Genomic DNA, 68,683 nt, shown 5'->3' with positions numbered 1-68,683 from the left:
TTTCCTTCGTATTAAATGTTCTATCATGTACGTAACTTGTGATAAAGACGATTATACAGTTTGCATTCTAATCTATCAACAATATTGTTTTGCTATAATATCTCACTGCAACAAGTAAGGAACAACAAACTATACCGGACACAAGTTTTGGATATACGTCACTGGACTGAAGGGGATTCTTCTTGTTTTTTTACAGGAACATAAACCCTAACCGAAACGTTTAGCAGATAAGTTTACATTCTTTTAACGAAGCAGATAATACACAATGGTTTAAAGTTTTGCTAGTTGTATCAGTAATTCCAACGGCTAACGGACGATGGCTCCGAACAGTAAAGTCACTTTACAGTTTACCTTTCGGAGGTTCATCTGGCCACCCACTCCTCCTCCTTCACGTGGTGGCCGTCTTGCATCGTTGCAAATCTGCAAATTGTCCCGCATTTCAACGTGTGTGTGTTTAGAGTTGCTTCTTATGTACAAATGGTCAGCAATCTATGGTTGGTGGCAGGTGTAAGTCGTCTTACTACCCATCGATCTATATCTCGATACGCGCGTCTCGTTCGATTACTATCGTGCCTCATATTATCCTATACAGCATTAGGTGTGCGTCTGTGTTTTGTTTTCACTCAGCAAAGAGAGCTTAGAGAGTATTTCCTAGTAAGTAGCGATCACTAAGACACTGTCTTACCAAGTATACATTCGTCCTATCCTAATGGGGAAATCTATCAGCGTTTACGGTCTGCCTGCGGAGAGCAGATAACACTTACAAGTCTAGAGCAGGTCTTGGAAGGGCAGATAGGTGTAACCGGCAAAATGAAAACTTATAGCCCACACGTTGGAATAAAAGGGGTTGAGCAGGGGAAATAGGAATGTGATTAACTATTCTCACACAAAGTATATATCGAACCGTGGGGCATAGAATCGCGCACGTACTCAAACCTCTTCACCTTCGTCCGAGTGCGTCAAGCGAACCTGTGCCGGTTCGATTGTTACTCCATTGACAGCCAACTGCTGATCACGCCAAGGAGTGGTTAGAATTTTCATACGCTAAAAGAAAACCAAAAGCTCAAGATGTAGCTCAATTTCAGCATCGTTGGGTTAAGATACGCACCTGTCGGAAGCTTCCCGGTGTAACAATAAGCTTGTAGCTTGCCATCAACGGTATCATGATCATTGACGATCCCGCTATACACCATCCGAGCACGTTTGCCCATGACGGATACACGTAATCCTCGTAGCTGAGTGGTTCGTGTCCGATCAATCCGTAGATGATGATAAACAGCAGAAACAGCGGTGCCACAAACTTCCAGCAAACGCGCCAGTAGATACCGGGTGCGAAACCAATCATGTCCTTGATGTCGTTACAGAATCGCTCCGTCCCTAAAACGTATAAAATTTGTTCATAAAAGCTCTGTAGATTTATCTCGCCCAATTGAACCGTACCATATATCCAGGACACAGCAATTGCTTCGAAAAACACCGCGATCAGTATGGAATATCCAGCCGCATAACGATCGAGCAGCTGGAAGAAGTAGAATCCACCCTGCGTACAACTCGCCAAACCAACGACAAAGTACAGCGAGAATAGAATCGCCACAAAAATCTCCCGATTGCGTCCAATCTTGGGAAACTCGTCGCTCAGCGCCGTGATGATCGCTTCCGATCCACCGAACTAAAAGATCGCAAAGAAACGCATGCTCAAGCAAGAGGTCTCTGAATTTACTTACCAGCAACACTTACCGAACTATCAAGTCCGAGCGTTAGCAGCATCATGAAGAAAATTAGCGCCCAAAAGATACTTCCCGGCATGGTGGCGATCGCGGCCGGATACACAACAAACACCAATCCCGGGCCCTCGGTGGCCACATCCTTGATGCTTTGTCCACTGGCATGTGCCATGTATCCAAGCACGGAGAAAATGACAAATCCCGCCACAAAGCTGGTAGCCGAGTTGATCAAGCTGGTCAATAGAGCGTCCCTAGAATTGGAAGGAACATTTTTGTGTCACTTAATTGCCCTCAGTAAACGATTGGATCAACTCACTTGTATACATTGTTGTGGTATTTGTTGTAGGAAGCGTAAGCAAGCAATACTCCAAAACCCGGTCCCAAGGAGAAAAACACCTGCGTAGCGGCGTCCACCCAAACCTCCGCATTGTAGATGACGTCAAAGTTGGGCCTCAGATAGTACAGAATACCTTCAGCCGATCCAGGAAGTGTGATGCCACGGACGAGTAGAATCAAGAGTACGGCGTACGGGAAAAGAGCCGTAAACCAAACCACCTTCCCGGAGGTACTGATGCCCTTCCACAGTGAGAAGTAGCAGATGAGATAGACGGCAAGCAGACAGAGCGCCATATCCCACTTGATCGCACCGAGATCGTGTATTCCTTCGCTCTTGTCCAGCTCCAAGATGTAGCGGCTGTGGTGGAGTTGTGAGTGGAAGAGGACAAATGAATATTCATCGACATTTTGCCGCCAATTTTTAATACTTACTTGAAGTACTCCGACGCAGCCGATGCAAACTTTGTATCGTTGATGGTGCTAGTAACGACCGTGGCCGATACATTCGACGCCAAAACTCCGGTTCGGTTTACCGCCTGCACGGAACTATTCCCCGTAAACCCGAACGGTTTACATTCGGCCGTGTTCCAAGTGTTGGAACAATGTGTCCACGGGAGGCTATCGGTGAAGGAGGCGAAGAAAAATCGCAACGACCACGCAATGATGACGTTGTAGTAGAAATCGACGTAGAACGCAATCAGTACGACCGCGTAACCGATGCCCTTGAACAGTGGCACCAGCCGACCCCAGCAGGTGATGGCACCCTTCCGGTTGAACTGACCGAGCGCCAGCTCCATGTAGAACAGTGGAATGCCACCGACCAGTAGCATTATGCCGTACGGTACCAGGAACGCACCTGAAGAAAGTGTGTGAAGCAAGTGCAATAATAAAATGAAGCTGCTTCAACAATGAATCCCCAACGGGATTGGTCGAGATTGTTTCGCATAGTTCGGCGTCGTGGGAACTCCCATTACAGTCACCCCGCGGAAGAGCTTCCCAAGAGGAAAGTGATGCTATGACGATGGCCATAATAGCATTATTATTTCCTTTTCCCTTTTTTTATTGACTTAATCCGGTGAAGGATTCGTCTATCCCACTTGCTACTAGTATCTACTATCATTCTGCTCTAGCCGTGCGATGGCACCAGGAACCATATTGCCCCAACACCGAGCGGACACGAAGAAAGCGAAACGAAGTCGGGAGTTAATAACAGGGACTTAATGTCATCCAGCATCCCAACCCACCCATTTTCCACGCAGGCATCAACATGAAAGGCGGACCATCTTACGGACGTGTTCTTGATGGCAACGGCAACGGAATGGGTGGATAATTTATAAAGGGATGAAGGCCGTTGAAAATGCCGTAACCTAGGCTAACCTACGCCACAACTGAGACGTTGAAGATTATTGTCCCTCGTTGGCGTCTCTCCCTTTTTTTTTATTGGAGGCTCGCTCTGTGCCGAGCGACACTAAAGCGTCTTTTGGAGTAGTTTGCTATTGTGGCGGGCAACCTGGACAGTCGAGTTCCGTGTCCTTCATCTAACGAATGGAGCTGGATTATAAGCGATACTTTACGTTTGATGTTAAAAAGAAAACTTGGGACGATGTATCATGATTTCTTGGCGTAGAATTTTCACACCAGCTTCTAGTAATGTTTAAATGTTTAGCTTTGTTGAACATAACTTTATCGTAATTTGTGAAAGGTTCACAGATCGCGCACCTATCGCGCTTATCGGTGACTTCACCGCGGTCCATCTGCTTCTATTGGAGCGCCATAAAGATAATCCATTGACCATTGACTGATCTATAAAGCATGTTCCCGCCCCATTACGGTCATATAAATCCATCTTTACCATGAATGATCTGATACTGCAAACGATGGCCACCCTCGGCGCAGCGTGACATCGTTGTCGGTTGTTTGTCCCTATCTTTATGACCGATGGGCAAAATTTAGGTTTTGTGATTTTGTTTCTCTGTTTCTTTTTTGTGTCGACACTTCATTTATGTCATCTCCAGTTTTGTGGTTAGCACATCTTATGTAATGGTCAGTTCCGAAAACGGGAACTGATACTAGTTGCTAACGCTTTTTTCGCGGCGCTTTCGACATGCGGCGGTGGCGGTGCATTGTGCACTCTGGTAGGGCTTGCAAGTGGCAACTGCACTAGCACTGGTGAATTCTCAAGGTCGATCGGAACTCGTTGTTTGCGGCATCCCCATATCCTGCGATATCTGATGGTTATTCTGGGAAAGGTGGTCAAATTACATCCGCGATACGCGTTTGGGAACGATAAGCCATCGTCGAGGGGTTGGGGCACCCGATTATCTGGTCAGTATTTAAGCGATGCCCATTAAGGATGACACTTCAGTAATCGCTAGTGCTCTGAAGGCTAGCGATTTTCCGAAACACGCAAACCCAAAACAGAATGAGTGCTAAAGGTAGGTCGTTGCTGCCGGATCAGTTGCTGCGAGCAGGTTGCGTGCAAGTTAAATTAATGAAACCTTTCCGTTCGCAGTTCTGTGGATTATAGCTGTGCTCGTGCTGGTCACCGTATCGGTGGCCAACGGGCAACAGGGACGCTGTGCGGAAGTGGAAGATTTCGGCTATATCCGCAACCAATTCTACTGCTACCGCTTCTACCAGTGTATCGATGGTAATCCCTACCCGCTGCGCTGTCCCGACGATCAGTGGTTCGATGAGGAGCGTCAGGTGTGTGATGATCCGGCCAATGTAACCTGCGAGCTGGATGATCGTCCACCGACCGTTACGCCAACGCCTGGTATTTGCAATGGTGTGGCAGACAATCAGTTTGTCCTGCATCCATTGTTCTGTAACGAGTACTACCTATGCGTTGGTGAGATTGGCTTCCCGATCATGTGCCCGGTTGGGCTGTGGTTCGATCAGACGCGTCAAATCTGTGGCGATCCGGCTGACATCAGCTGCCCGCATGGACGTCCGGGAGCGGCCCGTTGCCGTGATGAGCCAGAATTTGCGCTGGTGCGTAGCGAGTATGCCTGCTACCGGTACTATCAGTGCGTAAATGGATTCCCGTACCCGATGACTTGTCCCGATGGGCTGTGGTTCGATCCCGAGCGTGACATCTGTGACGAGCCGGATAACATTGAGTGTGAGCTGAGACCGGGTACACCAGCTCCTCCAACGCCAGGCATTTGCAACGAAGCACCGAACAATGTTCTGCGACCGAATCCTACTGCTTGCAACAAGTACTACGTGTGTGTCGGTGAGATCGGTTGGTCCAAGTTCTGCCCACTGAACATGTGGTTCGATGAGGCGCGACAGACATGCACGACGCCTGGGTTTACAAACTGCACACTGGGACCGGATCTACCGGCACCGCGCCCGGACAATCCTTGTGACGATCTCCCCAACCTTTCGTTTATCCCGGATGATTTCTTCTGCTATCAGTACTACCAGTGCCGTAATGGATATCCGTTCCCACTCATCTGTCAGGCTGACCAGTGGTTTGATGTGGAGCTGCAGCGATGTGCCGATTATCGTACGGTACAGTGTCAGGTTGAAGATGGCCCTCCACCGACCATTAGGCCGACACCCGGCATCTGTAATGATGTGATCGGTGAGCGATTGGTGTTGCATCCACGCTTCTGCAACCAGTACTACGTGTGCTCGGAACAGGTCGGTATCCCGGTGATTTGTCCCACCGGACTATGGTTCGACGAGGATGCACAGGCCTGCCGCTCGCCACTACTCGTCGACTGTCCGCATGGGGCAACTCCACCGCCTGAGGATCCGTACATGCTTTGTAACGGTGTGGAGGGCTATGGATTGGTGCGTCATCCGAACTACTGCTACCGTTACTACCAGTGCATCGATGGAACGCCATATCCAATGATCTGCGAAGGTGATTTGATCTTTGACCGCGAGCGTCAGGTTTGTGACGAGCAGCAGAACGTTCAGTGTGAAGTTACACCACCGCCGGTAGTGAAGCCTCCGCCCACTGCTGGCATCTGTAACGATGCGCCGAATGGTCGGTTGGAGGGCAATCCTCTGTACTGCAACCAGTACTACATCTGCATCAACGAGATCGGGTGGCGCTTGGTGTGTCCTCCAGGGCTATGGTTCGATGTTGAACGTCAAACCTGCTCGGAAGCGGGCACGATCGAGTGCGGACTGGCACCGGAACGTCCTCCCACCACACCGAACCCTTACGCACCCTGCATTGGCATCCCGAACAATGCGTACGTTCGGGACGAGGCCTTCTGCTATCGGTACTTCAAGTGCGTCAATGGATCACCCTTCCCGATGATCTGCCCCGGTGAACAGTGGTTCGACGATCGCCGTCAGCAGTGTCGTCCGCAGGAGGAGGTTGAGTGCATCATTACGGAACCACCGCCACGTCCACCACCAACACCCGGCATCTGTAATGGAGTATCCAACTCGATCCAAGTGCCGAATCCGTTCAGCTGTAACCAGTTCTACATCTGTGTCGATCAGATCGGTTTCCCACAGGTTTGCCCACCGGCTATGTGGTTCGATGAAGATCGGCAGACGTGTCTGCCTGTTGCCGAAGCAACGTGTGATCTAGGACCGCCGACCACCACTACGATTGCACCCCATCCGTGGGGACAGTGTGACGTTGTGCCCAACTTTAGCTTCGTCCGCAACGAGTACTACTGCTACCGCTACTTCCAGTGTATTGAAGGACGGCCTTACCCGTTGATCTGTCCGGGAGAGCAGTGGTTCAACGAGGAAGAGCAGCGCTGCGACGATCAGGAGAATGTCCGGTGTATCGTAAACCCGTCACCACCGTTGGTACCAGCCACGCCCGGCATCTGTAACGATGTGCCGAACGGTGAGATGGTGCTTAACCCACGTGCCTGCAACCAGTACTACATCTGCGTGGACCAGATCGGTTATCCGTTGCTCTGTCCGCAAGGACTTTGGTTCGATGCACAGCACCAGCGTTGTGCACCGGCTACGCAGGTTTACTGTCCATTGGTTCCCGTCGTAACCACACCGGATCCGTTCGAGCTGTGTGATGGCGTACCCGAGGGAGGATTGCTACGCAACGAGTTCTACTGCTACCGTTACTTCGAGTGTAAGAACTCGATCCCGTATCCGATGATCTGTCGTGCTGGGCTGTGGTTCGATCAGGAACGCCAGATTTGCGACTCACCCAGCAATGTGCCGTGCTTCTTGCGCCCGGGACAGCCGGGCCCACCTGTGGCCACCCCTGACATCTGCAAAGATGTAGCAAATGGACGCTTTGCACGCAACTGGAACTTCTGCAACCAATACTACCTGTGCGTGGACGAGATCGGCTACTCGCAGATCTGTCCCGATGGCCTATGGTACGATGATGATCGTCAGATTTGTGATCTACCCGAGAACGTCCAGTGTCCACTTTCACCGACCACGGTCGCTCCCACCCCTTGGGATCGTTGCGTAGGCGTGGAAGATCTATCCTTCGTGCCGGACGATGACTTCTGCTATCGCTACTATCAGTGCGTCAACGGTATTCCGTACCCGATGATCTGTCCCAACGATCAGTGGTTCGACTACCGACGACAGCTGTGCGATTTTACGCAGAACGTCCAGTGTGAAGTGCACGATGTACTGCCGCCTCCACTGCCAACCGACGGCATCTGTACTGGACTGTCCAACTCGATCCAGGTGCTCCATCCGGTGTTCTGCAACCGGTTCTACATTTGCGTCGATCAGGTTGGATTCCCGCAGATTTGTCCGGCTGGCCTGTGGTTCGATGAGTCCCGCCAGACGTGTGCCAGTCCGACCGAAGTGGACTGTCCGAACGGGCTCACCACCACACCATCACCGATCGAAGGCATCTGTGTGGATGTTCCAGCTGGTACGTACGTGCCGAACCCATTGGACTGTAGCCGCTACTACGTATGCGTTAACATGTATCCGTACTCACTGGAGTGTCCCGGCGGAAACTGGTTCGATCGCAATCTGTTGCGTTGTGTTCCGATCGCTGAGGCGGAATGTGCCGACACGGTTACGACCGTACCGACCCCGGGCGTATGTACCGACCAGGAGGATGGAGTGCGAGTACCCAGCCCGAACAGCTGTTCGCTCTTCTACATCTGTCTGAATGAGATCGGTTCACCATCGTTCTGTCCACCGGGACTGTGGTTCAACGAGGAGCTTCAAGATTGTGACGATCCGGAGAATGTAGACTGCACGCTGGAACCATCGACTACTCCAGCACCGACCGGAGGTGTTTGTGACGGTCAACCGGACGGTCGCTACATGGCCAGCCCTTACTCGTGCACGCAGTTCTACGTGTGTGTGAACCAAATCGGATATCTTTCCGTCTGTCAGCCGGATTTGTGGTTCAGTCAGGCCGCCCAGACGTGTGTGGATCCTTCCGAGTCGGAGTGTACCTTACCTCAAGTGTGATTGGAATGTTGGGTCATTTGGATTATGCCATGTTTATGTTACCGTACAATCGAAGCGATCAATAAATTTAACCACTGCTAGAGGATCGAAGTACCTTAGCAACGAAATAAGGCTCGCTTTGATGTTTTTCTTTCGGGGCGTGTAATGCGTATTGCATAAGCAAAGGCGTTTATGAACGATGGAATATTCTGATCACGTGTTATTGTAATTGAAATTGTTCATAAAACAATCTTAATCGTGACTTTTTCCCCTGTTAGGTTGGTGATTAATAATGCGGCCAGCTTATAATTGTCTATTGGCAATCCCCTGAAGCTAAGCTCTTTAAAGAAAGTCGACAAAAACGCTCGACTTTTAATGTTAAATACTATCGATGAAACACTTTCCACTCCATTAGCCCGGTAGCGATGCGATGCGACTAGCTTCTAAATGCTTTTTTCTCCATCGTTGCGTACACAGCGAGTGTTCTACGCAAAAATCAAACAGGGTGGAAGAATTATTTGTAAGCGCTTCACATCCCGACGCCGGCATTGTGTGTCCGATCGACCTACAGTGCGCTTCGTTTCAGATCCATTTCCTATCGCACGACACAGCCGTCAAGCAGAGTGTGAAAAACACGAAATCATAATTCCAACGGGCAAAGTAGAAAAATGAAAAATATCCAACCACTCACACACCTAAACACTGTTCTCCAGAAGTCTACATCTTCCTTTAGTGTGTTTAAAAAAAAAGAAAAAGGCAACCTGTTGAAGGATGAAAATGGCAAACGCTTCAAAAAAAAAAGTGAAAAACGCAACAAGGCGTTGTGTGTAAGAAACGCGAGAGGAAATGGGAAATAGGGTCATTTTCTTTTGTTCCTACCACGCTTCACAGCAACGCTCAAGAATCGCACTCAGCCTCAATGTGTTTCGATGTTTTCGTACCGAACCGATAAAAGGAGCGTGCAAAAGATAAGAAAGCACACTGACATATTTTACAGTAAAATCGGTGTTGGAGGATTTTTTAGCTTTCCTTTATCGTCTCACGTTGTCTCCCCCGTCCTCCCCCAGCATAAGCATCAAGGCATGCAACAAGTTGTCGAAAGATCCCAACGGAAAGAGATGGAACTGAACGGCCACGAAAGGATACGACTCGTTGAAAGCTGTAATAATTCATCACATTCCAACAGTGCCAACAGTGCCAACGGTCGAAACGTAATCTTCGTACTCAATCGTGTGGCTCTTCTATCGCTCATCATCAACAATTGGAGCCATTCCGTAATCCTCCTTGTCGGGGCGGGATGTCGTTCAAGGCTACTACAGAAGCGAACCCTCAAGACGACCCGTTCTCAGCCGAACCGTTTTCCCCTTGTCGTTGTACGGATGCACGGTTGAGTGACTACGGTTGAATAAAGACATCAACGCCATTAGCGTGAAACTTTGGTTCCTGGCCACTTCCTGACCTGTGCCTCATGACGTACCATTTGCCCGCTGGCCCGGTTCAAAGGCAGCCCGGTTAGAGAAAAGTCGGAAAAGTGGGAGCTTCCGTTCCGTGTCTCTACCAGCGTGTGAGTGAGATCGAGCGAAAGAACTAAAGAAAGGAGGCTCGTCCACACGGTACGAATAAGCATGGCTATTCGTGAGCTAGTACCCGGAGTTCTTACCAGCACTGTGACTACTTGCCAAGCCTCCGGAAAGGAAAAGAAAACGTACCAAACTACCAGGGCCAGGCTTCAGTTCCAACTGTCATCAGTGGCAGGCTTCCGGCTTGATCCAAGGAGTAGGTGAGTTGGAAGATTAGAATTGTGGCGTAAATCTACGCTGTCACATACATTCTCACCACTTCCTGTTTCGCCACGCCACGCGTTTGTGTGCAAACGACTGTTGTATATCCTTGCGGCTAAGAACTAAGAAGGTGTGTACGGGAACAACTATAACCATCGACCTGCGATTGTAAGATGGCCATTTGACACGGCTCAGTTACGCGGGCTGAGTCATTTTTTTGGGTTCTCTGGTGCCCGAAAGTGCGTTCGCTTGTTTGTCACGTTGATATGAACCGTGGGCCAATCCGTTCGTTATGATTTATGTGCTTCAATCGGTGGTTTGTCTCATTCCCTTTTTGCTTGCAGAAGGGAAGCAACATCTTGGACGACGGAGTAAAGCTAACCAGAGTCTGATGCTGTTTGTGTTCTTGTGTGTGAGTCAAGCGTGGATTTTGGGCGGTTATTGTTGATGCGCCAGGAACAGGTTTGGCAGCATACAGTGGAATTTATTCTAATCGTGGCCATTGGAGGGAATTGGTTGGAATTGAACGAAACAGTAAACTAAAGATGGTTGTTGGGAGATACCTTATAACATAAGAATTCCATGAGACCAAAAAAAGAATGAAAAAGCTAGCGGATTTCTGTAGATTTTGATTATGAACGGCTTATACTTGTTGAGCCGTTTCATAGAGCTAAGAGCTTCTTTACTTTACAACGTTTTTAAGCCACCCTAGCAGGTCGTATACCTGACAGAATTGTGAGATTCTTATTTAATGCTACAATTTAATCTTTGCTGAGTCGTCTGAACGGATGGCTGTCTGAATTTATTACTTAGTTTGGAAGCCAAAATGTAAACGAAAATGATGTACCAAGCGTGCTTTTAAGATGCTCAGTTTAAGCGATTATGGATGGCTTCAACTAAACATTTCAGTAAAAAATCTTGTCCAGCAGACGGACATTTGGGCCCAAAGTATAGAACGTAGAAGCTATCAGTGGATCGGGTCTTTCTCATCAAATTTTTCTACGTATCTATCGGATCAGATCATCAACTTCCAGATGAGAGTTCCAGATCAACTGTATCAGATAAGAGAAAATCCAGTTATCCTCTTTTGGAGCGGGCCGTACAAATGGCAGGACTAAGGCTCAAATCCCATCCCGTAGTGAGGAAATACTATTTAACTACGTCATATAAATGAGTGTCGTAGGTCAATAATAGAAGGCCCTCAAGATCTAGCAAAGATCGTTTAGCCAAGAAGAAGAAAAAGCTACTTTATTTAAGTCGTTATTACTCCTTTTTATTTCACAAAACAAGCTTGTAATAAATGATTTTCTTTTCAAATTTTTAATTATTTTTTTTAAACAAAATTAGTCCCATTTATCTGCTCCGTTAACAGTTACCACTGCACAACAACCAACCTAAAACAGAAGAGCGTTATGTGTTGCAATATCAATTTTCTTCCCCGTATCGTAACCAAATTAGATTTCACCGTCGGTAATTAGCTATTAAACGCCGACGATATAACAATTTCTCCAATCGCTTCCGTCCTACTGTTCCCGCCGAACAATACCCATCTGCATAGGGTCGCGCCATTCCCGAAGCTACCGTCACTTCCATTACTTACCACCACCGTTCTTGTAGCAAAGGTACGGGAAACGCCACACATTGGCCAGATCGACAGCGAACCCGATGACCGACAGCAGGAAGTCGACCTTCCCGCTCCACGTTTCCCGCTGCTCGCCATCGTCCGGTTCACCGCCGGCCCCATTTCGTGGTAACAGTCCCGGCCGGCCCTTTGCCTTGATCTGGCCGATGGTGGTCATCGCCAGGGCGGTTCCGTCACTGTCACCACCGACCCCGTTTTCCGCTCCACCGTTCAGCTCCTTCAGCGCGTCCCCGTCGATGGAATCTGTCGATGGAAGACAAGTGAACCGAGAAGGTGGACAGAAAGTTAAAGAGACTGTGCAAAATTATTCTAACTCAATTTACTGCGAAACGGTGCCCGGTTTTTACGATGGGGAATGTATCGATTTGCGTTAAGGAAGCTGTCCAAAAAGCTCCACCGCACGCTGTTTGGTATTTATTTCACTCTGACCTACTCACTCGCTCACGTCGTAACGCCGTTGGACGTTTCGATGACATGTCGGACGGTACTTGAGCGATCCGGGTGGCACATATACCTCCCCCGTCTAGTCCGCCCCACATCAAGAGAGTATTCAAAATTTGAAGGGCCTGCTAATAATAGACCAACTGGACCATAGCATCAGGTCCGGTCCGAGTCTGGTCAGAGATTGGAGCTGAGTGTGTCACCGGGTGTCCACCGGGCGACCAAACAGTCCTCCAAAATTGACAAAGTGTTTGTTAATGTTTTTGATGTTTTATCCTACTTTGGGGCGGGCGTCGATGACGCTTCTAGACTCCGAAACATTCAGACCAACATCCAGAGCACACACCGGGGCATGTCATCATCGAATCCTTCACAGGCCAGCTTCTCGTCCCTCACAGGACCTCCTGGAAAATGACTCCGAGACATTAAAGAACCACTTTCCAACTCATCCCGAGCGAAGCATCTTTCTATCGGTCGAATGCGTCCGACAAAGCTTGCATGGGGTGCCGGTGTAAAGGGCGTGAGCGAGAGAAATTGATTTTTGCCACCCCTTGACGCCGATTTCCACCGAGGACACACATACACCATGGGTATGGAGGATAGGCAAATTTGATTTGTTATGACGTATCGCATCGTACCGATAGCCCATCTCACTTCATTACACGACACATCACAAGAAGCGGGAGTCGGAACCTGGGGGAACAAAGAAAGAACAAGAAGCAACAACAAAAAAAAAGGGCGACAAAACTGAATTGGCAGTCCCGAATGTAAATGTCACTTTACTCGAGCCAGAGAGGCCAAAAATAAAGAAGTCAACCACATCAACCACCATGGAGGAGGATGTTATAATACACTTGTGCTTGTTGCGAAGAATGGAAATGTTCACCAGTCGATACCACCCACCCGTGGGTGGGCGTGGGGTGGAAAATGTTAAGTACTCCTAATTCGATTTCATCCCCCTCTAACCAGCAACCTTCCCCGCGTCCCGAACCATCGGTTTGTTCCTACTGCTTCTTCTGATTGTTTCGTGGTGCGTCTTTCTCTCAAATCTATTTACCAATCAGCTTTGGTTTGAAGCAGTCCCAGCAGGTTTCCATGAAAGTGTGCGCCAAGGATGCAAGAACACACAAAGATAGTCAATCTTCTCTGCTTAGAAATTGAAGAAGTTGAGACTTTGAAGGAAAAGTGTTTGAAGAGCGCCAAGGTGCTGTAGATACTTTTCATTTCCGGGTTTTCTTCCCCCCCATTTTCTTTGGTCGGAGGCAGGGATGAAAGAATTCGGTCGAGATGGAAGCGACTAACCGCACTAGATAACGTTGTCCTGGGGTTTTTTTTTCTCTATTTGTATAATCGCCTGGGAAAAGACCCAATTCGGATCAAGCCTATCTTTAGGCCACGTTGTTAAGGAGTGCACAGTATGGTGCTTTGGGGAGTGCAGCGATTATTATCTTACTTCCTAAACGATTAGCAAACCGTGTTCTCTATTAGAATACAAAAAGCGTGATTGATTGATCAGCGCCTTTTCAAGACACAGAAAACCTACAAGCTAAAACCCACTAGTTCCATGTACAATTGAATAAATTTTATTTCAAATCTCCTCAGCTTAGTTGCTATGGAACAAGGGTGGGACAAGGTGAATTCTAGAACTAGTACAACGTACGTTACACAAGTGACTATGTAATCGTGTGGTTAAAAGTGTGCGATTCTAAGCCAAAACCGCAAACGGCTTACATCGAAGGTTAAATAATGTCGTAGAATGTGTTAGATCTATTATAAAACCTCTACCCTACAATAGTTACCTTTTTTCTGCTTTTTGCGACCCATTTTTCGCTGCTGTACCAACAGTAGTTTCTATCACTAATTCACGGTTTTAAAGGAAAACGCTTCACTTTACATCGACCTATAAATAATTTCACTGTTTCATTCTGCTTATCACACAATAAGAGCACACAACTGCTACTTAAAAAGCGATAAAACAAACAAATTAATAGGTATATGGTTCTTCTAAGAGCGTCTTAAATAAGTGGTTCTTCCCCCCCAGTCTTGCTCGATGACAAGCGTCTCTTGAACGCCGTCATCATCTTGAACGGAAATTCAATTAAAATCTCAAGAATAAAAACATTAACAAGCACACACACTCGCTGTCTTGAAACGAGAGCCTTCGAGGGGAAGCTATAGGTATGGGCACCAACTAATCAACACACTTCATTTGCGACGGTTTATTTAACGACGATACAGTGGCCGGTGGCAAGACTGCCACCACCAACACTGCCAGTTGTTAGGCAGAAAGCTGTCTAACAACTGCCCCTGACCCATCGGCAACCGGGCTGTCTAGGCCTGTCTCAGACCTCCACTGGACATTTGCGAGATAAATAATTAGACTTGATCATTTTGAGGGTTTTTTTTCTTGCATGGTAGATCGTGGATAATCTCGAGCACTGGATGGCTTTTACTAGTTTAAGAATGTCCCAGATTTTGCTAGAGTTCATGTAGTGTGCATGCCATGTGGCCACGAGGAGAAAAGCTTGCAACATATTTGGCCAATTAGTACTACAACGGTTGATTGAAGCTGACACTTTAATTGCATGTCTGCACGAAATTCCTGACTCCTGACAATGTACAATTTTTGTGATGCAAATTAAATTCCAAGCTTAATATAATTATTTGAATTAAAAATACTTTTCTTACAAAAAAAAAACGGCCTTTATTGCCCTCCAAGGATTTAATTTTTTCAATCACTGCCGTTCTTTCATTCATTGCCGATCGTTGCTTTGGTGATTCGATCGTCGTCAGCTACGTACGGCCACCTCCATTAACCTTCAAACCATTCGCACATGTGCAGCCAGGTAGAACACATAATTTGTGCACGATCCGGTACGATTCTCGCCGGATAGAAATCAACCGCTTGGCATCCAAAGTTCCGACGGGTTTCCTTTGACTGGCTGCCCACTTTCATTATTGCCATTTCCGGTTGGCCTCGAATGATGCACTATTGTATTGTTTTTTGCACGTTTGAAAGGCAGTAGTGACAGTTAGTTCCCCCTGTGACGATCGACACCTTTCTAACTCCAACACCACCGAAACGAATCTAGGCGCGATGAAAAATGATCTTCAATCACAACGTTAACCTTCGCCTTCGCCTGACTTACGGTGGATGAGTCAATCGAAATCTAAATGCAAATCTCACAAGCGTTGAAAGTGAAAACCTGTTTCGTGGTCCAAAGGCTAGTCAATAAGATTTCGACTGGCTCGACACTGCTTGTAGCCCTCGGAAGTCTCCTACGCACGCCTTCTACACAGATTCACAAATTCTAGGAGAGCCTGTTTTCGGTGGCTGCGCCTTTACCAATGTAACATTCCAACCAACCAGAACCAGATCGGACGTAAGAACGGCGCACAGGTCAAGCCGGTTTTCTGCGCTGCGTTCGACGTTATGTACAGCTGATCTTTCGGGGTTTATGTTTGTCTGTCTTTCGGGGGGTTTTCTCTTCTCTTTGGGGGCCTTATAAGCCTTACCCGCTGGAAGGCTGTTTGTGTAAATTCCAGAGCTAGCACTACAATCTTCTTCGTAAAATAAAACCGATTGTGCACTGCCAATGTCCTTCAAATGTTCTAAAGGGCGGCAAATATGACGTGTGGAGGTGTGTCGAAAGTAAATAAGTACCATGAGTTGTGTGAAATTCGACAGGTAGTTGAGAGTGGGGTATCGTCATCGGGCCTGCCTCAATTCTTTCATAAGTTATTTTGAGTTTAATTCGTGTATTAATTAAACATTTTCTTATCACTTTGCATTCGCGACACACACGTAGCAAACATGCACGTGGAACACGTATTTAAATTTCCAGCTGCATTTCTTCTAACGCTGCTCCACGCGTAGTAAATATCTCGTTTGCTTTAAATGGATGCAACATGATTTAACGATTTAATTTTATTGCTCCATTGCGCTTCAAGCGCCACTGATTTGGAATAGTTTATGATGGATAAGTTGTAAAAGCAGTTGAACAGTTGAACGGCACGATTTCACGCATTCACATCACACAAACTAGGGTCAATCAGTACGATTGTGGTGCAGTGTGAGGCATCTTTATATTATATCACGCTTTTAACACACTTAACTAATCACTGGTAACTAAACGGACCGTTAATTTCAAATGATGTCACCACAAAATTGAGAAACGTTTAGGAACCTTCTTTCAAGCGGGTTGGGGCGCCTAAATTCGAACGATGTACCGCGTTAAACCCCCGGATCCGAACCGTTCCGGTCTAAGCGAGCAGTTGCGTGCGACTGGCAACAGGCAGAACGAAACTCACACGAGCTGGCCGTTGGTTCCGTTTTCTCCTACTCTAAATCGATGCTTCGTGTAATGACGATTGCGGTGAGATGAAGGAATCGTGGCTAAGCTTCAGTGAGTCCACGAGTGAGTTAAAGTGCAGCGGGGGTTTTTTTGAGGCTCTTTTTATAACAAAAACAATTTCTTTGTGGTATAAATTGATACATAAGCAAAGGCTCCATTGCTTATAAGTAAATTGTCTTGAGAGCAGTTCCATCATCTTCGCATCACGATAAATGGTGGATTTGTTTCTTGCTCAATCGAAAATCATTAGCATGGAAGCGTGACCGCTTCAGAAAAGCCATCTTGCAATGACAGCTGTACATAGTTCCGTTTTTTTTTTGTTTTTCTTTCAGTGAATTCCTCATAATGTTCCTAAGGATGTGTCCTACGGGAATAGAAGACTTATACTATAAAGCAAGCAAATAATTCCTAGCTTCTAATCGGATCATAATGGACCCGACGGGTGGGCACGTGGTGACAAAGCTGTGGGTCTGCTACACGTGGACCAGTTTAACCACAGAATCCTTTTATACATTAAAAGCTGGCAAAATTTACATCTTAAAACACACCTCCATAAGGAGTAATGTAGTTAAAAAAAATAATAACCACAGAAAGTTTCTCCCTTACAGTGAAATGAAGCTTTTAAAGGTGCCAAAAAAGGTGTTAAAAATTACTACAAGAATTTGTTGCTTTAAGGTACTGAAGAAGAAGTTATGCTAAAATGCTATCAAATTTCTAACACCCGTCAATAAATGGCCAACTTATCAATCCGTCCCAAAAAAAAACCACAAGCTGATTGAATTTTCTAAATTTGTTTCACCACAGAAAAGCGAATATTTTTCCGGTCTTTCCTCACTCGAGCTCAATCAGTTCAACACTACTGAAGCAGTCCTGCTCTCTGCTGCCCTGCCGGTGTGCCAACGAGCCACGCCAATTCGTTTCCCAGCGTCGCTAGATTAGCAACGAAAACAATCATAACCACAGATTTATAGCTCATTTCCTTCTTGCTACTGCCAGAACTTTGGTATCCCTTTTCCGGGACGTTGGTTGCATTCCTGTCTCGATATTGCTCTACGACCTCTAACCCTCCCTTGGCTTCTGCTTTACTCTACCCTCCCTTTTTCGGTGAGTTCCTGATGCTGGCAGAAATCATCAAAAACCGCATCATATTGCCCTGCTTGTTAAAGCTGCTGGGCGAGAGAATGGTTTTATTTACTGCTCGACCCAAATCCGTCGACTCCGATTTCGATAATCGGCTGCAAACTGATTCGGTGCTTGTGGTTTTGAACCAGTCCGGAGGATTAGTGCATCGCAGCTTGCAACAGGTACACACAATGCAGTGGGCAGCGGAAATTAGTTGAAGAGTTTTGGTGGGCTGGCAGGTAATTGAAATATTTCCCGCTATTAGTGCAAAACAACAAGTGCCGAAGGGTCGAGAGTTGAAATCGCGTAACGTAACGAACCGTGCGCTAAACCACTTAGAACCAGAACTTTGTCCGAGCCAGTTTGTAAGGAGTACTAGAAGCATGCTGTACCGTTGATCTGTATCAGCGCCCTCTTGTGGGTAATTGTTTAGTGTTTCCAACGTGATGGATAGGGGTGTACAGCTACCATACTAACCTGACGACTTGTCCGTGCCCTTCACTGGCGTTTCCAGCAGTCTCAGCTTCTCCCGTGGATCATCTAGCTCGAACATCCAGCTTGCTTACCGCACTGGCGCACCGTCACTCGAACAGAACTCGAAACACTGAACACCACACCAAACTCTAGTTCCTCGCTTCTAAAGCTAACCTGTGGCAGAGGAACAACAAACCAGATGCTTGGCCCAACCTAACTTCCGATCCTTCCGATCGGGATGCTTCACCAGCGAAGTGAGAACGTCTAGATCACAACTGCCATTACCAGTCCTTTTCCCAACACGCACCAAATCCACTCAAATCATCCACTACCACATGGGTAACGTGCTGCCATTTTGCCGTTGGACATGCTGATGCGTTTTCACACGTGTCCTTTATGCAGCCCGGAGGTAATTGGTTTGTACTGTAACGCTTTTCCTTTAGTTTTAGTTTCACAACCACTGGCCAGTACTTTTCTTGGTACGGCTTTCAAAAAATGCTCTCAAAAGAAAGCAAGCAAACGGTCCAACAACACCAAGTCCTTTTGGCTTCCGGGTTGCTCCGACCTGCTTGCCACACCGGGACGAAACAACTAGCGACACGCTGGCTGGACGACTTGCCCTTTTATAGCGGTCTACTGGCTCCTGACGAAGAACCGACGATGGCGGCGCGAGACCCGATCCTGCGCTACAGAATCGCGGGAAAAAAACAGCTACGATTGCGTCGCGTCTTTGTTGTGTGTGTTTCTGGGAGTGTATAGTGGGAGTTATCAGATTTTCTTTCTATGTGTACTTCTTGTTCTTATTTTTTTAGTTAAACAAACTTTTTTACGTGATATCGAGTTGTTTCTCTTAAAAAACATATTTTTCTTATCGTGTTGAAATGTGATTCATCCTTTTTCCGCTCTAATAAGTCGCAGTCTGATGTAATAGTGGTAGAAACTTCAAGCTTTTTACACGAGCGAACCGGTATCAAATCCCAACTGCATCGTAACCTTGTACACAGGACTGACCATGCTGTTGAGTGTAAATTAGAACAGGTAATACATAAATAACATGCCAAGCCCTTGTAAGGGTTTATAGTATAAGAAAATAAGAAGAAAAATATAAGTAAATTTAAAAGAATTTTTTGCTTTTGTTAACACTTTAGGAAACGAACCCTGCATTAACGGATTTATTTTGCTGACAATGAGCAGGGCGGGCACAGTGGGCGCTTGATAACCTACAAAACATCCCTCCTTAGAGTGTATTATTCTATCGAAACAATCCTTTTCTATGCCCCGAGAAGCCTAATAATACTATACAATGCAATGAAACCATTGCATTCGATTCAATTTTATTAGTTTTTCAAATAAAATCCATCTTTTTCCTACCAGAGGTGTCAAACGACTGTCATTCCCAGGCAAATTGTCAAAAAGCTTTCACTAGAACACCGCCTCATCGCGGCCCCAGCGCATTTGTTGATGTTTTGACAACTGTGTTCGGAAGCGAGAAGGGTGTCTGTCTGTGTTTTTGTGTGTTGTGTGCGTTTTTTTCCTTCTCGGACCTGCAGCAGCTGCAAAATTGCCACATTAGCAAAACAATTCGGTGTGAAAACTTTCGCCCAAACGTCTCGCTTTGTTCCTAGCCACTGGCCAGCACTGTGATCCGCGCCCGATGCACCACACCGAGGTAAATCTAAGAATGTAAATATTTACAACCCCGGGGGTTACCGAAGGCTTTCAAGGGAGAAGGTCGCGCGTAGGAAAAAACACAAGCATTCGGGGTTGTTGGAGGGGAGGAGGGAGGAGACCCGCTAAACCCCTTCCTCCCTTCGGACGGATGTTGTTGTGCCCGTTTTGGGGGGATAGTGCGAAGACTAGCGGACGACTCAAGACTGATGGTGCTGTACGGTACAATCCGGTTTCTGCAGCCAGCGTGTGATGATATCACCGATCCGCGTGAAGAAGACGACGCACGGTGCTCTGAAAAGTGGAGCTTGTGAAGTTTGCGACCTACTAAAAGCTATCAAAACACACCCCAATTCCCAAACCGGAGAACCATTCTACCACCGGTTGCACTGTTGCGGGCTCAATTTCGAAGTTCAATCAGTGATCAATCTTATCTAAAAGTTTGCAAAAAACTTTTTCCTCCCCCCTGTTGCTGTTGGATCGGTTGCTTTCTATTGTCTCAGCGCGATCGGGTGCGACAAACCAATACTACCAAGTTTGTGAACACTGAGCGTCAGACAAACGCGTTCCCGCAAATGTGTAAAGTCCACGTAAGTGTTTACATTCGCCCCGTACAGTAATCACAGGTGTTTTTTTGTGGGAAGGAAAAACGAAGGCTTCAAGGTAGCATTTTTCCACCACAGAAGAGTGTGTCGTTCTTGCAATCTTGTCTGGCTGCGTGTTACAGAATTGTCCGAAGTAATCGAAGTTTATGCAGCGAGAAACAAGTTCGTGTGGATTAAAGTTACGTTTTCTATCTTCCACTGTTTCGTTTTAGGGTCATTAGAAGGGAAAAACGTTACTGTTTCCAGTTCTACTAAATCTCCAGTGATACAGAAAGATACATTCCTCGTTCGATCGAAGCTTTATGTGTTGCTAGTAACTTCGCAATTGTTTTGTAAAAGCTACAACATACTCGTTCGGCGATAAAAATGGCAGACGAATTCGATGCGTGCGAATGCTTCTGGAGTCATGAAATCGCTATGAGGCGGTTGTTGTCACTGGTAAGTACTCTGTGCGCCCACAAGTCCAGATAAGCAGCGGTCGTAATGTGTTTTGTTCTGTCGTTTTAGCTGCGCCAGGGACAGTCCTACTGCAATGATAACGAATGTACCGACCGTAAGTATATCCCCACAATGTTAGACGTGTAAGGAATTTCTTTGTGCATGAATCAAATGTCGTTTTCATTTTAATTAAAGAAAGATAAATAGTTATCTTTCTCCATAAGCCCATCCACCGTAAACAAAGTCTTTAACTAAAAGAAACTATTTTCTGTTTAAAATTTTTCAAAACAAACAAAACCACGGTACAAAAACCCAGTTCCCAGTCTTCCGAGCGCAACCGGTGGCACAAACTTTTTCCTAATCATCATGGCCCTGATTTTTATGGCCGTCATGTACGTGATGAGGCCAGCGTCGATGCGGCGAACGAACGACCTCAACAAGTCCCTACCGCCACCATCGAACGATGTAAGTTGCATCTTTTATTTTACTGCGCCACTGCGATTTTCCTCACTCATATCCACCCATTGTCCCAGGGTCCGAATAATGACGGTGCACCACCGTCCATATCCTGAAAGATGAACCCCTTTTAGCTGCCAACGTGAAAAGCACAACCAGACCCGGACCTGTAACGCCGCTACAAGCCCCCGCGTGTGGTCGTAGTCCCGCACTGCATTTTCCTTCCCCATTTTCTAGACAATTATCCGCATGATATAGTACCAGCGACTGGCGCGACGGGTTGACAAAGGGTTCGATTCCTCTTTGGCCCATAGCACACACACACTTCTTCCAACAGCAGCAGCAGCACCGTCGTACACCTAATATATAGTTCAAATTTGCAATATTTTGTTTATTAGCGTTTTACGCATTCCCAAAGCTATTTTCCTACTTTATCTTACAATCTACCAATCTCTCCGGAGTGCGTATCCAAGAGGCGCATACGGGGGGCGTACATTGTGATTATTTTATTTACCAAGAGCTCCTATCTCTATTCCGGCATCAGTGGTTATTGTGCATGCAAATGTTTGTTTTCGTTTCTTTAATTGTCCTTTTTTGTTTGATTTTGTTTAATCCTTGTTTACACTGCAATAAAACGAATGTACAATTCACGCAACGCTCTTTTGCAACATCGGTGCGCCGACAGCAGGGAAAGAAGCTATGGGAGCCTGTATGTTTCTAAGGCATCCACTAGCGTGACGAGTGAATATATTGAATGGTTTAGAAATTCTGATTGTATGTACACAATTTCTCTAACTAAGTAGTACAATTGAGCCAACAGCTTTTGTTTCCCTTTTCAAAATTAAATCGTACATACTCGTACTCAAGATAATTATTGTCGTGCAATTGGTACAAACAAAAAAGACAGGAAAGAGAGACTAGCTGACCGGTTCCCCAGCCGTGTACAGCCTGGCCTAGGGATGAATGTTCTGTCTCATAGTGGGAAATAAAATTCAAAATCTATAACTCGTACTGTAAAGACGGATGCTGGATGCGTCGGTTCATCCGAAATTCAACTCTTCTCCATTTTTACCTTGTGACTGCTGTCCGTAAAGATCTGCCAGTTGTATCTGTAAATTTCGTTGCCTCGTTCATTCCCGATCATTCACGATCTACCACGTGTAGATAGTTGCCGACAAATGATAAGAATTAGGACCTTCTCGAATTTCCCTTCGTTCTTTGACATGGTCCCATTTCTCGGATAATGGACTTTGGGTCACATAACCTTAGCGGTGGAGTTCTGTGATAATTCTTCCCCCAGTGCTAATACAAAGTCACGCTAGCTTGCTTCAGCTGATATGTATTTAGTATTGGTAAGAGCTGATTCAAAGTGTCTGATGTAACTATTTCTTGGAGCTGGTGATATTATCCCTTGATTATCTGGAAAGACATAATGTTTGGGGCACATAAAGATTCGAACGTATGACTATTTCCAGGATTAATAATCGGATCAACTATTTCTAGTTAAAAAAAAAACAACAGATGAGCGCTTCAATGCAATAAACCATCATACATATATTGGCATCAACGTAGAACCGGAACCTACCAGAAGCTTCCGGCTGTCTGACGCTGCACACCTTCCATCAATTAACAATCATAACATAATTCGTTGATTTCATTACAAAGCTGAGCCTTTAAGCTCGCAAGAGCATTTAAAAGACGATAGACGCCTCAGTTCGGTAACGATTGCTACGTAGTGGAAATAATTTACACAATATTAAAATGGGGTTTCTGCACCACACGCATTCGCACACAAATGTCCTAGACTTCCTGAGTTAGTTAAAACCGTTGGCCGGAAATGTTGTATGGAGATCTTCGGAAAGTGCGCGCTTACTTTCTTCTGATCGAACCACACATAATGACTATCCGTGGCCTGTAACTCTACCCTCTACTCTATAAGAACATTTTGCTAATGAGGCGATGCTTGTACCTGATTCTAAAATACGAAGACAATAGTACCGATAGAGAGGGCGACTGCTACCGTGTTGATCCTTAAGCCTACTTGAATGAGTTTTGACAATGTTTCGTATTCCGTGCCATTATCTTGAGTTCGGTGTTGTATGAATCGGGTATGTTCTACTACTCTCCACTGCCGTGCAACAGCGTTCAGAGACATCAACTACTTAAAACACCCTAGAATAATCTGACTCCAACTCTTCTCTAAGCATGACTCGGAATTGGCTGTTGGAAGTGATGGTTATTGTGGCGATTCGAGTTCGCATGCGATTGACGATTATCATTGTGGTTCTTCAGAGACTGTTGATTCTGTCCACCGTTCTGTTGGTTCTGGTTCTGGTTTTGTCCATTTCCTCCGCGACGACGACGCGAATTACGCTGATAGAAACGCTTTCCGGGCGATCCTCCTCCGTTGCGCATATTCGACTCAGGCGAGGTTGGACCGTTGTAGAACTGCTGCTGTTGCTGGTTCTGATGGTGGTTTTGCTGCTTGTTCATCATATTGTTTCCGTTGTGGTTATTGTTAAAGTTCTTCTGGTTGTTTTGGTAGCCGTGGAAGGGCTTTCGGTTTTCCTTTGCCATCTGAGAGTTTCCATTCTGTTGCTGAGGAACGTTGCTATTCTTGTTCGAAAAGAAGGGTTGTCCTAGAAGAGAAAGAATAGGAGTCGAGCATTAAAATAAAACAATTCCTCCATTCGCAAAACACATCATACCTCGGGAAGGACGACGCTTCATGCGCTTCACAATCGGCTTAAATGCTTGCTTGTCCGGATCGTAGTGGCAGTCAAGCAGTTCGACCAGCTCGGTGCGTTCCTCTTCCTTCAACTCTGCGATCTCGTTGATGATGGCTTCCATTCCTTCGCGTTTCTTTTCTTGCCAGAGCTGACGCAAAGATTCGTAATTGTGGCCAGATTCAGCCAGTACTCGTCTGTACGTAACAGCCTTAACCCTGGAAAAAACGAACATTTCTATCGAAGATCATCTCCAAGAAAAAGGACAACATCCTTCCACTTACCTATGGTAGATTGTCGTCTTAAAATAGAGCAAAAATACCGGTCTCAATGAATTCTGACGCACCAGAATCTTCTCCTGCTCGTCAAGCTCGGATATCTCATTGGAAATAGGCGAGGCATATTCACAAAGCACTGTGCACATCTTTTCACGATCCTCTTCGGTTAAAGGACGAGAAGCAGAGCTGTTCGAAGTACCCGCTGCAGCTCCTTCTTTTTTCTCATTCTCTTTTTGGGCAGTTTCCTCTTCTACCGTCTGTCCAGCGTTTTCAGTTGTCTGATCACCTTCTACCTTCACGGCATCATCAGCGGTGGAGGAAGAGCTGGCGACTTCTTCAGAATTGGCCGAAACATTTGGTTCTGTTTCGGTTGGTGATGAAGCAGACGCAGTATCCTTCGGTTCAGCTATGAAAAGAAAATTTATAGTTCGCATTAGTACCAAGGCAACCATCTTTTCTCTTGCTTACAAAATGGTGTCTACGCCATCTTACTCACCAGTTGCTAAGCATCTAGAAATTTCAAACGCCATCCTCGCACGGTACGCCGCGTTTCCTTCAAATCCTTCCCGAGAACCTTCTTTTTCATCCAAAACTATCATTGCCAGCTGACGTATGGTCAAATACTTGATAGTTTTAGTACACTTCTCTTCGGCCAATTTGAACCCATTCACAAACGACTTGACCGTCTCAGCAAAGCGATCCAACAACTTGTACTTTTTCAACGCTTCGATCACCATATACGGTACGAATTTTCGTTGTTCGTGATACACAAGTACGATGCCCTCGGATCCTTCATCTTCACGACGACGTTCCTCAAGCCAATCGAGGAATTCATTCAGTGCTGCAATTTCCATCTTGGTCTTCATGACACGGTACGTCTGCATGCTCTTCAGCATGCGGAAAAATCCCACCGTGATCACTCGAACCTGATGGCGCTGACGGGCAGCCGGGTTCAGATTCATCAGTGGCATTATGTACTGCGCATACTGTTTGTCCGGGGTGAAGGCCGAGATCTGTACGATCTCATCGATAAGTCTACGACCCGTCGTATCTATATCGATACCAATCAAGGTGTACTTGCCATGTGGTAACGGATTTGTATTAATCGATACGTCGGTTTTGTCGAATTTCGAGGACAACACACCGGCTGGCGTGTCGCACTCATCGAAACTACTATCGTCATAGTGCTGCTCCTCGTCAACACCAACCTTCGATTCTTCTACACCAGCCACCATTTTGTACAACCTGTTCAGTGTATGAAATTAAAACATGCGGTTTAATATTTGCACTACACACGGCGAAAAACTGTTTAGCGTTCTTACCTTTGGATAAAAAGCACTTAAAATCACTGGATAAAAAATCACTCTTGGGTGATGAAACTCTCGAAAAAACACGTGGTATGAAATGATTTGGTTTTCCAGGTTATTTGAACAGCAGCTTCCAGAGCGCTTTCCTATGAGGTGTTTGTTCTTCGGGTGTTCTAATAAAAGTGATGCTGCCCGTTAAAGATCAAGCTCATCCTTTGTAGGAATTGCGTTCGATAAGTATTGCTAGATTAGAAACCCCGTGACCCAGAAGGAGACGGCTATAATATCGCTTTCATGTTTTCATCGCTTACTTCTTAGTATCCTGGTTGTTTAGGATGCTATAAAATGTTTTAGTGGAATATACTATAAATATACTTCTCCATTCCTTTACTTGAATGTAGGAGGAAACGGGGTAGAAAAAGAAAAAGCAAGAAACAGAGAGAGAGAGAGCGAGAGAGAGAGAGAGAGAGAGAGAGAGAGAGAGAGAGAGAGAGAGAGAGAGAGAGAGAGGAGGGGGGAGAGAGCGAGAGAGAGAGGAGGGAGAGAGAGCGAGAGAGAGAGAGAGAGAGAGAGAGAGAGAGAGAGAATAACATGGAATCACTAATTTCGGTAAAAAATAATTGCCAGAATTTCTTCAGAAATCAGTGGGATTTATACATGTTTACTGAAAAAAAGTATTTACCCTTATAATAAATACATATTTAAAATTTCAACTATGTGGAATGAAGATGTTAACCATTTAAGGATACATCAGATCAGATCATCAGATAAGAAAAAAAAAATATGGTGAAAATTCTTTCTTAAACCAGTTTATTTATTCGACTTCCAAGAAGAATTATAAAACTGAGTCATCAAAACATTTTTTTTCCTTTTTCTGAAAATGATATAAAAATAGGAACGAAAAAGGTAATTGATATGCAATAAAACATCTTATATATTGGTATCAACGTAGAACCGTAACCTACCAGAAGCTCCGGTTGTCTGACGCTGCACACCTTCCATCAATTAACAATCATAACATAATTCGTTGATTTCATTACAAAGCTGAGCCTTTAAGCTCGCAAGAGCATTTAAAAGACGATAGACGCCTCAGTTCGGTAACGATTGCTACGTAGTGGAAATAATTTACACAATATTAAAATGGGGTTTCTGCACCACACGCATTCGCACACAAATGTCCTAGACTTCCTGAGTTAGTTAAAACCGTTGGCCGGAAATGTTGTATGGAGATCTTCGGAAAGTGCGCGCTTACTTTCTTCTGATCGAACCACACATAATGACTATCCGTGGCCTGTAACTCTACCCTCTACTCTATAAGAACATTTTGCTAATGAGGCGATGCTTGTACCTGATTCTAAAATACGAAGACAATAGTACCGATAGAGAGGGCGACTGCTACCGTGTTGATCCTTAAGCCTACTTGAATGAGTTTTGACAATGTTTCGTATTCCGTGCCATTATCTTGAGTTCGGTGTTGTATGAATCGGGTATGTTCTACTACTCTCCACTGCCGTGCAACAGCGTTCAGAGACATCAACTACTTAAAACACCCTAGAATAATCTGACTCCAACTCTTCTCTAAGCATGACTCGGAATTGGCTGTTGGAAGTGATGGTTATTGTGGCGATTCGAGTTCGCATGCGATTGACGATTATCATTGTGGTTCTTCAGAGACTGTTGATTCTGTCCACCGTTCTGTTGGTTCTGGTTCTGGTTTTGTCCATTTCCTCCGCGACGACGACGCGAATTACGCTGATAGAAACGCTTTCCGGGCGATCCTCCTCCGTTGCGCATATTCGACTCAGGCGAGGTTGGACCGTTGTAGAACTGCTGCTGTTGCTGGTTCTGATGGTGGTTTTGCTGCTTGTTCATCATATTGTTTCCGTTGTGGTTATTGTTAAAGTTCTTCTGGTTGTTTTGGTAGCCGTGGAAGGGCTTTCGGTTTTCCTTTGCCATCTGAGAGTTTCCATTCTGTTGCTGAGGAACGTTGCTATTCTTGTTCGAAAAGAAGGGTTGTCCTAGAAGAGAAAGAATAGGAGTCGAGCATTAAAATAAAACAATTCCTCCATTCGCAAAACACATCATACCTCGGGAAGGACGACGCTTCATGCGCTTCACAATCGGCTTAAATGCTTGCTTGTCCGGATCGTAGTGGCAGTCAAGCAGTTCGACCAGCTCGGTGCGTTCCTCTTCCTTCAACTCTGTGATCTCGTTGATGATGGCTTCCATTCCTTCGCGTTTCTTTTCTTGCCAGAGCTGACGCAAAGATTCGTAATTGTGGCCAGATTCAGCCAGTACTCGTCTGTACGTAACAGCCTTAACCCTGGAAAAAACGAACATTTCTATCGAAGATCATCTCCAAGAAAAAGGACAACATCCTTCCACTTACCTATGGTAGATTGTCGTCTTAAAATAGAGCAAAAATACCGGTCTCAATGAATTCTGACGCACCAGAATCTTCTCCTGCTCGTCAAGCTCGGATATCTCATTTGAAATAGGCGAGGCATATTCACAAAGCACTGTGCACATCTTTTCACGATCCTCTTCGGTTAAAGGACGAGAAGCAGAGCTGTTCGAAGTAGCCGCTGCAGCTCCTTCTTTTTTCTCATTCTCTTTTTGGGCAGTTTCCTCTTCTACCGTCTGTCCAGCGTTTTCAGTTGTCTGATCACCTTCTACCTTCACGGCATCATCAGCGGTGGAGGAAGAGCTGGCGACTTCTTCAGAATTGGCCGAAACATTTGGTTCTGTTTCGGTTGGTGATGAAGCAGACGCAGTATCCTTCGGTTCAGCTATGAAAAGAAAATTTATAGTTCGCATTAGTACCAAGGCAACCATCTTTTCTCTTGCTTACAAAATGGTGTCTACGCCATCTTACTCACCAGTTGCTAAGCATCTAGAAATTTCAAACGCCATCCTCGCACGGTACGCCGCGTTTCCTTCAAAACCATCCCGAGGGTGTTCTTTATCGTCCAAAACTATCATTGCAAGCTGGCGTATGGTCAAATACTTGATAGTTTTAGTACACTTCTCTTCAGCCAGTTTGAACCCATTTACAAACGACTTGACCGTCTCAGCAAAGCGATCCAACAACTTGTACTTTTTCAACGCTTCGATCACCATATACGGTACGAATTTTCGTTGTTCGTGATACACAAGTACGATGCCCTCGGATCCTTCATCTTCACGACGACGTTCCTCAAGCCAATCGAGGAATTCATTCAGTGCTGCAATTTCCATCTTGGTCTTCATGACACGGTACGTCTGCATGCTTTTCAGCATGCGGAAAAATCCCACCGTGATCACTCGAACCTGATGGCGCTGACGGGCAGCCGGGTTCAGATTCATCAGCGGCATTATGTACTGCGCATACTGTTTGTCCGGGGTGAAGGCCGAGATCTGTACGATCTCATCGATAAGTCTACGACCCGTCGTATCTATATCGATACCAATCAAGGTGTACTTGCCATGCGGCAATGGATTTGTATTAATCGATACGTCGGTTTTGTCGAATTTCGAGGACAACACACCGGCTGGCGTGTCGCACTCGTCAGAGCTGCTATCGTCATAGTGCTGCTCCTCCTCAACACCAACCTTCGATTCGTCCAAACCTACCACCATTTTGTAGTCGCTGCACGAACAAAATCACGATGAAATTAAGATTTTTATCACGGTTCGAAAGCAAATTACTAAATGGACAGCTTAACCTTTTTTCTTACCTCGTATGTATGAAACTGAACTAAAGAGAACTACGGTAAAACTCGAAAAATCGAATCAGGGCGAAGAACACGTGGTTTTCTAGGTTGCTTTTCTAGCAAGATCCTTGAATAAAAGGACTTCCAGAGCACTCTCACAAAAAGATGTTTCACCTTCGAATGTTCACACGAAAATGGTCTAATAAGATTGAAACAGAAAGCATTCAACCCACAAAAAAGTAGCCTACTGCGTCACTAATACAGCTATGATATGGGTATATGGAATCAGCGTAGGGATCCGTCCGAAAGGATAAGATCAGTGAGTACTACATAAAATCATAGCATCCATAGACAAGGATGGCTATACCCATTTGTACATGTGTGTACCAATGTCCTTCTGCATCCCATCCTAGAGCAACCAAACGCACACACCTTTGAAGATCGCAGGTCGATGACATTGTGTCAGGGGCTTAAAAGTAACACCTTCGTCGTGATATATCACAGAAATATACTAACGTTACTACATTTTACCTGTAGTTTACAAGTTCTGCTCTGCAAAATTACATAAGAAACTATTTATTTTACCAACAAACCTTTCACTGCTCACTGCCGCAAGTCCCCGATGGACCGATCCAACTATGACCCGGAATTAACACGATTCAGTGCACCTCCCAAATTTCAGTCTTTCATTCTTCCTCTTTGATGCAGTTTTCGACCAACTGTTTAAGGTTGGGATTCTCCATCGCTGCTGCTATTCTTTCCTTATCGTTGATCTGTTTGTTAACTGCAAATATCGGTGTCGAGTTGCGTACGTGCAGAGAGGTAGGAAAGATTAGACAACATATCATTTTCCGTTCTACATGACTCGATCTTTCGCCAATTGCACTTACTTTCGTCTTCCGTCGTGTGAGCCCCCTTTTTTATGTATATATCCAGCTTCAAACTATGATTGATATTTCGTTCAATTTTCATCCTTATGCACAGCCCTATCAGTGTAGCTAGCGAACAGTGAGGTACCGTTGGATTGAATTCGACCCGTACAACACCTACGTTGCCAGGTGTCGTCTCGTTCACGAATATGCCATCCTCGTACACTACTCCCAAATCCTCCAGCGTGTTGGGCTTTTCGGGATCGCGAATTGTGCGCAGAAAGTCGTATATAGTTTCTCTTAAATCGTTCGCATTTCGGTAACCCAGTTCTTGCAGTGTTGGTGCAGGAAGTTCTGCTGCGTTTGAGCGAACATGCGAGCTGGTTGCTTTCGACGGTAACACGGTGGTTAGATCTTCGGAAGTTTTCTTACGGAAAAAGGAAAGCATTGTGCGTACAGCAGAGTGGAAAATAAAGTATCACAACTAAAATAACACACTGGAATAACTTTGCATCACGATTTTGAAACGCAGAACCGAACGATGTGTGGGATGATTTGCTTTGTTTACATGCGACTAGGGAAATGTCAACACTTGTGGGCCTGTACAGACTGCTGCTCTTCGGTTTTGCGTTCTTGCTATAAAATAGAGTATGATGGAAGCCGTACAAATATTGGTTATTTCTATCAATGTGAAGCTCGATATTATGAAGTTTATTTTATACAGTTTATCCTCTCCACTCAATCGAACAAAAATAATTTTAATGCAACTGAAAACAGCGTACTTGAATTTGCATCGCTCGCAATCACACTGTTAGTTCAGCGGCTGTCAAAAACGTCATCCCTTCTCTCTTCTTGTTCTTTCTACCCATTTTCATTAATTTTCGTTCGTGGTCCGGTACGACGGTGTTCAAGCAACCCGCTAGTAACGAGTTTCCTAGCAAGTAGCAGCGAGTCGAGAGCATCCGTAGCCCCAAACTCTTGTGGTGCGTACCTATAACTTACGGTGTCCAACAACAACGCGCCGCCACCTTTTTCCGAACGCATCATCGTACCGTCCTAGCAGCAGCAACTTTTCTTTTCTCCCCTCCCCTCCCTCGGTCACACACGCACAGACCGTATATCGAGAAGAATCTATAGATATCCACAGAATCAATAGGCCTGTTGTGCGCTGTGCTGTGTGCTCTGGCGTTGTGTTGTTGCACCCTTTTTCGGCATCCCAGTTGTACTATCGGAAAGATACCCTACTATCCGTAACAATCGAGCTAGCGTACAAGTTCGAACGTGCATTTGTGAGTGTTCGTATGTGTGTCCGGCTGCGACCTTCCCGTGGTGTTTATACAACTATTTCAGGGATTCCAATTTTTTCCTGGGTCGCGTCTCTTAACGCCCACTGTCTCCGGAATCCTTTTTTTTTGTGTGCCCCCTTAGCAACCATCGAGTGTTCCTAAACGAGCAACAGTCTCAGAAATTAGTGTGTGCGATTCTGTTGTGGTTGATGTGTGTGACTGTGTGTCCTTGGATAGCATAAAATATTTCTTTTTATATATTTATCATACAAAACGTGGTGTACCGACCGATCCGCGGTCTTGTCATCTTGGGTGCTGTTTTATCTTTCCAAAAATTCCAATTCCGCAGGTGGCGGTAGTAGTAGTAGTAGTGGTGATGGTGATGGTTTTGTTGTGTCACCAGTGTGTGCTTATGATTCTTTCTCTTCCCTAGCGGTACACACGATTTCAGTGAAAGTGCACGGCGCTGCGAACGAGTTTGTCAATCGTTGAATAATACAAAAAGTGCATCTCACGTGGAAGTAAAAAAAAGAAAGCATTGCAGAATCCTATCGAGTGCGTGAAGTTGAAGAAAAGCGAGAAGAAAAGGGCGAGTGAATAGCGATAGCGCCCTTCAGCGTACGACAGTGTGATAAAGAAAGAAAAAGGCATCCACCCCCCCTCCACCCGGGAACCGGACGACCAAAATCCCCAACTCTCCTTCTCATCACTGCCCAGGAAAAATCGCATCAAAATGGTAGTCAAAGTGTATATCAGTGGAATGTCCGGCAACAAAGAGGTAAGCTTTTGTATATGCGGTTGGGAAGGGGTGGATGGGAAAGAGAAGATTCTATTTGGCCATGGCCATGAACGGGGAAATACACCCGCCTGCATGCCGGGGAGGACCTGCCCGGCATGTTTAGGTTTTATATGTTTCACAAGCGTGTATGGGTTTGCATGTGTATGGGTTTTGCGCTTTGAATGGTGGCGTTGTGCGTGTGTTTCTAGCGACGAGAGTTGTAACAGTTATAAATAATCGCGTTTTAAAAGAAGCCGTGTGTGTGTATTGAAATGATCGAGAAAGGTGGGGTGGGGTTTTTAGTCGAAAAAGCGAGCGAAATATCCCGCATGCCGCGAACAGCGCGAAAGAGATGGAAGCGAGCTCTGTGGGGCGCAAGTTGATTAACTTCCGTTTGTTTGTTGCTCCGTGTGCGATTAGAAACCGACCAACCATGCCCAACCAACCCTACATGGTCAGAAGAAGCGGTACTTGAAACCTGTCTCGCTTACCAACCCCACATTCTATATTCGCCTTCTCGGGCTTTACCGGGCGAGAAAAAGAGTCCCATGATGTCTAGTAATTCCAGCGGCACAATCTAGTAGCATGGAATGTTCCTAGGGTGCAAATCGTCGCCTACTTTTCATAACGATGTTCTATCCACGCCGTGTAATAACGTTAGGAAGATTCTTCAAATATGCTCCAAAAATGGACTTAACTAGAAGCGACCGTGTCCCCGTACTACACAAAATGCTGGAGCATGATGATGATGATGTCATGCTTCGGTACATCACATCGTCGTCGCCCCGGGCGCTTGTCATCGATGGTGCGAGTCGTTGTGTGTCATGCGTTTTGAAACACATTTCCCACAGTTCACAGCGCGCGTAACGGGTGAGGAAATGCTTGTCCCAACTGATGTCCGAGTGGCATCTATTAGAGTGGGACTTAAGCATATGATTCATGGTGCAGTTGGAACAGTAGAACTGCGCTACGATGCGGCGTTGCGCTTTGAGAATGCTTCATCGCGATAAGTCCGCCGTTTCCAGCCATGGCGACACTCAGTGATTCATTTAAATTGAACTCCACGGACACACCCCACACATGCGATTCCAGTAAAACGAATCGGAAGGTCACAAATGAACCCTCCCGATATATCTTTGTTGTCTGCGATTGAAGTGCCTTATCAGGGAATTGGACATTCCTGTAAATTACTCCCTCTAATTAACAAGCTTAAGCTCAACAAAGACTCCATGCAGTAGAGTAGCTTTTAAATGAATTATATTTGGTTTTATTTATTTCTATTACTAGAATGAGCAATGCTACTCTTTCATTACTTTGTAATATTGTATTTGCGAGTCATTTCCTTCCTGTGTTTATTTGAAAAGATCTACCATCCTCGGCTCTTATAGCTCCATAGAACAGAAATGTTTATTTATAATTGGAGTATTGATATGTTGTCTAGAAGTATTTTATATTGCAAAGGAAAATAAAGTATGTTTTCTCAAAGTGTACAAAATTTGTTCATCCATTTGTCTAATGTTACTTTCAAGATGATCTTCTCTTTGGCATTTGCCAAACGGCGAGAGAGAGTCCATCCTCCTTGTCTTAACTCTGGAGAACACAGAACTGAAGGAGGGGAACGGAGCATGGATAGTTTCAATATCCGGTTCTTTTACTGTATGTAAGATCGACAATGTGTCCACTATGCTACCGGACTGACTCGATTATGGCGTGCCTAGTCACCGTTATGCTATTAAAACACGAGCTCCAAAAGAATAAAATAATGTAAGCAGCATTTGCTTCTGCTAAAATCGGACTTCTTCCACGCTAAAGACATACACACGATGACGCATATTTTAAAAATTAAGTTCAACTAACCGATTAAACCCGATTGTGTGCCGGCGGCGGGTGCGCGGCACCGTACGCTTGCTGCAGTGAGTTATGTGTGCCAAGCGCTGCTCCTCGCTTCGTTTGGCACAAAATAATAATTGGCAAAAATGAGATTTCCCGGTTCCCGGTCTGCAGACACCAAATGTGCGCTGCATTCTGTCGTACCGAACGATAGCAAAGCGGGTGAACGAACGATCCAGCAGCAAGTAAACCTCGCGTAGAATGCCACATCGGCTATATGGACCGTGATAGTTAAAGGTTTTGCTCATGTTCGTTGCTGTTTGTTGGGTGAATTTTAATGGCCGATCGGGTTTGCGTGTTAATCCAACCCGTAAAGTCTGCACGGGTGCAGATGGAGGCGTTCGAATTGGATACTCCATGGAATGGGGGGAATTTTAAGATAGGGCCGGAAGCCAGTGTAGTAAGAAAGAATGTGTAAGAAGCTGATAGAGTAATAACGAAATTCATTTATGCTCTCCCACCATTGCGCTTTGCTGTGGTGCTCTGGGGTTTGTGGTTTTCTATTCCAATATTTAAGTCATTCTGGAGCCATTTCCCGAATCATTTCCCGTGCCCAACGATGCACGAGCATAGATGACAGCTCACCACACAATAATGTAGCGCTTTATGTCCATCTCCTCCTACAAACGGCGGCCTCCATAATGCATCTAATTAGGGTGCAATAAAGTGCAGCAGGAGAGTGCGTCACCCGCCCGGTATCGGATTGTGTGCCGTCATTCAACCCCCACCCTAAACGGTCACCTCTTCCGGCAGCGGGTTTTGGTTTTGGTAGACTGATTCTGGGCATTTCGAGGGAACGCGAGAGCGAAGGGCTTATCATTATTCAAGCGGAATAGCATGGGAAGCATGAAGATAGTGCCACATAGCTGTAACAATCAGGAAAAAAGGGGACCAGAACGTGATGATCATGATCGCCTCTTGCCAGCCACCAGTCAAGCGCGTTTCGGCTCACTAAGCGCAATCGACGAACGATGTGTGCAATGAATGGTTTCGTGTGGTATAGTGCTGTTGGAGGCCTTCTTTAGAACGGCGTATCTTCGGAAGAGTAGTTATATATGTTTAAAAATGTTCAAATAAAGTGTCATTCATTAAGAATTCGCTCACTCGTCACAGGCTGTAAAACGAGAAATGTTTTACGTAGAAATATAATTTCTACATCAAACGAAGGGGTTTTTATTGTTCTCTTATCACAAAATTCAAGAAAACTATATTTGTTATTGTACGGATGAATTTAAGCCACTTTCTTTTGATACCACTCATAAGCTGCCGCACTCAACTGGTTTATCCACTTTAGAAGCTGTTTTTTCCAATAATATGCGTGTTGGGCAGTTGGGCAAATCGGGCCAGAGCTTGATTGGGCCTTTATGAGCTTTGCTCAAAAGCAAAACAAACTTTTCCATTCACTGATCTTCCTAATCTGTCGTGTTCATAGATTGCACACAGCTGCAGATAGCTTGCAACACCATGAGTTTGCGGGCAAATTTGTCAGCAAAAACAAAATTATATTTATTGGGAGCATCGCCCCGTTTCGTCATCCATAAGAACGCAACCTGCGCGTTCCTCGTTAGAACCTGATCATACAATTTTTAGAGCACGAGGTTTGACGATGTAATTATGCTTCAGAGTTCTGTTTGGTTGCTTTCAGGCGCGAAAAGAGCGGTAGTCTGCCCTCAATCCGATACTTCTGCCGGTTATACTTATGCTGTACCGGGAGTTTTGTTTGCAATATTCGAAAGTCCAACGTTAGCCTGTAACGCTCTCAACATCTTCCAGCTCAACTGACAACTTTGTTTAACCATTCTAGCCACGCTTTAAAGTTTCCGAAACCGTTTCAAAACATATTCAAAAGTAGAAGACGCATTTTAAAGAAATTTTCTAAGTGGATGTGCACAATTAATTGTCTACGTTGCAGCTCCATCGTTAAGAAGAACTGAAACAAGCACGATCATGCCAAACCCACTTCATAAGAGGGAAGAGTGCTCTAATAGCTACTCAATAGATAGAGTGACCAAATTCTAAATGAACTGAATCTAGAGATTCTAAACTGTCGAAAATGCTTCAAACAGAATTCCTTTTCCATTCAAATTTCTTTATCTGGATGTCTTCTCGATCACATTACAAAATCGCTCGCTGTCGCTTCTGCAATGCGCCATCGCAGTCCCAGTGATGATTCATTCGCTCTTACCTTCAACTGTAAGATATTTATTGTTTTAAGATCGTTGCAACATGTGCCATCAAAAAGGCACAAAAGTAAAGCAAATAATGCACACAAACCGTAAAAGAAACCCTCTGCGATGCACAGATGGATAAATACGTGTGTTTGAAGCGAACATGTTGCAACCATTCCAAGACTCAAGCGAGACTCCATCGTGAGCACATATTTTGCTTCATGGTTTTTATAGGTTTTTTTTTTGCAGGTTTTTATATTTATTTGTGCAGAACTATGGCCCGCTGATGTTGCTTTTGCCTGCTCGTTTGTACAGTTTAAAATTGAACTCTTTTTGCCTAACATTTCATAATTTAACATTAATTGTCGTTTGAAACACCATCATCCCATAAGTAGCACAAAGCTGGACAAAATCATTGTCACTTTGTACGCCCCAAAATAGTAACGCATCTGACCCAACAGAAGGGATGGTACGATGGCGAAGTTACCGGCCAAGAGCGGCTTCCAAATAAAGAATCAGTCAAGGCCATCCCTCCCCACATCCTCAACAACAACGGGATTGATCGTTCAAGGAGAACGCCTTTGTGCATCCGTTCAACCTTTCGATTGGACCGTGCCATCGCTTTTTCTATGTTGCGATCGATGGAACGCTGCGATGTTGGTTTTTGGGCTTGGCATTGCGGCGAGGATCACTGCTATATTTGGCCAAATGACTATGCTGTATGGGTTGATGCTGCTGAGAGTCGAGATCGACTTCCACTCGGGTTTTAGCTAAGGACAGACACATACTACGCACACGTTGCTGACACGGCATCAGTGTTGCATATCTCACATGCTTTGCAAACCAAATCGTTCGGTAAACATTGTAATACATTGTTGCCGGCAGACGAGATGCATTTGGCTGCTTCGTGGCTGCCGACGTTGACGATCGTTTGATGTGTACGCAGCCTGTGTTACGATGAATGAGGATAAGAGATGAGGGATGTACAAAAATTGAAAGTAATCAATTGGATGTTGCTATTTAAGATTCATTTTACGTTATTCGAGCTATAACATTATTTTTAGTCTGTTATGCAAAAAGAGAGATTCCATTTCCTGTACGGAAGGATCGCTTACTCACATCACAGCTCTTCTCAACGTCTTCTTCTCGCGGATTCAACATGTGCAGCCGGCGTCTTGCAAAGCAAAAGCGACTGTGAGCAAATTAGATAATTTGAATTTAATTGCCTTCCTTCCTTCCTTGCTTCCACCACCGGTGGAAGAAGCCGGGGTCTTTGCGCCGAACCTAGGCCTAGGGACAGTTTATTGGTCTATAGCACACCAGCCTCCGTCTCGTAAGCACATTCACCGGTGTAAAAATGAACGGTTTTGTATGTTATTCATTAAAATGCTCGCAAACGAATTGAAGAAATTTTGGGTACATAATTCTCTGGGTGACTAAAGGCAACCCAATGAGAGGACGGTGTACTGCTTTCATTTCATTCCTTGTTGTTGTTGTTGAGGAGGTGATCACTCTGCACATAAATAGCCACACACACACACCCAAAGCACGTTTGCATTGCATCAGTTTTGCAAACGACGGTAAAAAGACGGGGAAAGAAAGTCACTCGACACCACACTGCCGGTTGTGCTTGGCGCGTCGAAAAGGAAAGTGATTTCACGACTTTTACTAACAGCAGAACCCGCTTTTGCACCATCATTGACGGTCGATGTGTCGATACAGCACGAGCAGACCACCTACAGGTGTCCTTGAAAAAAAAGGGCGAAATTCAAACCCTTCCGAAGCAAGCGGAATCATTAACACGCGAAACACACTCACACAGGCTGCCAAATTCCCTGTTCTCGAAACGTTTTGAGGTTTGCGCACTTGGCACTCAATTTTGTAGATTTAAAGAATAACAGCACGAGCTTGAGAGAATTCGGTTTCGGAGGAGAGGGTCCGACATTCCGATCGGTATCAGTCGTTGTCGTTAATTGTTGGTGAGGATTTTTTTTCTCTTCTTTTTTGGTTGGATGTAAAGCTCGGAACAAGCGGGACAATAATTTGTACATTTCCCAATTAACTGCTGAGTAAAAGATATAAACGGCTAGTTGGCCGTGTTGATTCTTCGTGGCGTTTCGAGATTCTTTGCTTAAATTGTTTGCTTCTGCGAAGAGTCTGATTGGTGGGAAAAGATAATGTTCCTAGCAAAAGATGGCAAAGACGAAGAAGATTTATGGCAGAACATGAACACAGAGGTTTGATACGTTTACAAAACATTTTCTCAACAACAAGCAGAACAGTTGATGTTCAACGGGCAATGGGAACAGTTTTTTTTTATAAGCTGCCAAAAACACTGACGATTGTATCGGATCGGATTCCATTCTCACAAGCGACGAGTCCTCCCAAGTCCTGCCGATAGCGATGCCTCGTGGAACTTGCAGAAGAATATACTTAAACAACAAACCAATTACCCAATAATTGATTGTACAGTTAAAATGTGGCGCCCTAGAGCGCATTCCTCTTGCGGAGGCGATAGCAACGTCGGACCCTTTACCCTCATTTCCTACAAGAAACACCTTAAAACCTCAATCAAATGTGGTCACGATCTTTGCTATGTTGCTGCTCGTGTGTTTTGACACCCTATCACGAAGACGACGCCACATCAGTGTTGCAGAGGTGATGTGATGTGCACGATGAAGGGCGGGGGGGGGGGGGGGGAGGGCCATGGGCGAAAAGCGAATCACGCATGCCACGCGAGATCATCGACCCACTCGATCGAATTTCGCATCTCAAGTGCAATGCCCTAGTTCACCAAAAAACAACATGTGAGAGAGGGTGGCAGAGCTACCTGCTGGGACGCGATGATCACCTGCTCAGTGTACAGCAGCACACGTGCTCTCTCGTCTCTGAACTGTGATCTTTCTCGCTTGGTTCAATCATGTTTCGATGTTGGACGACGGAGCCAAGAATACCGTGCTTAATTCTATGCTAGTCAGCCTCAAACGTGATGCTGATGCATACAGTAAACAAATGGCCATTATTAAACGCCTCGCCTAAGTCTGTCCCAATGCAACACAACGCGATGCTCTCGACAGGATGATGCATTGTGTGACAGGTGCATCGGGGTTATAGTGTTGCATCAAACGAATAATATAGAAGAGAGCTTTCACCGTGCTCATCTTCTTGATTGCGGCTTTTGTCACTGACCGTGTCAGATTTCTATGATCCGTGTCCTTGTTGTCACTAAATCTTAGCTTGTGTGTCTACTGACATTGGATCTTGAGAGAGAAAACGAGATAGCCAAACACAACAGAAACTGCCAGCTTCTTCTTATGTCTTAATTTATATTTACCTGGTTGGGAGGGTTCTTAGGAGAGATTTAAATACAAGAGTTTCTTTTTATTCTTTCAAGGTTCAAGTCAAGGACTTCCGGACCTTATAAGTATAGTTCCAAGATTTTACGTGACATTTTCGTTGTAAATATATTCTCATAAGGTTGAAATGAGAATTGTACCCACAATGCGCTGTGACGTATGACCGCGACCGCTTACCGTTTAGCCCATCGATCAACTCAGTATCGATCGATTTAAAAGTGATATCGTATCGTCGCATACAACACGAAAGCTCTGTCTTCTTTATCAAATTCAATTATGATTCGAAATTTGCGGTATAACAAAATCAAAGCACGATGGCACCAGATGGCAGTGCAAATGAAGCTTATTCTGTGTTAATTTGACACGACAACATGCGTTTGTGTGATCAACATTGCCGGCGCAAAGCAGTCGCAAAGCAAAAGTGTGAATGTGAGACAAACCTGACGAGATAATTGCTCGACACGATACTTTTAATGTCAAGGGGGGGGATGTCGACGTCTTCGCTTCGCTTCCTCATTCTGTAATGATTTCACTGTTTTTATTTCACTTCCGTAAAGTGTGTGTGTGTACTGCGTGTGCGGTATGTGAGGTTGATTGTACTGATCGGGTGGATCGAGAGGAGTGAAGAAAGATGGTGTGTAATATGGTCGTGTGATCGTGAAACATTTCTCTTAAAAATATCAACACCTCGGATGAGATAATACTTGCGTGAAAAGGGGGGGAAAACAGCCACACTCCGAGCACTTCGAGTAGAGTCTGTTTGAGGGTTTTCAAGTGGTGAAATAAAGCAAAAAAGGACTCACGTAATTGGATGGTAATTTTTCACGTAATTTTTGAATTGACAGTTAGATGCGTTCTGGTTGAGAAGATCTTAACTAGTCCGGGATGGCCTGTAATAAAGGATTTAGTCATGCCAGGAATGCACCGTTGCAGAAATAGGACAATAACGAATATTTTCCTACTAACTGACCGAAACGATTATTTACGATCATAAATCAACACAGTACGCGACTCTTTTTTAAATATTTGGCAAGAATGAAGCAATGCCATACTGCTGGTTACAACAAGATGTCGAGGATTTGCGTTCTGCACGATCGTTGCTTGTGTCTGTTTTGCGTTTATGGACCATTTAAAGATGAACTCTGTGTGACAATGGATAATATTTGCAAAACACATAAGCTGGTACCGAATAAACTTGTTGTTAATAATAAAGAGACACACAACAACAGGAGTCGATCATGCTTGCGGTGTGTTGTTTATGTCTGTACCGTCGTCCAAAAGTTTGGTAGAGTGTGATCGCGATCAAAATGACATTAAAAACACACATTTGTTGCCTCAATCGGTGGGTGTAATACGTTCTTGATACGGTCCTAGGAGTAGATGAAGATCATCTCTTCCTTTCTCGGCACTACTTCCGCTTGACTCTCGCTCGCTCGTACAGCGTCGTCTCTCCCGACTGTTCCGAGGAAATCTTTCTCTCGGAAAAAGCAAAGCTAGGCTAGAAGAAAAAAAGAAGATCGAATGTCTAATTTTATCTATCACCCTGTTGGTGTATTGCGCGCGCGAGATCTGTGTTGCCCCCACTTGGCACGGCGATATGGTCGCGTCAAATCACAGACTTGAATTAAATAATCGCTCTTTCCTTGCCCACCGACCCACACGCCGGACGCCGTACAAGTGAGTGTTGTTTGTGTTGTGAGGGTTAGACCGCTAGCTCCAACTGCAAAAGGGTTGTTTTCACTGATACTATCAACTTGTCCGTTGTGTACGAATGTCTTATGTTTCACAGGCGGTCTGAACTGATGCTGCATCAGGCGTGGATAGGATGTGTCTCCTATATTTTTAGTGATTTTGCAAACGACACTCCGACGACACTGAAACAACACACGACGGATTTTGGTGTCTTCTCTTGGATGTTACTTTCTGCCACGCGTATCAGCTCTCGGCAAATAATCACCAACTCAGCGGAAACACACAGAGAGAGGGAGAGTGAAAATTATGAAACAAAAAGCAAGAGAAATCCTAAAGTTTCCCAACTGGCTGGCTGGCGAGCTGCAGTGATATGAATGCTTCCTTTTACATCGTTTCTCCTGTGTCTTGATGCTGGTGTGGGCCAGTATACCAAACCCCCCCCCCGAGCATAGGAAGAGGAAGAACACTCGTCGTGTAGCAATTACCAGCTGTGAGTGATGGGAAATGATTGAATGAAATGTAGCACTCTTCGTGTATGCAGAGGAGTACCACGCGAGGTGTCAGATGATATGCAAAAATAGCATTTCCTTGCGCTTGAAAGTTGATAGTTGGGAGGAACACTAACAGCAGAGCAGCTGGGGGAGGCTGCCGCATCTGTGTAGGATTAATAGGTGAATGAAAATATTATGCTCATAAATCTGCACATCGCCGAGTTTTCTCGTGTGGAGAGGTGTATCATGACGACGGCGTTACGACTGTGTACGTTTTCTTGGAACGAGAATGAAGGATGCTGATCGTGTGGAAGATCAAGTCGATATCTATCTGGAGCAGTAAGTCGGGTTTATTTATTTTCGCTTGACCACAGTTTTTTTAAATGCCAAATTGGTTGGTTAATCAACGATGTAAGAGTATGCCCAAGTACATAACCGCGAGGACAACACGCGGGAGTAGTTTATGGGACCTTGTCAATTAATTTTACGGAAAGTTTGCCACACAGTTCGAAAAAGCGGTAAAGGTATACCCGGTCAACCAGCAAGGCCACTGAATCGGACACACAGATGCGCTTAGAAACCCGCTTAGGTGGTGACAAACGAGTTTGAATGACTATTGGGAAGGTAAAAAGCTACCAGCAGCTTGTTGTTTATACTAATTTTAGCACAAGAGCGCAACTGTTTCAACTTTCCTTGGTAGTTTTCCCCCTTACACAAGGAAAAATCTGAGCATTGGTGTGGACACATTGTGACCAGAACAGAAGTATCGATGAATGTACATACTGTCCATGTAAACAAAGACTGGTTGGTAAGGTTGTTGTTCCAATAGAAGAAAGATCTTCAATGTCCAAATGGAGGAGAATGTCCGAGGACAGACCGATTTACAGCTTCCAGACACAAAGGTTCGAAATTGCATTTCTTTCTTCGCTTGATAGAAGATTCTATAAGAATATTTCTTCAGGACAATAGCAGACCTGCACGAAGGAGGCGGAAATTGGTGCTAAATCTTCTATCAAAGTTCCTGCTTTTCAATGGTTCAACCTCAACGAGCCGTCGTCGGTCGCCCGTTTCTGGGCGTTTCGCTCGCATTTCTTGATTAATTACACGAATGGCCGTGAAAGAAGGCCGACGGATTTAAGCCGATCGGACATTCTGTGTTGACACCTGAGATGAGACACGTACATGCGTGAAATATTAGTACATGCGATTAGTAAGCGTTCTGTTTGCCCGGTGTGGTCCAATCGTGGATCGTTTAGGCTGGTTGATCGAGAATCCTCACTATCTCGCCGAGCTGCTGCAGTGTGTACCATCTGTGCTTACGACGGGACAAATGAGTGTGTACTTAAGTTGAAGTTGAGCAATGAAAAATACAAACAAACTCTGCATCTTTTCCCTCTAACTGGTGAGCTTCCCAAACGAGAAGCGATTTTTAATGTCTAATCTTGTTTGCTGGTGGGGAAAAGGCAACGATTTACTTAATGCGAGTGGAATGCTGATAGATCTCCCAACGGGGGTAGTAAACGGGAAGCTATTAGTCAATTTTAAGCATTTTTGTTATTGTTGGCCGTTGATGATTTGGAAATATGCGTTGGATCATTTTGGATCATCCGAACACATATCAAATATTTCTCATTCCTTGTTGTGAATAACAAACATATTTAATTAAACAATGTTTCGTTTCGCTCCCTGTCCCTGTAGGTGAAGAAACGCCAGCAGCGGGTCACGATGATCATGGAAAGCAAGCACATAGAATACACCGTCATCGACATCACAGAGCCGGGCCAGGAGGCGGAAAAGGACTTTATGCAGACGAACGCCCAACACAAAGGATGCACGATCAGTGATCCGAACCCGCGGCACGCCCTACCCCCGCAACTGTTCAACGACACCGAGTACTGCGGTGACTACGACGACTTCGACATGGCCAACGAGGTGGACAATCTGGAGGTGTTTCTGAAGCTGGCGGCACCGGCGGCACCCGAGCCGGAGCATAAAAACGGCGACGAATCTGCCCCACCTGCCACCGCCGCCGATGACGATGAGGACGAGAACAAAGAAAACAAGACTGAAGACAACGGTGCTGCCGGTGATGCTGCTGGTGCGGAGACGACCGAGGACACGAATGAGGTTTGAGATAGCGGCGTGTGACAACAATAGTAACACACATACACACAGCTCCAGAATTAAAAAAAAAAACTGCTGTGCCCCATACGTGCACGGGCCCTTTCCTTAGAACAGAGTGCGCCTATCATGCCGATGGGTCGCAGAACATCAAATTTAAGAAAACCACAGCTGAAGCCTACACACTCTGCACGAAAACAAAACACCCTTGCTGCCTATGTATTCCCGTTGTGCGTTTCTGTGTGTGTGTGTGTTTGTGGCCGTTTAACAATTTCGCGTTTGTTGCTTCCCAATAGAGATATATTTGCTGCCGTTTTGTTGGTTAGACAGTTAAGAAAATGGTGCGAAACGGATATAGGGACTACTGATTCGGTTGAATGCGCGTTTGTGGCATTGCTACTATTTCTACTAATACTATTTCCAGCCCAGCAACTTCCATAACATTTCTTCCCTGTACAACTTTTGCCGTATTATAAAAGGATGAAGCACATCACACAAGAAGATGTCCCGTAAACACTGCCCATGTATAGTTAAGGATCTTGAGGCGCAATCCGATATAGGTCTTCTACTGCTACGAATCCATGAAAATAGACACTATTCCACTCTCTGTCTTTCTCTCTTACAATGATTGGTAGGATTTAAGACCATCCCCCGGAAGCGACTACTTACTGGCTTCCGGGGAAGTAGTTTAACTTGATTTAACGTTTGATCGATTTCGCGTCGGGAGCTCTGTAATCGCATAAACCACCCTAGCCCCGAGGTCAATTCTATAGCGCGTATCGTTCTGCTTAGAATTGAAATATGCAACACGTGCTTTCGCGCTATGGTCAACCTGCGTGATGCCAAGAGGAACCGTTCATTTACGTTATCGGATTAGATTCGGTTGATGATGTCAGACATTTTTCGTTACACTAAAATTGTTTAAGGATTGATCATGTGCTAACATTTGTTTTGCAAATGGACACTTTTCGCTCCTTTTTTTGGGCGAATTTACGCCACAAGGTCGCTGATGAATGATATGCTAAAATGCGCTTATGCAACCGAAGGGGGTGTCTCTTTACACCTTTTTGTCACGTACTCTCTTGTACCTTCGTCACACAGGTTTTATTTCGCAAACAAAAAGCCGATAAGCAGATAGGAAAGAAACAACACGCATAAGAATTATTTGTTGTACACCAGCGCACCTTCACACCGGGTGACGATGGATTATTTCGAAGGCATGCTTACGGTGGCGAGACAACAACACCGCGCCGTTAGAAGCAGTTAAGCGTTAGTTGATGACAGCATCGAAAAAAGACCCAATAAGCCATTCCTACCTTTTCCCCCCTTATGTGAATCAAAAAAGGAACAAAGAGGAGGGATGTTAAATAGTAGTACGCACGTCTTGAGAAGAACGTTTGTCTTTGCGTAAATATAAGGTGATTTAGAATTAAACAAAAACCGCTGATAGCAAGTTCATGTATCGTTCATACCTCAAACCTAGTGTGCAATTTTAGCCGTTTCATTTATACCATTATTTTGCTTGTGTTAGCTGATAATCAAATATTCAACAGCAAAGTATATCGCTATTATTATTTTTCAATCCTTTCACTGCTAAGGGATAAATTGAGCAATTCGGAAATATTAAATGGATTTTGAAATAAATCTTAAGGAATTATTCAATTTAAGAAGCAAAAAAAATTAAATTTATCTTAACCGTAAAAGGTATAAGATTTTCATTTTCGTATTTTCTTTAGCAACAAAAGTTTATAGAAACGGTAATAAAACAATGAAGTTAAAAAAATGGATACTTAGAAATAGAATGGGAAAGGGAGAACATACAAAAGCAGAAAACGACACGTATCACAACACAACAAACAGCAGTTTAGTTAGCTCAATAGAACTCCCATAGCGGGTGGAAATCAAAACATGCAACACGGATGCGATCATTAAACGATCTTTCGGATAGAATCCACGTGGATCGAGTTTTAAAGCAAAACGTAGAGACAACAGTTCGTTTTAGTTTTTCGCCCTTTAAGCCCCCTTTCATTGTTCGCTGCGCGTTTACCGATATATTATGGTTATATGGTAGTGCGAATATTATTATTACTACTCATATTATACACTACACGAGGATACATTTTCAGGAAATAAAGTAATACACCCCTACCAACAATCACAGAATCGAGAGCGAGAGGGCAGTAGAAACCACACCATGGCTGGCATGAACGTTGCGAAAGATTTATACTATTTATAGCTTTAGCGAATAAAAGTAACGAAAATCGATAAATTGCGGGACCGTTTTTGCTGATGAACTAACCTTTTTTTAAGTTATACTGCATGCACTTACCTTTATTGTTCATGTAATCAATGTTGTGAAAGCTTTTAGCCTTATATGTACATAACATGGCTTCGCACAAGCAGCAGCAACAGCTGGTCCTTAGATAAGGTATATCAGTTGATGCAGAACTTGGCCTGCTGACCATCTGTGCTTGAGGGTATCATCGCTATCGAGCGAGATTAATTCCAACACCCTGGCTTTGGATGCAATTGCCTATGGGGTTGATAAGCGATGGTAAACATTGTGAGTTTTGCGGAATCATGATCGAAATCAAAGGCTTGCAATGTCCGAAATCGTCTACGACAACGGATCATTTTTTGTAGGTGACTAATCTTTTCAATGTTTAGCTGTACGGAGTTTTTCGATGTCATCTAACGTAATTGGTTTATTAAATTACCTTACCATGTCCACACAATGAATAATAACCTTTCATATTGTTTCTTTATCCATATTTTTCAAAATTCCTGTACATCATCATCATCACCTTGCACACCTTTCCCGATTGGGCGAATTCATTCAAAAACTTCCATAAACCATCCATGACCATGAACACAATACACACATACTCATTGTGATTGTTGACGCAAAACTACACACGATATCAATCGGCTAAAAGACGGCAAAGGATCCTCCGGAAGAGACCGGAGACGAGATGAAAGCTGATAAGGAAGTCCCCGTTGAAGAAACGACTGCTGTTACAGGAGACGAAAAAGGTGTTCTTTTGGAGAATCGAGAAGAGAACGACGAGGTGCAAGACGAGCCTACGAGGGAGGTAGAAAGCAGCGAACCACAAGTGGAAGAACCGGAAGTAAAAGTTGAAACGATGGAGCATTCGAGTGAAGAAGTAGTCTCGCAAGATGTAGAAGTGACATCGAACCAGCAAGAGGACAAATCGAAGTACGAATCAGATGAATCGAGCGATGAAGCACCTGTAAGTCAAGAATCTGTTGAAGTAAAGACAAATGAAGAAACTGTTGTACAAAGCGAAGATGATCGTAAAGTTTCTGAAGATACAAAGGCAGATGAACAGCAAGAAGCTGTAATGGAACATGAGGAGAGTAATGAAGAAGCTGTGGATCCTGATCCCGAAACAGTGGAAGAAACGATCACGAACAACGGGCAGCATGAAGAGCTTAAGGAGGAGGCCGCTACGAATGATGGAGAAATGGCCACAACAGAAGACATTGAAGAACCGGCGACAAACATCGTCCTGAAAAGTGAGGTTAATCAAACTATACCTTCAAGTAATCAGGAGCCCGTGAATCGATTCGATGAGATGGAAGTCGAGCAGAACATTCAAGCGGATGAAGAAGAATCGTCTTCAGATAGTGAAGAGAGCTCGGAAGTTGATAGCCAAATAGAAAACCCCACTATGGAAAGCCCTCGAAAGGAAGAATTATCCTCGGAGTCTCGATCTACTACCGGCGAAGTTAAGGTTTGACGGATGGATATTGATGTGATGATGCTCGCCAACTTCTCTTCAATGTTCCCGCGATGTTGTTTACTGTGCTCACTGTGCAACTCTCTGCATCTTTTCTACCGCAATGTTTAGTTATGGCCATCGAATTTCTGGCACCTTGCTCAACTATTTATCAACAAACAGATCAAGTTTCTTTTAGATAATCTTTTCGTACACACTCTTCAATGGCCAGATTGGCTTATCTAACCTCTTTTCGCATGAGTCATTCTTTGCTTCTACCGGGTTATTCTAGTGACCTGAGTGAATTAGTACAACAGCTCCAAGTCTTCTTTCCTATTGGGGTTTCCTAAGCCTTTGCGTTCTTCACAAGTTCACACAATTCTCCTTGCGTTTGGTCCGCTTACGCACTCGGCTTGTGTTTAATTTTAGCTTCCGTTTTCCTTTAACTTTATCATTACACTATCACGCGATGGTGTAAGCGTTTGCATTTTCGTTTGTGTACGTATAAGACATTGCTCTGTGCAAGAAGAGTTCATTTCGAATCACATAAAAATGGTGCGTGGGTGTTGTGCTTTTGAAGGAACCGGCGGCAATGGAAGCGGATGCGGAGGATGAGGAACTCCGACGTGCTTCCGCAGCACTGGCGGGCAAGAGTGAGGACGCTGTAGAGCAGATCGGGATGGATGAGGCGGAAGAGGAGGAGGAGGAGGCAGACGATGAAGGACTGGTGGAAGTTGCCAAAGAGGTCCGGAGTAGTTCCTAATGTCTGTTAGTGGCGTTTTTACTAGCTTTTAGAGATAGAGAAATAGAGACGCGTTTCATTCAGAAGAAAGAGTTCATTTCTTAGCTTAGTGCTTTCGCATGTCCCTACAAACACGCCCGGACTAATACCTAAAGCGCCAGCATTCTCTTTTGAGTGATGTGTCCCTAATCGCTACCCTACTGAGTACGGTGTTTGTTGGACCCAAGACTCTAATCGATTTGATACTTATCCGGATCTTCTTATCATTTCGGGGTGGTGGTTATACAGGACGAAATCTCCAGCAAACTGGTTGACGCTGACGATCCCATGATGGCCGAACAGGAGCAGGAAGAATGAATCCAACCGACAATCCTTTAAACAACCTAAAAATCTCATCAGTTTAGCTAAACAACACCCAATAGTCACATCATCTCATCATCATTCATCGACATCTTTACTCAACGGGACATACCCTCACATCGAGTGCTACTGCAACGTCTTCGAAAACACATCATGGATGAATGAGGAACCCTGCCTCACTCTCATATACGGTCGTTATATTAGTTCGTCTAGTGAAGAGCCTCAAATCAATGGTTAGTTAGCCTTAGGGATGCGATTTACCGTTTCTATAGTAACGACAATTGATGGAGCTCAACGTACGAGCGAGAGAAGGAAAGAGAGAGAGAGAGAGAGAGAGAGAGAGAGAGCGCGGGAGGGAAACAGCACAGCATGAAGACGTAGAAGAAGGAGTGCCTGCGAGATCGCATTTAACTTAGAATCCCGTCCAGTGTTGGAAGTGCGATCGCACGGAGCGGAAGAACATTTTATTGGTGGCTCTTGTGAAGGAAGGATCAAAGTGTATCGACGCGTTGTGTTGTGTGCCTCAACTCAGCATCTTTTCATGCATAATTGCAAGGTGATCATTTGTTAAGGAAAATTACGGTCAATCAATAAAAGTAAAATTTATGTACGGGTGCGGTTTTGTTGGAGCGTTTGTTCAGTGAGATGACAGTGTTGTGTGTGCGAATTTGTGTGAAGCAAAATGGCTGAAAGTTGGCGTCGGTTTTTTTTGGGTGGAATTCACGTCTCTGCTATTCTGTGTATGGTTTTTTAAGTGGAAAAAATTCCTATTTTGGTTTAAGATGAAGCATGTGTGATGTGATCATAAGTCCTTTTCTTGGGCAGAAAAGTTTTGAAAAGTCTTTTAATAAAGGGGAAAAAGATGGTGTCCATGTGTAGCCTCCAACATGGCGCTAGTTAAGGGCTTCCTATAGAGGATATGCTTTTTTGTGCAGTGAATTAAATTTGCAAGGCATTGAGTGTTTGGTGGTCACGCTATGGAAATTATGAAATTCGCTAGTTTTCTGATAAGGTAAGTGTAAATTTTTCATACACTAAATAGGAGCCGGCAAGCGAAAGATAGCGATGATCGATTGCACTAGGTTTTCAAACCTCAACAGAACCCTATAACAGTCGGGCACGTGTTATGCATCGCTAGAAGCAAAACATGTGCACTCCCGTTTATATACACATGTGAGTAGCCGGGCGAATGCCCAGTCGAACTTCGGTGGTCCGGAGTGCAGACTTCAAATCTGTAGTCGATTAGCGTCGAAGTGGTTCGATTCCACCTACTGGGCGATATTTTATGTTTTGTTTATAATTTTTTATTATACTTAATTCTTTATTTGATATATTATTTATTATTATATTCATTTATTTATTATTTATCATTGTATTGTTTTTCTCATATGTTAAGAAAAAAAACCCTAAAGCATTAAATTTTAGCAGTTTTTTATATTTACTTCTTTCATTTTCTCTCTTTTTTATACTGCCCAAAGGGTGCCATAATTTCACCGTACCACATTATTCCACAGGAACACAAATATGAACAATCTTTTCCATTTCGCTTTCTTACTCTCAATATTGTATTCATTTTCTCTTATCTCACTCACCCGCCCCACAATTCCTCGTTTTAAATCCTTCCCACTCCCGCGTAAAGGGCCGGAGTTTTCGCTCCGATCTTCTACTTCAAATCAGTCCACCTTCCACCTCAGTAGCAACAGTAAACGTTCACCTCCTGTGTTGAAAGTTTTTTTTTATCAGTTGTACAGGACAATATTTTAAATAAAACGGTTAGAAAATGGAAAAGGGATCAAGAGAGGCACCTTAACTAACGTGTGACAACGGTCAAAGAAAAAATGATGAATGTCGGCGCATCCCCGTCTCTTTAAATGAGAACGAGAAAGTGTCTCTCTGTGTATGATGTGGTGTCCCTGTGTTCGTCTCCAGTGTCCCTGCCACCTTTAAGCAGACGAAGAAAATAGCAAAAAAAAAAAGACGGAAAACCTATCCACCTCCCCGCAACAAGTGCTCAGTCCGTTCGTTTTCGCGCTTCCTCGTCCTCGCCGTCCGATGAGTCGGTGGTGAATTCGCTATCGTTCGCCTGCATCTCGTTGTGATCCGATTCCGATTCGCTAATGTCCCACTGTGGATGTTCGGTCGGGATAGCGGCTGGATCCTTGACGTCCAGCTTCAGATCGAGCTGCTGGTCCATGCCGATGTACGAATCAGACCGTAAACACACGGTAAACACGTACATGCCGGCCCACTTTGGTGCGGTGAACTTTAGCTGGACTTCTTCGCGATGGATCAGGTTGGTCACGTGGTACGGTACGGTTAGGAGCGTGTGCGACTTTCGGTCACAGATGTACGTCCACCAGTATTCATGCTTTTCCTAGGGAATGTGAGAGGGACGGCATGGAATAAAAAAATGGATTCTTAAGGGGTAAACCTAACGCTCTCCCTTACCTCAGGAAACAGTGGACAGTGAACGGGATGGGACACTTTCGATCGTCCTTCCAGCTTTTCACGTTTGTTAATTTTTTGCTGGAATCTAAGGGAAAGAAAATGGATAGAATTCATTATAGTAAAACCAAAAATGTATGAATGAGAAGCGAAAATGCGTACTTTTCCCACTCATCATCATCATCCGCTGCTGCTTCGCTTGCATCATTGTCGCTTTCGGCACCGCTGTCTCCGTCTGCGGAATCATCCTCTTCACCTCCACCTGTAGCTTTCCTCTCGCTACTCTTACCAGACTGAAAAAGGGAAGATCATGATCAAAATTCATCTATTCGTTTGAAAATGGTGTGTGTCCTGTAACCTACCTTTGTCTTCTCACCCGCGGCTGTTGCCGATTGGGTCGTTGACTGAGGGGCCGCTGCAGCTGCCGCCGCCGCCGCAGCAGCAGCAGCACTTGCTGCTGCAGCCGCTGCGGCCGCTGCTGCCAGCTTCCGGTTGTGTGGTTTCGCACCGGCCGCCTTAGCCTTGCCCTTGTGTCCCTTGGAGGATTTTGGTTGCCAGCCGGGAGGCTTTTTCACCTTCACCTCCTGCTTCTGATCGTCGGTCGCTTCCAGCTCACCGTCCGCATCGCCATCACCTGTGTCACCGTTTTCGGTGCTTTCACTGCAATTCAAACGTTCAAAAAAGGGGAAATAATTAAGTTGCAATTTAAATGGTAAAATGGAGGAGCGGTCTTGATGTGGGTACGTACGTAATTCCTTGCTTTTCCTTGGCCGTTGTGTCACCAAACAATTCCGACATGCTGCGTCGTACCAGTTCCACCGTGACCGTTACGATTGCACCGGCCGTTACAACGTTCGAATTTTCATCGTCCACCACCTCACACTTGATGCTGAAATCAATTAGAGGAAGATGGCCAAGCACCTTCACCACGTTAGTGTACTGCTCGTCGTTCAGGCTGCGAAGGGCGGAACGTCTCTGTTCGGGCTTCAGTTGAGCCAACTGTTGTAGATTGCGCGTGTTGAATTTACGGGCCAGATGGGCCCGCAGTTCCTTCGTCATGTGGGGTAGCTGCATTAGGGGGTGTTCTGATTCGCGCAAACCCTGAATAACCATCGGCGAAAGTTTCATGCAATTTTCGATTGTTTCAATTGCCGGTAATCGCTGAACTGGAATAGGCAAAAAGGCAAATGTCAGTCCAACATGAAATTGCAGGCTTTCTTTTTTCTACTTACTCTTTCTCGCATAAGCCAGCATAATCAGGTGACTCACGCAGCTCACCATCTCCTGGATCAGATACGGACACTTGCGTACGATCAGCTGACGATCCAGCTCAAGCGTTGCCGGGTTTAAAGCGATCCGGGAAAGATGCGCATGCAGAATCGCACGTGCCTTCAGCGAGTAACTTCTCGCAAACGGTAATTCCTTACACTTCTCGTTCAAATATGGCAACTCACGGATCAGCGCCGGTACCTCCGTATTATCCGACGGTCGCTCAACAACCTGATTGTTGTGTCGCTTTTCAAACTCAAAACTAGCCGCCAGTATCATAATCACACGCTTAACCGCCATGTGGGGCGTTTTGTGGAAAAAGTACCAATACATGTTGGTCGTGTCCAGCAGCACCTTATCGCCGCTGTAACGAATCGAACGATACCACCACGTACCGACCACAATCGGCAACGCAACCATAAACACCAGCGCATACAGCCCAAGCACCCATACCGAGTTTTCCTTCTCAACGATCCAGGAAGGCAGCGCAATGCCGAACGAGGTCGCACCGGGACCATCGGGATTGCCGTACTTTTCCCAGTTCTTTCGTGCCTCATCGTCCGTTAACGCTTGATACGCTTTTGTCAGCTTCATGAATGCTTTTTCATCACCCGTTTCCTTATCCGGATGCAGTATAACGGACAGTGTGCGATACGCTTTCTTAATGTCCTTCTGGGAGGAACCGAGCGGTACGCCCAGTATCTCGTACGGATCAAAGTTGGACATTTCGTAATCGAACTGGGACACCTTGTAGGTGAGGAAGGCGAGCAACACCCAACCGGCCACGATCGCTAGCTTCACCAGCAGCTCCTTGGTGCCCTTGTACGGGTCGGAATGTTCCATGGTGATTCGTTTTCGCACGCATCCTTCGCAGTAGCAGTTTTCCTCCTTTGTCGTTGGATCTGCGGATGGAAAAATGAGCGTCAAACGTTGTTATTTGCTGTTGCAGGGTAAATAAATGATAAGAACCAGGGAAAGAGCTAGCGGAACTGAGCACGGTATTTTACTTCAAGTTCACCAGCGTGACATTATTAAATAGTGCAAGAATTGTGTTTGCTGTCTTGGTGAAGTACAAACTCTGGATAGGAATCGGAGAACCCACGTAAGCATGCAGAAGTAGGCTTTGATATCGTTACGGTAAATTAAACCTTGTTCGTGTATAGTTAGCAGTGCTGTTCTGTTTTGTTCCGATCTGAGAAGTATACCACGATAAAAAATGTCTTCACGAAATTCAGCGTTAGTTTCGAAAGGATTTCTTATTTGGGTGTGTTTACACAAATGTTTTGCTCAAGGTTCTCGTCATCGTCATCACCTGGTGAGAAGATCGTTTCCCTTTACTTTAGCTTGTAAATTTGCCATTAGAGAAAGTGGCGGCTATGCCATCGCAACATTCTTGTCCATCTTTCCCCTCACCCTAGCCAGACATGTCTAGCACGAATAGGGAGTAAGACACACCGCAGGGAGAAAGCGAATCGCCCAGGGTACAGTCAGGCGCGGGGGTAGAGGCGTGCTCAAGCGTAAAGGACAAGGAAAAGAAAACAAGTCAAGTAACTGTACTTCGCGTTGGCCCGGTTTTTTGACAGCTCACCAAAAACCCGACGACGTGTAGACCCGCCGCCGCGCTCTGCCAACACGCACGCACGCACACACAACGGCGCGCCGTACGCAATCAACAGATTGTGGATCCGTGGAAAATCGTTTTCAGACGGTACACGCGGACACCCCGTTTCTTACCTTCCTTTTTCTTCCTTGGCCAAAAGTAGAACGTGGTCGGCACCAGGATCAGTGCCAGAAACGAGAGTATAAAGTAGAAGAAGGTTCCACCACTCTCGTCGTACTGAAATTTCTGGCCACCCATCGCAGTGGGCCGTGTTGTGTGGTTCTGCTCCCTTTTTTGATGCGGTCGGGACTACTGCTTACTTCACGGCGCCTAGGCACGGGGCACTCGTTGTCTTTAAAGGCACGGGGCACTCGTTGTCCGTCGGTGTCGCTGTTGGTTCACTCGTTTCACAATCCGGTGGAAATATTCCATTGAACGGTGTGCTAGGGTGCCGATCGCCTGTATTTGGTGGTTCCCCAGGTGTATGCGCACGCTAGAAGAAGAAAACTTCTCGACGGCCACAATCACAAAAAAAAACTACCAACACCACGTACATGAAAGCCGTAAATGATGACAGTGGGGCAGGTTATGCCAGAGAGCGATTGTTTCGCGTCGCCATCTTGGTTGAGAGATTGTTTTTGTATTGAACTGTTGTTAGAGCGATTATTGTATGATAATCAAATTTTAGAATATTAAAATTGATGTCTTGTGGTGCGTTTACTGATAATAATTTTTTTTATCCATCTCAGTTTGGCGTGAAGGTAAGTAAAATACAAAAGGTATTCATTTTATAGCAGCTTTGTAAACGTCAAAACTAGCTTTTATGGCAGGACCTTGTTTATATCTGTTGTGTAGCTGTCAAATCATTATTTACAAGAAAAAACGTTATTTTTTAAAAACTACAACTTGAAATGTAAAATTCTAAATTATCTGTTATCTATTTTGGATGATCCCGAGACCTTAAAAAACTTCAAATGCAAAATGAGAATTTAAATTTACACCATAACGAATTGAGATGGATGCTTGGCGAACAAAACACGTTTCACAACCGTTGGTGAACTGTTTGAAGTTCAAATTTTAATACCTTATTTTAGTGAAAACCGAACATAAATTGTCCTTACAATTGATACGGAGGTAATATATTTCGATGGGTTTTATCCCATTATTTGAATATTGTTACTGCTACCATAATCTTCAAAGTCAGGCACGTGTTCGTGAAGTTGAGTCACGTATTTATCAGTTGGGCGGTTGATAACGTGCTCTAAACGCTACGTTCTAATCAACTTATATTTATTTCTTATCTCAACACAAATCGTGGATAAATATTTAACTGATTCCTACCAAGAAACGAAAACTAGTAAGAGTTTCTTCTTTCACAACATAGTCACAACATTGAAACCTACAAGAAACGAGGTGTGGCTCCATCCAGCTTCAGAACCAAAAACAAACACCACTCGTACTGTGGGAGATGGACTCACCTTACTCCGAAGGGTCAATGCTAATTTATTGGTTCGCTTTGTACATCGAGGTAACTAGCACTTTGGACACTGATCGCGGCCGGTCGATCCGCAAACAAACATTTCAGACGCATTAATTTCGACTGTATGGCTTCCACTACCCAAATGAACTTGAATTACGTAAAATAATAGTAGCGCTTTTGATGCGTGATTTCGCTCTAATAATGATGGCTCACTAGTGATCCGTCTGTCGTGAGTCTGAGGGCCCAACATAACATGGGAGTCATTTGTGCTCTTTCTATTCCCACCTGTAAGCCGAAAGGACTCTGCCGAAGCTGTTTCCGACGCAACGTGTTCCCTTCAAAACGATTCCGCCGCGTCTTGGCGATCGGTTCCAATATGTTACATTTTAAAAATATAGCTCATTAGCATAGTGCGCAATTTTCGCTTCACTTTGGTGAATCTCTTCTTTTCCCGTTTTTGTGACAACGACCGGACCCTTCCTCTCCCCTCCCCCGAGTCCGATGATATAATCTCATCTTTCCATACTGTGCCTAGCGTCCATTGTCTGTTAGGGGGAACGGTGTTTTGGGCGTACCGGTCGTGCTTTTTTCCACCGTGTGGGATGATTACTATTCATCTTATGCTAAAAAAGTTATGCTGCTTGCGTTCGCGTTCCCCATGAGGGGGGGGTCAGCAACATGCGAAAAAACTGCAACGGAACGCGGGACACACGCGGCCACACGGGTTACGTCGAATGGACTTCCCGATCGTGAGCCGACTAACCTCTCGAATGCGTTTTAGATAGACTAACAACCCGTCGTCAACCGGGACGTTGGGGAAGTTATGGCCACGCGGCGGAAAATGCGCCCGTGCGTCGTCAGAGTGATGGCCTTTTCGGTATGACGTGACAGACACGGCTGCCCGAAAACGGTCGGTACGTGAGCCCATTTTTGTGCGCCTTACAAAACGGAGAATCGATATCGGACGAAGGGCTCGGTTCAAGTATGGCGCGTGAGCCGCGCATCTTCAAGCATAAGGTCACCGAGCGGTATCGAGTGCGGTGGATATTGAGCCGTAACTAGAGGACCTAAAGGCTCGAACATTGTGACAGCACGCGCCCTCGTACATCAGCAATAAGCAATAATTGCTTTGTTTGCTCTCGTAAGGGCTCGCCGGAGCTGTGTGATGTTCCTCTTCTCGATTGCTGAAAAAATCGGGACGACCTTACAAAGAGAACGGGGGGTAGGACGACTTGTCCAGGTCCGACTGGACCTGAAGCATACTGGAGTCAAGTTTAATGACATTATTATGCTTCAACGCGTCGTCAGGAGCATCGTTTCCAAAGTGCTAGAATTATGCACTTGAGGAGTGTGTACCAAATCCATCGTCGTTGTTGCACCCAGTATGGCAGTTAAATTCTCACACACAAAAAACACTTCACCTTATTCACATTTAATTGCTTTTCGCGCTGCTGGTACTGGGGACCCTCCGTGTAATGAGCGACAAACTTACCACTGATCAATATGGTTCATTGAGCAACTTCATCCATGTATTTACCTTTCTGCCGAGAGTGAAAGGTACCACGGTCCATGCCGAAATCCTCCCAAGAGGTGTTGTTAACTCCATCTCACAAAGGATGCCGATAAGCGCTCTATTCCGCTATAGATAGCCGACAGGAGAAGACCTACATTCGTCCGTACACACGTGCATTAAGCGGGCCTAATTATGCACGCCGGATCGTTACGCGATGCAAGGATTTTGGAGGTGGTAGGTGACCTAAACGACACCGGCTCGTAGCGCTTCTGCCTCCAAAAAGATAAGTCAAACAGTGAAATTTCCATAAAAGTCTTTGGATGTGTTTCTGTTGCTCGTTTCAAGTCGTTACAAGTGGAGCGAAACGAAAATACGGCAGATCGGCGCGACGTTTGTTTTCGAGATACTCGAGAGGTGTGAGTTTGCCCTTGAAGGAAGCTTATTAGGACGATAAAACTGTCACCCTAAAGGGATTGCAGTTAGCTCGATTTTCGATCGTGTCGGTTACCTTGCCTGCTGCTGGAATAACTTTCCCCTCTGTCTCTGTATGGCACTAGCGGTCAGGGTTAAATGGGGTTCTTTGGTGCCCTTTTTGTAGGAGGTTATATACATCCTACACAGACAAATTTCTCACCAAAGTGAAGGGCAAGGGTTTTCTCTTGTTTGGTCTGATCGTCGTACCCCCATCGATGAGAGGTGCGTTGATTGACTCATTATCGGAAGCAGATGATACGACTTCGCAGGGTGACGTTTAAGTCGTCCTGGTGCTTGTTGATCATGGGAAATGAATGTGCATGAGCTCAGCAAGGTGCCAGATGTCATGGCGGATGTTGCGTAGGTGTTCGGTCCAATTACACCCAGCAACGATCGCTGGTAGAATAATTTATAGATGATGCGTTTGATTAGATTAGAATGTTGATTGGATGACGAATGGCGCAAAGAGGAATGTGTCATCAAATGTGTTGATTTAATGAAAGCATCCCAGGTTTTATACCAGCAACCAGGATCTCTGCACTTCTCAAGCCACAATAATAGCTGGCTGGCAAATAACTATGACGATCAATATGTAATAGGCAGCTGTCACGATCGTCCATTCGAATGATCCTCGTTCCAATTACTGTGAACAATTCAATCACACCGGGCACGGGTGTGAAAAGTATGATTTGTATGTCACTCCTAAGTGAATGAAACAAAAGCGGACGAAAACGCATTAAAACACATTCATCGTGCCCTCTTCGTGGTGAAGCATATATCTGCCCTGTGTGTGTACCTTCTCCTTCATCGCACCGCCATCAGCAGACCATCAAAGACTCCTTGTTTTAATGGGCACCGTAAATCATCGGATCGGTGGAGACGTTAAAGGATTCCGATGATACAACAACGGTGGCGGGACCTGCCGAGGTCTGCCGATAGGAACGGAACCATCACCACCGGCTGTGTGTGTCGTCAACGTTGCATAATCTGTGTCTGTGCATAAGGGAGGTTGGTGGTGCATACCAGAACCTTAACTATATGACATGATCGCACCGCCGGATCGATCAACAAATGTATGGAATATGAGCTGACAGGACGCACATAGCAACCCCGAAGGAAATGAGGTTGAAGAAATATTTGCATGCGCGCACGAGAAGCATTAAGTCGGTTGCCAAAATCCAAAGGGAAAGCTCGAGAGGGCGTTGGCGTGAGCTTGATGTCCTGAAATCGTAAAGGTTGTGGATATGGATAGCATGAGCGAAAGAGGAAGCGTTTTGCTGAGCTTCGTAATACTGCTGCGATTCAGCCAGTTTACAACTTGGAATATTTATTTTTCTATGACATCAATCCGGTCAAGCTTTTGGGGTTTTCTGTTTGTTTTCTTAGGCCACACATTAGCCTAATTCTAATGAGATGAGGGCCAACACTCAAAGTTCTCCACCACCATTATTCTTGCCGTTTTATCCGTATGGATGACATTTAAATTGAAAGCGGAAGCAGATGCAATTATGAAGACTAATATTGATACGTTGCTGAGTGTAGATTTTTGGTTTCCGTGAGATTAGTATTCTTTATGGTTGACTGGAGCAAAGGTGAACCCCGGAAGAGTGGTTTAATTAATTGAAAATGAGCAATAAAAATATATAATTCATTGTGAAATGGAATATAAGTGATATTTATGATGCTGATGATGGGCAATTCTGATTCTAGATTGGTGTAGGAAAAAAAAGTGTCAAGTTGGTTCCATCCAGGATCGAACTGGAGACCTTCTGCGTGTAAAGCAGACGTGATAACCGCTACACTATGGAACCGTGTTGAAGAGAGCACTTGTTAAACGAGACGCGGTAACCTAACCTGCCTCAACATCCACTGTTGGGCATTGGCAATTTTTCATGCGTGTCATATATTTTGTCGAACGATTTTAGCATGCTCTTCCAAACGAATGATAAAGGCAACGGTGGATTTAGTCATACTTGGGGACTGCGACCCTCATATTCCACCTTTACACGAAGAAGAACCATCACACCTCGTCCCCACAAGTTCGTGATTGCTTGCCGTATCATAAAATCTGCCACCGATGCGTGTTGTTGATGAATGGAATGCACCCAAACAACCCCGTCTGGTGGCTGCACGATTAGCTGCTTTTTTTTGCCACTGCGAAGAATACAAAAATAGCACAAGCTTTTAAGGGTTCCGCAGTTTTGCAGCAGTTATCACTTGCGGTTTGGAGCGCAACCGTCCTCTTCCTGGTTCGCCAAACCTGGTCCTGGTCCTGGTGGAATGCGGCGCGCAATGTTTGTTTATCGGCTTACGGGATGGTGCACAGGGTGTCTGTGTGAGCAGGACAAGACCCCGTACACATTCATGCACATGTCTCCGAAGTGCCACCGTCAAATGTTAAGGTTTGACATTTTGCTGCAACTCAATACGCGCGGGCTGCTCTGCTGGCTGCTCGGACGACCCGCCGCAGTTGAGATGAGCTCAGGAGTGGCCATCAGTGGCACGAACTGATTGTGGAAATGTGGAGAACCAATATGTGTGTGTGTGTGTTTGTTGGGGGATCGATAATTGCCCTCTATTATCTCCTAATGGTTTAAGGCTGAGTTTTAGTGGCTCGTTAAAAGATCTTTCCCCAAAAAACACAAACCCAAACAGCTTTTGAAGATCTCCATTGATTGATCCTCGGACACATGTTGTGGGCAAACAGTAATCGTAATCTCGATCGCTTTCGGAGAGCTTACTCTATCGGGTGGAAAATGATTTTCTGACGTCTCAACAATAACACCACTGTGTTGCCACCAATAATACTAAACAACTCTTTCTCTCTGTTTGTCTCCCCTCTTCGCTCCCTCCCTTCAGCACGAGCAGCAGTGTGTTACAGCGTCAGCTCGATCTCGAAGTTGTCCTCCCTCCAAAAGTTTTATCGCGCGCACCGTACCGCTCCGCTCCGGAGCCGGAGCCGGCAGTCGGAGGGGGGCGGCCCCTATTTCGTTCGGGTTTCGGTGCTCTATTGTGCAGAAGAACAACTGGCCCAACGATACACCTCTCTCCAGACTGCTCCGACCAGTTTTCCTCCCCTTTGTCTCCGGCTGTATACAGTTCGAGGGCGTCTGTGGGGCATCTCATTTTCGGCAGGAGAATGCACCAGTACCGATTCCCTTCCACCTGCGGGAAGCGCGGTGTGTTGTGGTTCGGGGAGCGTTTTGGGTAGTAATAGCGTGGGGGGTGGTCCACCGCGCAAAGCTCATATAAAGCTAGTCGATTGATGAGTCCTGCGCTTCATTCGTGCTACTCGCGCCGTGCGAAACGTCAGATCATCTTTGGCTCCTTACGTGCGATCCTGTCACGGCAGCAGGTTAGCGGGAGTTAAGCCGTGCCTGATAGCGTCTTTTGATAATTGATATTTTATTTTATTTTCCTTTTTTTGTATAGAGTCGACAGTTGAAAGGAGTGTTGTTAATCAGTTGTGTTTGAGGTATATCGTGTTAAGGTTGTGCAGTGATAAGTGAACTCTCTAGCATTGGGTTGTGATAGTGCTCTGGAACATATTGGAGTCGGAGAAGAATTTAAAGTTGTGATAGACACCTTACCGACTAGTACACTGAGTCAGCAAAAGAAAGCTACGTGATAAAAAAAAGCATGGTGAGTGTTGTTCGTCCAGGAAATTATTTCCTGAGTTGTCGTTATTCGGAAATACGAGAAGCCACAAAAGATTGCAAGAAAGATTAACGGGTTGTGGTGCGTTGTTGCATTGTGATCCTCCTCCAGAGGAACCAATCGTTTTTCATCTCCGCCTGAAGAGAACATGAGAAAGTAAAAGATCACCAAACAGTTTTGCAAGAGATCGCAACCACACCACCGGTGGGATAAGTGGGGTGGATATGCCGGCGAAAGTGCATGGCAAAAGGCATTCACAACAAAGCTCAATGGCGATTCGCCCGTTATGCAATGTTCCTCTGAAGTTCCTCCCGGGAAGAAGCTTCAATACCAGGTGTTTGGACTCGGGTCGGTAGCACCCGAAGGGTAGGAAGGATCCGATCACCCCGAGACCTTTTAAATCGACGATTGTTGTTCTGCTGCTCGATTCGATCGATCATCGAGCATGAATCTTCCCGTGTGTAATCGATACTCCGCGTGAGTGATGTGGTGGCGATCGTCGTTACCATTCGGTGTGCCTCGCTGCCGTTGTCTTAGTTGGCGGTGATATTTATGGCACTATCGATCCGCTGTACGAGAAGTACCCGTGGTTTAACTTGCAAACAAAAAAAAACAAAAAACATTTACACGCTCCAGACAGCGCCGTTTGGTAATGATGATTATGTGACCTGGTGGTGATGCGAGCGAAAGAAAGATCTGACCCGTTTCGGAGGCAGACTGGAACATGCGCATCCATCCCATGTTGGGACGCTTCTTAGAGGCTTAGAGATGCACGGCGGGACCCACACGAATAGACTACGGTGAAAGGGAAAAACTGTGACGCCCTAGTTGGCGGGGTCCAATCGGGAGAAGGTGAAGCTAATGTGCGTGAATGACCGTTTTTGGTCCGGGGTTTTGTATGGAGGCTGTACGGCCGGGAAACGAATTTTCCCATTAGACAAGCGAAAGGTCTTGTGCGCCTCCTTGCCCAACCAACGATCTCGACACCTTCTCCACTCCTTCGGAGGTGATCGGACGCTTGCTCCAAAGATTTCTTCTTGTCTGGTGCGTTACTTTATGGATCTATTCTTCTGACATCGCTGGATTTTTTTTTCGGCTTACTGGATGGTTTTGGATAGGTTAGGAAATGCAATCGAAACCGTGCGCACGAGCACGAATGTTGGGCCCACAATTTGTATCATTGTTCTGTCGATTTGGGCGGGCGTGATGATAGTTTAGGGTCGTTCGGGAGGCAATAAGAAAGTTACATAAATCTAACCTAAGATCTTCGCATGAAGATATCCACCAGTCGGAAAAGGGTAGACAGAGCCGCCACAATTCCTCTAATTGGATGCATTTTATTTGATTGTCGTGGGGAGTTGTGCTGGGAGTACAGGAACGTCACCGATTGGGGACACCTGAGTTAGATTGCGGGAGTTGATCTTGGGAGGTGAAGAAATATGATCTAAAAACGCAGTACGATGTAAAGATATTAATCGATCATGATCTCATGGTGCAATAGCGAGTAACCTTGAAAATGCGTAATCATGGTCCGGGTTTAAATTTTAAGCTAAAGTTCATCCGTTCATTAAGCCAAGATAATGAACGCAGAGCATCTCAATTTTTCAAGAGGGAATGGTACCATTTGGCCCAAGCCGAAACTGCGGCATCGATGTAATTAAATCATGTTAACCATTAATATTGCGTTGGTTCTCGTTTTTTTTTGCGACTGCTTCTGAAGCTGTTGTGCACCGTGGTAATGACATTATTAGTTTTCAGTCGTCCACTATAGCGTCACGATCGGTGTTAGACAAGGCTACAGGTAACAGCACCTGCACAACATCTGGAACATCGTTTTACAGCATCATCGTCAGTAGAAGAAATAAATAAAAAAAACCCCAACCAGGGAAGCATCTTCACGATGACATTCTTTTCCGTTACGTTTTAATTTATTTTGAGAGCAAGGAAATCGATGCCAAAATTGACCGACTTTGCAAAATGGCACGCCAAATTAGTGACGCTGACAGTACGGAAAGGTCAGCGTTTATCTCGCACCAAACTAATAACCTGCTCGCCTCCACTGAACGGTTACGGGATCGCGATTGGTCAGGGTGAGTGAGCGGAGGATCTTCCCGTACTTAAGAGTGATCGAGATTGATCAGCCAAATCCGGGGCGTATGCAACAAACGCATCCTCCAATGCCAGCTAACCTTAAAACGAGGCTTCGCGATCACTTTTTAAATATCCGGTGAAGTGTTCAGGGGCCTACACCATATTGTGCTGTTGTTATGAGCCATCTCCACTCCACATTACACAATAGCCTTCCAGGGGAAGGAAGGGAAAGAAAGATCATCGCGGATCGAATCGTTCAGATGCAGAAACAGTAACCAAAACCGTTTTAGAAACCTACTTTTCATATTCATCGTGCGGTTTTTACTTTCGCGCGTTACACTGCCCCCGAGGATGATGCTAATTCACATATCGGTCAATCGGACACTCACACTGTGAGTCAGTCAGTCAGTCTGCGCGAAGATCCAACTGGGCGATGTCATTGACGTTTTGGGGGGAAGATTTTTTTCTCTTCTTGTTGGTGAACGCGCCTTCGGGTACTTAACATGAAGATTGTGTGTTGAGAGTAGGGAGTCGTGGTCTCCGGCATAAGACAAGTGTTTAAGATGCAGACTGTCTACCACGGAGTCTCGAAGATTGGAAAACCAGTGGCGTCCGATAGCAGTGGTTGGTTGGTTTAATTCGATTTACTACCACCACCGTCTACTGCTGTCACCTGCAGTATCGCAGGATCTCGATCTTAATTGTGTGGGAAAGAGAAGACACTGGCGCGAAAGTTTATCCAGAAGATGCTACCCGCTTAAGTTGGTAACGATCGGGAACGGGCCGTATGCGAGTTGGCAAAAAATCGTGTCTCTCTCGATAGGTGTCGGTGCCGAACGGTTGGTTTTGGTGTCCCGGTTTGTGTTTGTCTTTTGCATAATGCCTTGTTGTGACCGGGCTCGTACAGTGCCATCTCTAGCATGCTGCCGGCATGAGGATGAGAGATTGAAGATGAGTTTGTTAATTGTGGTGAAAGGCATCCACATGTAAAAATAAAACATGGTTGGATTTGGTTTTATTGGAGATGGATGTAATCCTCTGTCCAACGGTGGCTTGCGTACGCCGCCGGTTCATCGATAGCAAAAGTGGGTGAACGTGCGCCCACTTGCACAACTTGCACGATGTGATTATGATAAATCTAAGCTCCCTCCGATGTCACAAGACAAAATTTGAGCTGTACAAGCGGGTTTAAGCGCACTTGTGAATAGTTTCTTTCGTCGGCGATCGGTCTTACCAGCATCTGAATCTGTTCTATTTTTCTAGATGTGGAAACTTCTCATACTGGCCGGCTGTCTAGTAACCAGTGGCCTTGCTCGGCCGGACGTATCGCATCTGTTGAAAAAGACTGGTGACAAGCAGAAGCGTCAAAGCCTCATCGGTACCTCGGTGTCGGTGACTGGGAACGGTGCAGTAGCGACAGAAATTAGGACCGGTGATGCAGCAAATATTGAGGCCTTGATACCGCAGATCAGTTTGTTCCCACTGCCGGACAACCAACCCGCACCGTTTCGACGGTTGGAGGAACGATCTGGGTACGACTACCAAAAGCCAGACTTTCCGCTCGATGTCCATCCGGACTCGAATCTAGTCAGCCCGGTGTCGACACAGGCACCGGAGTATCTACCCCCGGAGGATGGTGAAGAGTCGTCGAACGTTGATAAAGTTGCACCGCCGAGTTCTCCTTCGCCTACCACCACCACCACCACCACCACTTCAACGACGACCACAACTACTCCAGCTCCAAGCACTACTACCACTACAACCCCAGCACCATCCACCTATGGGATTTCCTCAACACAGCAAGAATTCGACAACGACGACGGCTACGGCTACAAGAAGCCCGAGGTAATGCTTCCGACCAACATCAACGAAGTGATCGGTGAGGCAAGCGACATTAATCAGCTCGCCACGACCACCGTCCCAACGACAACGACAACCGCAAAAAACTCGCTTGAGTATCTTCCCCCGAAACCGCTCCCGGAGCTGGTAGTACCGAAGGAACCGAGCACACCATCGACGACAACACGACAACCTCAAACCACGACCACGTACCAGGTGCCGACGGAAACTCAGGCACCAGAATACCCCAAGCTGCCGGAAGCGTCAGTCTATCCCGATGCATCGGCCACAGTCTCCAGCGTCGTGACGCAACAAACCTCTACGGAGCTCGCTTCTACCTCAGCACCGGAGTACCTGCCGCCGGATGGCGATGCGAATGGTTTTCAGATCATCATACGCAGTGGATTCGAGACGGATGACTCAACGACCACAGGAAGCACAACGGGTAGCAGTGGTAGCAGCAGTGGTACGACCATACTTCCAGTACAATCCACAGAACCGACGACAACACTAGCACCCGCTGTTCCCGAAGCGGACAGTCTCGTGCAACAAGAGCAAGACGAACAGCAAACGACGGAAGGACAGCAAACGACCACCACGGCTAACGTCGTGACGGGCGAAACAACCGCACCGATCGATGACGCCTCATCCGTAATTGCGCTTATTAATCAGATGCAGGAAACGGGCCAAGTTGCGAGCCAGGCCGATTTTGTGCCGGAACTTCGAATTGATGATGAACCTTCGACTACGCTCGGCACGAGTGAGGCAACGGTGACAACCACAACCGTGTCATCTACTGTCACCACCACCGTCCCTTCATCGCTAGCAACAACGGATCTCCCTGCGGCAACGGAGCAAACGGAACCAGAGCAACCAGAGGTACGGCTAGGGGCGGATGAACCAACTGGGCCTTCGCTCCTAGATCTGCTCACTCCAACGACAACTGGTGCCGCGATCGTGGTCACACAGAACGACACGATTACCACGTACCGCCCGTCGGTTTCCTCGAGCGAAACGACGACAGTGGTCGCCGAATCAAGTGCCGATGAGACTGAGATCCAATCCAGGATAGCCGATCCGAACGACGACGGGTACAACTACGAGGCACCGGAAAATGGACTCCCTGTACCGTCCTCGGTAGCGCCCTCGCACACACTCGAAGCCGACGGGTATCATTATAAGGTTCCGGCCGTACCGTTCCCATAGAAAGGATGAGATGCCAGCAGGGAGGAAGAAGGCCCGAATATCGTTAGTAATAGTAGTAGCAATAGTGCGGAACAAGAGTGTAAGAAGAAGAAAGAAGAGAAGCAGATATTAAGACATCTTTAAAAAAAAAGTTTAAAAAAACACTGAAACGACGAAGCTTTTTCCCAAACCTCCCTCCCCCCCCCCCCAGCCCAGCCTCCCCTACCGTTCCATTTTCTTTCCCTCGATTAGCGTGGCTATTTATTTGCAATAGTTTGTATATTAATAAAATCAAATCCCATTTTAATGAATATGTATTTTCTCACGGCGCGTTGTTGGCATACGCCAAAACGTTTACAGAGTTGCCCTAGGGGGTGCACCCCTTTCGTAAGCGCAAAATTCAAACATCTTTTCATAATTTAATGCTGCAAGTTTTTTTAGTTGCGGTTGCCAAATTTCGTCTCACTTTTGTGCGCGTAGAAATGCGTTTAAGAAAATTCGGTTAAGTTCTTTCTTTACGACCCAGTCGACAGTACAGTTTCGGTTTGATCGATGTGATTGTGACCGTGGGATATTGGTGTACTTGTAAGCATCTGGTGCTGAAGTATGTTTTGCTGCCCTGAATGTAAATATTGATTTTACACACAATTTTTAATTCAAGGCAACCATTGTCCGAGTGTGCGAGCTTTTGCATTTGCCTGTCGCTTACAACCGGGGTCTGTTTGGGCTGCTTTTTTTACGACTCTGTGTAAATGATTTATCGTCATCGTACGTTGTGTATCGTTGATGCGTAGATGACCCATTTTTAACCCCCAACATGTGTTCAGCGCGGCCGGAGAGTGACCACAGGGTTCTCGTTGCTTTAAATAGATATTTACATGCAATATCTTAATAAGTCGTTAAACGGTTACTTCAACCATACTTACTTCTTACGGCCAGGGACCTTCGCACAAACGCAAAGAGCGTACACAACATATCTACCCTGGTGTGGGGCGTCTTATCAAAACACACTTCAGACATTCCTTATGCGCGCCCGTTCAACAGTTTGGTTGCCAAGTAATCGCGCAATACTTTGATCGTACCGCTCGTACGGCATAAACTGTGGCAGCAATTGTTTGGTGCATTGTTGAGATCGATCGGGGGAGTGGGGGTGCCCATCGCATCGCACGGCCCAATTAAGTCAAAACGCCATTTTTTGCCATTTTTGGAGCGTAGGTAATATTATTTTCCATAACGAACGAATTCACCAAGCACCACCAACTGGTGTGCTATAGGCAGCATCGAACAACAAGTATCATCCGCCGACCCCTCCGCCAAGACCGCAACCAAGTTCACGAAAAAAAAAAACCAAGAAAAACGATTCGGTTTTCCATTTCTAGCTTGTTGTTGTTACGATTATCCGGCGTGCTCCAGACAGCCAGACAGAGTTGCAAAGCGCACATTCCACAACACTACACTGTACACTACTGCTTCTTTGCTCTTGCCAGCTGCAACTCCAACCAAACGATGGGAGATGAGGAAAAATGACCGATTTCCTCACCCGATTACTACCCATTCACGGTTCAAACTGCTCGAAGGGAAATGAAATGGGGCTTAGTAAAGTTTAGGCAGTAAGTAAGATGGCGTGCGGTCGCCCGTTGGCTGCAACGATCGTTATTTCCTAATTGCATTTAACCAAAATTTTAGTGCACCCGTCCCCTCACATCATCCGAGTTTATCCGTTTAACCACCCCCCGAAATAGAAAAGATGGAAGCGTTTTAGAAGAAGATCAGAAAAAAGCAACTGCAACTAAGAAATCGGAGCTGGATTAGATTAGAAGAAGGCCACAGATCGAGTGTGTATTTAACTCATTGCTACAAAACACGCACCAAAACCGCACGCTTCTGCCTTCTTGAAAGATGAGGGAGAAGACGGGAAAAATCCTCAGCAAACCCCCATCCCGGCTTCGTGTTGGCTAATCACACCAACGAAAGAGAAGAAGACGGCCAGTTTAATTTATCTTAATCACCAACAAATCCAATCATTATTGTGCATTTTGACCGGTTTCCAAAATCCGGTTCCCGGCACGCAAACCACACTTTTGCCATTGTTCGTTCACAAACTTCAACAACGCATCTCGCCGGTTGGTGCATGTACAACCCGTTCTCATGCAATCCGGTATGCTGCGAAACCTCCCTGACTAACGTGATCGTCTCTGCTAGGAATGGTACCATTTT

General features: G+C 45.4%; 8 protein-coding genes and 2 non-coding genes across 12 annotated transcripts; 4 read left to right on the top strand and 6 right to left on the bottom strand.

Moving 5' to 3' along the window:
- Positions 1–879: 879 nt before the first annotated feature.
- Positions 880–18,393, bottom strand: LOC126561767 (sodium-dependent dopamine transporter). 3 transcript variants are annotated; one of them, XM_050218079.1, is made up of 8 exons: positions 18,254–18,393; positions 11,817–12,101; positions 2,493–2,916; positions 2,041–2,418; positions 1,738–1,975; positions 1,441–1,669; positions 1,109–1,377; positions 880–1,044 (listed from the first exon to the last, which is right to left on the bottom strand). In XM_050218079.1, the coding sequence occupies exons 1-8, from the start codon at positions 18,327–18,329 to the stop codon at positions 931–933; spliced, it is 2,013 nt and encodes a 670-aa protein (XP_050074036.1). In that variant the 5' UTR covers positions 18,330–18,393; the 3' UTR covers positions 880–930. The 3 variants fall into 3 exon arrangements, with proteins under 3 accessions (XP_050074036.1, XP_050074034.1, XP_050074035.1); XM_050218077.1 differs by having other exon boundaries at positions 1,109–1,669; XM_050218078.1 differs by lacking the exon at positions 18,254–18,393 and adding an exon at positions 14,099–14,126 and having other exon boundaries at positions 1,109–1,669.
- Positions 18,394–20,869: 2,476 nt separating this feature from the next.
- LOC126563391 (small integral membrane protein 14) lies at positions 20,870–21,603 on the top strand. Its single transcript, XM_050220029.1, has 4 exons — positions 20,870–20,961; positions 21,031–21,076; positions 21,278–21,426; positions 21,495–21,603. Exons 1-4 carry the CDS (start codon positions 20,890–20,892, stop codon positions 21,531–21,533), a joined length of 306 nt encoding a protein of 101 aa, XP_050075986.1. The 5' UTR covers positions 20,870–20,889; the 3' UTR covers positions 21,534–21,603.
- A 2,007-nt stretch (positions 21,604–23,610) lies between these two features.
- Positions 23,611–25,772, bottom strand: LOC126561885 (maternal protein exuperantia-like). The gene is made up of 5 exons (XM_050218246.1): positions 25,744–25,772; positions 24,918–25,666; positions 24,428–24,827; positions 24,126–24,361; positions 23,611–24,056 (listed from the first exon to the last, which is right to left on the bottom strand). Exons 2-5 carry the CDS (start codon positions 25,654–25,656, stop codon positions 23,617–23,619), a joined length of 1,815 nt encoding a protein of 604 aa, XP_050074203.1. The 5' UTR covers positions 25,657–25,666; positions 25,744–25,772; the 3' UTR covers positions 23,611–23,616.
- A 1,528-nt stretch (positions 25,773–27,300) lies between these two features.
- LOC126561886 (maternal protein exuperantia-like) lies at positions 27,301–29,360 on the bottom strand. Its single transcript, XM_050218247.1, has 4 exons — positions 28,608–29,360; positions 28,118–28,517; positions 27,816–28,051; positions 27,301–27,746 (listed from the first exon to the last, which is right to left on the bottom strand). Exons 1-4 carry the CDS (start codon positions 29,344–29,346, stop codon positions 27,307–27,309), a joined length of 1,815 nt encoding a protein of 604 aa, XP_050074204.1. The 5' UTR covers positions 29,347–29,360; the 3' UTR covers positions 27,301–27,306.
- A 694-nt stretch (positions 29,361–30,054) lies between these two features.
- LOC126563140 (MIP18 family protein galla-1) lies at positions 30,055–30,752 on the bottom strand. The gene is made up of 2 exons (XM_050219765.1): positions 30,311–30,752; positions 30,055–30,204 (listed from the first exon to the last, which is right to left on the bottom strand). The coding sequence occupies exons 1-2, from the start codon at positions 30,735–30,737 to the stop codon at positions 30,107–30,109; spliced, it is 525 nt and encodes a 174-aa protein (XP_050075722.1). The 5' UTR covers positions 30,738–30,752; the 3' UTR covers positions 30,055–30,106.
- A 1,498-nt stretch (positions 30,753–32,250) lies between these two features.
- On the top strand, positions 32,251–48,944 carry LOC126562137 (FK506-binding protein 5). The gene is made up of 5 exons (XM_050218565.1): positions 32,251–32,353; positions 43,649–44,077; positions 47,008–47,826; positions 48,392–48,556; positions 48,842–48,944. Exons 1-5 carry the CDS (start codon positions 32,309–32,311, stop codon positions 48,908–48,910), a joined length of 1,527 nt encoding a protein of 508 aa, XP_050074522.1. The 5' UTR covers positions 32,251–32,308; the 3' UTR covers positions 48,911–48,944.
- Positions 48,945–50,104: 1,160 nt separating this feature from the next.
- Trnastop-uca (transfer RNA opal suppressor (anticodon UCA)) lies at positions 50,105–50,191 on the top strand. The gene has a single exon. It is a non-coding gene; the product is annotated as a tRNA-Sec (tRNA).
- A 716-nt stretch (positions 50,192–50,907) lies between these two features.
- LOC126561677 (translocation protein SEC63 homolog) lies at positions 50,908–54,504 on the bottom strand. Its single transcript, XM_050217971.1, has 7 exons — positions 54,362–54,504; positions 52,591–53,529; positions 52,107–52,524; positions 51,721–52,018; positions 51,521–51,651; positions 51,362–51,446; positions 50,908–51,287 (listed from the first exon to the last, which is right to left on the bottom strand). Exons 1-7 carry the CDS (start codon positions 54,483–54,485, stop codon positions 50,925–50,927), a joined length of 2,358 nt encoding a protein of 785 aa, XP_050073928.1. The 5' UTR covers positions 54,486–54,504; the 3' UTR covers positions 50,908–50,924.
- Positions 54,505–59,432: 4,928 nt separating this feature from the next.
- Trnav-uac (transfer RNA valine (anticodon UAC)) lies at positions 59,433–59,505 on the bottom strand. Its single transcript has one exon. It is a non-coding gene; the product is annotated as a tRNA-Val (tRNA).
- A 5,200-nt stretch (positions 59,506–64,705) lies between these two features.
- On the top strand, positions 64,706–66,487 carry LOC126561902 (mucin-5AC-like). The gene has a single exon (XM_050218269.1). It carries the CDS (start codon positions 64,706–64,708, stop codon positions 66,485–66,487), a length of 1,782 nt encoding a protein of 593 aa, XP_050074226.1.
- The last annotated feature ends 2,196 nt before the right edge of the window (positions 66,488–68,683 follow it).

The sequence above is a fragment of the Anopheles maculipalpis genome, chromosome 3RL (genome assembly GCF_943734695.1).
Source record: "Anopheles maculipalpis chromosome 3RL, idAnoMacuDA_375_x, whole genome shotgun sequence".
In the NCBI taxonomy this organism is placed as follows: domain Eukaryota; kingdom Metazoa; phylum Arthropoda; class Insecta; order Diptera; family Culicidae; genus Anopheles; species Anopheles maculipalpis.
This window is presented reverse-complemented; position numbering and strand designations above follow the sequence as displayed.

Coding starts and splice junctions, on each gene's coding strand:
- LOC126561767 (XM_050218077.1), bottom strand. CDS start 18,329: ATGTTCGAGCTAGATGATCCACGGGAGAAGCTGAGACTGCTGGAAACG. Junction 2,419..2,492: donor GCTGCGTCGGAGTACTTCAA/GTAAGTATTAAA, acceptor ACTCCACCACAG/CCGCTACATCTTGGAGCTGG. Junction 1,976..2,040: donor TACCACAACAATGTATACAA/GTGAGTTGATCC, acceptor TTCCAATTCTAG/GGACGCTCTATTGACCAGCT.
- LOC126563391 (XM_050220029.1), top strand. CDS start 20,890: ATGGCAGACGAATTCGATGCGTGCGAATGCTTCTGGAGTCATGAAATC. Junction 20,962..21,030: donor TGAGGCGGTTGTTGTCACTG/GTAAGTACTCTG, acceptor CTGTCGTTTTAG/CTGCGCCAGGGACAGTCCTA. Junction 21,427..21,494: donor TACCGCCACCATCGAACGAT/GTAAGTTGCATC, acceptor CCATTGTCCCAG/GGTCCGAATAATGACGGTGC.
- LOC126561885 (XM_050218246.1), bottom strand. CDS start 25,656: ATGGTGGCTGGTGTAGAAGAATCGAAGGTTGGTGTTGACGAGGAGCAG. Junction 24,362..24,427: donor AAGACGACAATCTACCATAG/GTAAGTGGAAGG, acceptor CGTTTTTTCCAG/GGTTAAGGCTGTTACGTACA. Junction 24,057..24,125: donor GAAGCGTCGTCCTTCCCGAG/GTATGATGTGTT, acceptor TTTCTCTTCTAG/GACAACCCTTCTTTTCGAAC.
- LOC126561886 (XM_050218247.1), bottom strand. CDS start 29,346: ATGGTGGTAGGTTTGGACGAATCGAAGGTTGGTGTTGAGGAGGAGCAG. Junction 28,518..28,607: donor TTCTAGATGCTTAGCAACTG/GTGAGTAAGATG, acceptor TTCTTTTCATAG/CTGAACCGAAGGATACTGCG. Junction 27,747..27,815: donor GAAGCGTCGTCCTTCCCGAG/GTATGATGTGTT, acceptor TTTCTCTTCTAG/GACAACCCTTCTTTTCGAAC.
- LOC126563140 (XM_050219765.1), bottom strand. CDS start 30,737: ATGCTTTCCTTTTTCCGTAAGAAAACTTCCGAAGATCTAACCACCGTG. Junction 30,205..30,310: donor TCACACGACGGAAGACGAAA/GTAAGTGCAATT, acceptor CGATATTTGCAG/TTAACAAACAGATCAACGAT.
- LOC126562137 (XM_050218565.1), top strand. CDS start 32,309: ATGGTAGTCAAAGTGTATATCAGTGGAATGTCCGGCAACAAAGAG. Junction 32,354..43,648: donor GAATGTCCGGCAACAAAGAG/GTAAGCTTTTGT, acceptor CTGTCCCTGTAG/GTGAAGAAACGCCAGCAGCG. Junction 48,557..48,841: donor TGGTGGAAGTTGCCAAAGAG/GTCCGGAGTAGT, acceptor GTGGTTATACAG/GACGAAATCTCCAGCAAACT.
- LOC126561677 (XM_050217971.1), bottom strand. CDS start 54,485: ATGGGTGGCCAGAAATTTCAGTACGACGAGAGTGGTGGAACCTTCTTC. Junction 52,019..52,106: donor AAGGAAAAGCAAGGAATTAC/GTACGTACCCAC, acceptor TTTGAATTGCAG/TGAAAGCACCGAAAACGGTG. Junction 51,652..51,720: donor CCGCGGGTGAGAAGACAAAG/GTAGGTTACAGG, acceptor TCCCTTTTTCAG/TCTGGTAAGAGTAGCGAGAG.
- LOC126561902 (XM_050218269.1), top strand. CDS start 64,706: ATGTGGAAACTTCTCATACTGGCCGGCTGTCTAGTAACCAGTGGCCTT.